The sequence below is a fragment of the Lampris incognitus genome, chromosome 5, assembly GCF_029633865.1.
Source record: "Lampris incognitus isolate fLamInc1 chromosome 5, fLamInc1.hap2, whole genome shotgun sequence".
Classification (NCBI taxonomy): Eukaryota; Metazoa; Chordata; class Actinopteri; order Lampriformes; family Lampridae; genus Lampris; species Lampris incognitus.
Genome location: NC_079215.1, coordinates 51235906 through 51307994, shown reverse-complemented (window position 1 = coordinate 51307994; position 72089 = coordinate 51235906). Strand labels below are relative to the sequence as shown.

General features: G+C 44.2%; 2 protein-coding genes across 2 annotated transcripts in view; one reads left to right on the top strand and one right to left on the bottom strand.

Moving 5' to 3' along the window:
* Positions 1-17780, top strand: part of si:dkey-92j12.5 (multiple PDZ domain protein) — a 51728-nt gene extending 33948 nt beyond the window's left edge. The window contains exons 32-43 of the mRNA XM_056280548.1: positions 1-312; positions 987-1070; positions 1230-1423; positions 2904-3051; positions 3483-3554; positions 3758-3881; positions 4830-4864; positions 5048-5170; positions 5849-5953; positions 6807-6910; positions 16592-16715; positions 17522-17780. The exon at positions 1-312 is cut by the window's left edge and continues 33 nt beyond it. Coding sequence (XP_056136523.1) covers positions 1-312; positions 987-1070; positions 1230-1423; positions 2904-3051; positions 3483-3554; positions 3758-3881; positions 4830-4864; positions 5048-5170; positions 5849-5953; positions 6807-6910; positions 16592-16715; positions 17522-17668 — 1572 coding nt within the window. The 3' untranslated portion in view covers positions 17669-17780. The remainder of the gene's footprint in view (positions 313-986; positions 1071-1229; positions 1424-2903; positions 3052-3482; positions 3555-3757; positions 3882-4829; positions 4865-5047; positions 5171-5848; positions 5954-6806; positions 6911-16591; positions 16716-17521) is intronic.
* Positions 17781-46663: 28883 nt separating this feature from the next.
* tyrp1b (tyrosinase-related protein 1b) lies at positions 46664-57520 on the bottom strand. The gene is made up of 9 exons (XM_056280293.1): positions 57478-57520; positions 56202-56560; positions 55779-55887; positions 54287-54500; positions 52908-53112; positions 47760-47927; positions 47386-47565; positions 46982-47128; positions 46664-46869 (listed from the first exon to the last, which is right to left on the bottom strand). Exons 2-9 carry the CDS (start codon positions 56557-56559, stop codon positions 46664-46666), a joined length of 1587 nt encoding a protein of 528 aa, XP_056136268.1. The 5' UTR covers position 56560; positions 57478-57520.
* Between the last annotated feature and the right edge of the window lie 14569 nt (positions 57521-72089).

Sequence of the window (72089 nt, the reverse complement as noted above, 5' to 3'; positions counted from 1 at the left end):
GTCAGACTCACTGTCGACCACTCCAAGCATCTCTCCTCTTCTTCCTTTCTGCCCCTCCCAAAATCCCCCTCCTATCCCTGCTCTCATGCCTCTTCCTCCTCCCTAACCCTACCTTTCTCCCCCTCCTCCTGTTCGTCTCTCAATATCGCAAGGGCCGCAGCCATCGGGCAGTCCGACTGGCTGTGGTCTGGGTCCGTCACCCCTGACCCACTGAGCTGCCCAATAGTGGCTGGCAGTGAAAGCACCATAGAGATCCTGAAAGGCAATATAGGCCTGGGCCTCAGCATTGTGGGAGGCTGTGATACCCTGCTGGTGAGAGAAGTCAATTAACGAGTATCCTAAGCTATGTATACGGGTTGATAAAATGGGGTCGTCAGATATGGCACACGAATTGAAAATTATGTATTGTTTTGCTTTTTTTTTCTTCTTCTTTTTTTTTTTGACCAAATTCAGTGCAGGGAGAGTGAAATTACAGTTGTGAATTAATAAATTATCCATCCATCCATCCATCCATCCATCCATTATCCAAACCGCTTATCCTGCTCTCAAGGTCGCGGGGATGCTGGAGCCTATCCCAGCAGTCATTGGGCGGCAGGCGGGGAGACACCCTGGACAAGCCATCAGTCCATCACGGGGCCCACACACACACACACACACACACACACACACATTCACACCTAGCGACAGTTTAGTATGGCCGATTCACCTGACCTACATGTCTTTGGACTGTGGGAGGAAACCGGAGCACCCGCAGGAAACCCACCAAAAACCAGCCGCAGATGAATAAATTAGTTAATATAATTAATATTTACAACGTCACCCCCCGCCGTGCCTTATCCTTACCTCTTTTGTATAATTGCCTTAATTTCTAAACTCATGGAGCATTTAAAATGATCAATTATGCATCGCTTTTCTTTCATCTACCAGCTTTTGTCTGGGTATTTATTTATTCATTGTAAAAGTGTGTTCTACATGTGTGCCACTAGGGGGCAGTGATAATCCACGAAGTGAATGATGGAGGAGCAGCACAGAGGGATGGGAGGCTGCAGGCTGGCGACCAGATACTGGAGGTTCAGATAAACACACACACACACATACACTCCACCTTCAAATTTGGCCTCCATGTACACACCATGTACACACCGTGTACACACCGTGTCATGTGCTGCATGTGGATTATGGGATTTCGTCACATGCTGTGCTGTTTTCCTCTTTCTTCCCCCCCCCAGGTGAATGGCATAGACCTCCGGCGGGCTACTCACGAGGAGGCCATTGGGGTGCTGCGTCTAACCACCCAGCGCATACGCTTGTGTGTCTTCAGGCACCAAGAGGTTTACAGGGAGGAGGACCTGTGGGACATCTTTAACCTGGAGCTGAGGCCTCGACCTGGACAAGGGCTGGGTCTGAGCATCGTAGGGAAAAGGTACAGGAAGTCTGACACCCATAGTGACACTGGCAAGCAACAAACGTTAACAAACCGATGGGGCCAACACACATAGGCAGAGAAACTGTGTATAATGACCAGGGCCAGCCCCTCCTTTTGGCAATTTTAGGCGACTGCATAGGGTGGAACAGGTATGCAGATGTGGACAGATGTGATGGTACTTCCTCTGGAGGCTTTGACGCCCTGCCACAGCTCATGTTTTGCCACGACTGCCAGTCTGTATTTTCTACGGTAGTCTGTACTCTGGGCATTTCCAGCAAGGGCTGGATGAGCCAGCATGTGGCGCTAGCCGTGGTGCTGAAAGGCACCAGCTGCTGACTGTTGAATTAGGTGTGCTGACAGGGTTGTTTTTTTTTTTTTTTTTAGCTTACTGGTTGTGTGGCCTGACTGCTCCCTCTTAAGATTGCAGCTCTAAGGCACGTTGAATAACCCCTGATTTCTGAAATATTATATGAGCAGCTTACATTTCCTATACTCTTCCGTTCACTGCGTCTGTACAGGATGTGGCGGTGAGTGGCACTGGCACTAATGATGTTGTTGATAATTATTGTTTAGGGGGAGAGCCGTTTTGGATTTTGCCAAAGGCAGCAAAATCATTAGGGTTTGGTGTGTGTGTGTGTGTGTGTGTGTGTGTGTGTGTGTGTGTGTGTGTGTGTGTGTGTGTGTGTGTGTCTTGATGGAGACTTTCATCCAGAACTTTAGGTGGTTGTTAAATAATGAACAACCTTTATTTCGAGTAAGGAGTAAGGAAGAGCAAGTTAGGATGACCTGACTGTGGCGGATAGAGGGGAAGGGGCTGGGCAGGGGCACTACTCATCACTATCAATAGGAAAATGCTGCACGAGTCCTATAGACATTTCTTTTCCGAAGGGATTAGACACAGGCCAGGTGTAAACGCTGCAAGGAGGGCATGGGACGGAATAATTCCTGAAGTGTTTAAACATAGCTTGATGATGCTTCCTTATACATAGGGCGCCATTATGCATCTGTTAAATGTCACGTGATGTCTTCTAGGGGCGGCACGGTGGCACAGTGGTTAGCGTGGTCGCCTCACAGCAAGAAGGTGCTGGGTTCGAGCCCCTGGGTAGTCCAACCTTGGGGGTCGTCCTGGGTCGTCCTCTGTGTGGAGTTTGCATGTTCTCCCCATGTCTGCAGTGGGTTTCCTCCGGGGGCGCCGGTTTCCCCCCACAGTCCAAAGACATGTAGGTCAGGTGAATCGGCCGTACTAAATTGCCCCTAGGTATGAATGTGTGTGTGTGTGTGTGTGTGTTTCTCGGCCCTGTGTGATGGCCTGGTGGCCAGTCCAGGGTGTCTCCCTGCCTGCCACCCAATGACTGCTGGGATAGGCTCCAGCATCCCCGCGACCCTGAGAGCAGGATAAGCGGATCGGATAATGGATGGATAATGTCTTCTATAACAAACAAGGGGTTTTGACCATCTTTTTTCTTTTTGCTTACAGTAATGACACAGGCATCTTTGTGTCAGATATCATCAGAGGAGGCGTGGCTGATTCAGATGGCACGTTGTTGCTAGGCGACCAGATTCTCTCAATAAATGGAGAGGACGTCCGCGCAGCAATGCAGGAGCATGCAGAGAAGCTGCTACAGGTCTAGCACACGCATGCGCGCGCACACACACACACACACACACACACACACACACACACACACACACACACACACACACACACACATACATACACCTTTGTATATACCTGTGGGGACCCTAGTTGACTACATTCATTCCCTAGCCCCTAACCCTAACCTTAATCTAACCTAATCCTAATTATAATTTCAACCCTGAACCCAAATTCTAACTCTTGTGGTTAAAAACATTAAATTAGTTTTCACATATATAGCACAACAAGAACACACACACACATGCAAATACGCACACATGCAAGAGCACACACACACACACACACACACACACACACACACACACACACACACATACACATATATGACTTTATAAATAATAAATGTCGAGAAAGGAAATTTTTTGATCCTTTTGTGACTTTGTGTCTTTCCCGTCTCAGGGCTGCAGTGGCTCTGTTCATCTGGAGGTGGCTCGCTTCAAAGCCGGATTACAGTACTCACAAGGAAGCCAGGTGAAATAACCTTCACAGAGTTTTATGTCTTTACTGTCATCCTGTCTGACCAACACTAAGCACATAAAGAAATCTGCAACTTTTCAAAGCTCTCAGATGCATGATTTGATTATCCACACATGACTACCAATGACTTTAATGATTCTGTAACCTGTTTCTCTGAAAAATGTCCCTCTCTTAACAATACTACTTTGTGAACCTAGGAGTACTTTAAGTTGTGTTTTATCCAGAGCGAAGACTCCGACTGTTCCACTCCGACCCCGTCCAGTCGATGTGTTACCTCTCTGGGCCACCAGAGGGAGTCAGAGCACAAAGCAGGGAGTGACTGTAAGCAGCACAGTTCAGGCCTGCTAAATTGTGAACAGAGCAATATGAAGGCATATCATCAACATGTAGCGTGACCAGACGTCCGGGGAAATTCAGGACAATCCCGAATTACAAGCAGTTGACCCAAATCCCTAATCCCAAAAATTAGACTGAACCCGAGTTTTGATTAGTTACAGCCAAATAATCTCCTCTGCCAAATATGCCAGTGGCCCTCGAGTCTTCCTATGAGGTAGTCTAAGTGAATTGTGCTGTGTCTTCTTGACTATTACTGCAATTTATACTACAAGTTCCAAGTTTCATTAGACGGAGGCAGACTTCTCAGTGCAGCAGTGGCTGATTTATTTTTACCGGGTGCCCTCTAGCAACTCTTACATGTAATGTGGTATTCTTGACACAGTAAAGAGGCCATAAATCACAATATATGACAAATGGTCGTTGTGTGAACAGCATTGTTATAGCCACAAAGTAACACACGAGCATGCTCTTTCCCCCTTTTTTGCTTTCTAGTGTAGTTGGAGATAGCACTGATTAAAAAAAAATTAGTAAAAATTGATTTTATGTAATGGGTTATGATTTACACAGTTACATAAAACACAGTCATTGTGTTTCTTTTTCCTAATAACAGACAGTCGGCTTCATGTTCATGAACAAACAATACATTTTAGTGACGAGTTTCGACTTTCACGTGTTTTACTGTTAGTTGACGTTGAATGTAATTTACTGGAGGCCACGCCCACCACGGCCAAATGGCCACGCCCACCCCAAACTCCCCCGTCCCGAATTTCACCCGTTCTCATCTGGTCACCCTATCACTACGTCATCTTTCTAGCTAGCTTGTTGTGTGTTTTTAGATGGTAAGGATTTCCTCTGGAAGGTTCATGTGTATACTTTATTCTCCTGGCTGTACAAATAAAACTGACTTGACTCTCCACACCGCAGCGCTTGAAGACTACTGTGACCTCAGAAAAGTAGTAATACAAAAGGTGAGCCGAGACATGTGGTTAGACATCCCATTCAGTGCCTCATGTTGCCTTGGATCCATTCAGTGCACACTTTTGCGTGCCAAAAACCATGCCTTTAAGTTGTGATGTTTTCGGACATGTTTGGGTCATGACTCAACTTTTAGAAAGCAAGGTCCCAATCTTTTTTGTTCTCTATTACACCAGGGTGCATGTGACTCACTGGGGATTAATGTGGCAGGAGGACTGGGCAGTCCCCATGGGAACGTGCCTCTTTTTATTGCTGATGTGGATACTAATGGACTGGCTGCCAAAACATGCCAGCTAAAGGTAAGAAAATTACACACACACACACACACACACATATATATATATATATATATATATATAGCGGCATAGTGGCGCAGTGGTTAGCTTGGTTGCCCCACAGCAGGGTTCGAGCCCCGGGGTAGCCCAACCTTGGTGGGTCATCCCAGGTCGTCCTCTGTGTGGAGTTTGCATGTTCTCCCCGTGTCTGCATGGGTTTCCTCCGGGTGCTCCGGTTTCCTCCCCCAGTCCAAAGACATGTAGGTCAGGTGAATTGGCCATACTAAATTGTCCCCAGGAATGTGTGTGTGTGTGTGTGTGTGTGTGTGTGTGTGTGTGTGTGTGTGTGTGTGTGTGTGTGTGTGTGTGTGTGTGTGTGTGTGTGTGTGTGTGTGTGTGTGTGTGTTGGCCCTGTGATGGTCTGGTGAACTGTTCAGGGTGTCTCCCTGCCTGCCGCCCAATGACTGTTGGAATAGGCTCCAGCATCCCCGTGACCTTGAGAGCAGGATAAGTGGTTAAGATAATGGATGGTGGATGGACATCTATCTATCTATCTATCTATCTATCTATCTATCTATCTATCTATCTATCTATCTATCTATCTATCTATCTATCTATCTATCTATCTATCTATCTATATATATATACGTATATATATATATATATGTGTGTGTGTGTGTGTGTGTGTGTGTGTGGTTTCAGACTGGAGACAGGATCATCAGTATCAACGACATGGCCACTGAGGGTATGACCCATGTCCATGCGATTGCCCTGTTGAAGAACACAGTTGGAACCATCACACTGCAGGTAACTCCAGCGTTGTGAAGGAGACGAAATACTGTCAGAGAGTCAGAGGGACGGCCGGTTTGTGTGCACAACTCTCATGGGTGTTGTCGAGCCCGACACATCCAACACCGAGTGACAATAGACAACCAAACCTGCTCTATTCTTAAGTCGGTTCTCTTGTTTTTTTAAACACTTAACGGTACCATTTATAACCCGAGAAGATAACTGAAACACAGACATCTTTAAAAGGGTAGAGTGGAATTGATGGGAAGTGGTATGCAGCAATTTAAATTTTAAAGAGCAAGTGTGGACCGTGAAAGCCTCGCCCTGACAGGTGATAAATTAGTACATTTTTTTAAACACTATTACATACAGAGAGAATAGGATAGATCTGATTATTAATTACTCTGTAGTGTTTATTAACTATCTATCCAGCCATTATCCAAACCGCTTATCCTGCTTCTCAGGGTCGCGGGGATGCTGGAGCCTATCCCAGCAGTCATTGGGCGGCAGGTGGGGCGACACCCTGGACAGGCCGCCAGGCAACTAATTAGGCTAAATTCAGGAAAAATGCCTAGAGAGAGAGAGAGAGAGAGAGAGAGAGAGAGAGAGAGAAACTGGATACCAATATCACCTGACAAGCTGGTTTTACAAAATGTGCATTATCTGTTTCAACGTTCCCGTGGTACTCTGGTTGTTGCCCCAGTGTAAGGACACAAAAGCTAATTCTATTACAGCGTTGGGTTGTCGGCAGGTAACATCAGAATCAAACTTCTGCTTGGCCACTCAGATTGTGTCATCCTGTGGCCATCCTGTGTTGTTTTAATGAAGTTATACGTGTGTTTCCCCCTGCCACCTCCATATGTTTGTCTAGGTAGCAACAGGTCCTGGGGGATATGACACACAGGATCACCGAGAGGGGCTCGGCCCGTCATCAGGCCCACATGGCAGTTTCCCATCCTTCCACAACAATCTCTGGTAGGAAGCACACAGCGAGCAGACATTTGTGCTTTGTGATATGCATTCGCTCATGGTTTAGGGGTGGGTCCATGTCGGGGCAAGGGCAACGACAAAACCCGGGTTTCCAAAACTTCTGAGGCGTCTCAAGAGTTTTGGTATGAGTACCAAAACTCTTATGAACTTTTATGGCAGGAGCGTGGAGAGTGTGTTGACAGGCTGTATCACAGTGTGGTTTGTCAAGCTGACTGCTCAGGACTGCTGCAAAGGACTGTAAAGACAGCAGCAAAAATCACTGGCGTGGAGGTACCACAACTTCACAATATTTACAGCACTCGCTGCAAAAGCAAAGCCCAAAACATCATTAAGGACACCAGACATCCTGCTCATGTCCTGTTCTCACTCCTTCCATCTAAAAAACAGGAGCGGAGAATCCAATTACACACCACCCGTCTCCGTAATAGTTTCCTTCCATAGGCAATCAGGTTGCTGAACAGCTGACATATGCACCTTACATTGTTGTGTTATCATGTACTTTTCTATATTGTATATATAATTTTTGAATTCATGTGTACATAGCCTATATACGTAGGTTTTTGTTTTTTGCCTTGTGTCCTTTGTGTTAAGGTTTACAAGATGGTTGCGAGACCAGCTATGTTGTATGGTTTGGAGACAGTGGCACTGACAAAAAGACAGGAGGCGGAGCTGGAGGTGGCAGAGTTGAAGATGCTAAGATTTTCACTAGGAGTGACGGAGAAGGACAGGATTAGGAACGATTATATTAGAGGGACCGCTCAAGTTGGACGGTTTGGAGACAAAGCAAGAGAGGCAAGATTGAGATGGCTTGGACATGTGTGGAGGAGAGATGCTGGGTATATTGGGAGAAGGATGCTGAATATGGAGCTGCCAGGGGAGAGGAAAAGAGGGAGGCCAAAGAGGAGGTTGATGGATGTGGTGAGGGAAGACATGCAGGTGGCTGGTGTGACAGAGGAAGATGCAGAGGACAGGAAGAAATGGAAACGGATGATCTGCTGTGGCGACCCCTAACGGGAGCAGCCGAAAGTAGTAGTAGTAGTAGTAGTAGTAGTCCTTTGTGTTAATGCAGAGAGAGCCAGAGCACAAGAGAAAACAAGAATTTTGTTGTATTCCAACACAGATGATAATAAAGTCGAACTTGAACTTGACAATACAGAACTTTGGCAAATGTGATTAGTTCCAGGGGGCACGAGTGAGCCGGTCTTTCCCGTCTTGGGAGAGAGATCCCTCCTGTGTTGTTCTCCCTGAGGTTTCTTCCTATTTTTTCTCCCTGTTAAAGCGGATTTTTTTAGGGAGCTGTTCCTTATCCGATGAGAGGGTCTAAGGACAGGATGTTGTGTTGCTGTTAAGCCCACTGAGGCAAATTTGTAATTTGTGACGTTGGGCTCTACAAATAAAATTGATTTGATTTGATTTGATATGACGTGCTGGGAGATGCTCCTGCCTTACTTTCTCTAAATGATTGTTTAATTGCACACTATTTCCACATTTGATGGGAAATCTGTTTTCTAACACTTGTAAGAATATTTCTGAGCAAGTTTTATCAGTTTTCGTCACGTTGTTGGCAACCAATCATTGTCAATACAAACACAGTGGTGTCTCGAGCAGTAGGCCAAACCCTCCACATCACAGATTTCTACAGACTGCCGTACTCTACCACCCAGCCCACGGCCAGAGTCGAGTATGGACAGCACGGATTTGAAAGCTGACATTCCTCAATGAAAGCGGACATTTCTGTTGTCACCAAGTCAGAACTAAGGAATGCACCTGATTTTGATTTTCTTAAAAGTGAGCTAAAAGAGGTTAAGTCTGAGGTTGTAAACAGCACGATGGCTAATCCCTCTGAAATGGATACTATGAGGATCACTATCGATGACGTGGAAGAAGGCCTGTCAGCATGGTCAGGTGAGGTCAGACTACCGTGGCTGAACTCAAAACTGAGATGGTGAAGTTGAAGAAGTGTGACAACATGGAGGGAAGAACATAGAGAGGCAATATCCCAATCATGGGTATTGCAGAGGAACCCAGTTCAAGCTCTGCTGCGTCAATCGCCAGGCTTTTGAAAGAAGTGTTACTTCTGGAGAAAGACCTTTTGGTCGATCGCTGGCGGGGAGGTCTCGCACAAACTTAATTACTACCAAGACTGCATTGATGTGTTGCACCAAGCCTGAGCTGTAAGGGAGAACCGATAGCTATCTGTCCAGACTAGACTGCGAGTGTTTCTAAGGCCTGTGCTGTGTTCAGTGACATCGAGAATCTTCTCCGAGGCCAGCGTGATGTTTGCTATAGTGTGCTGTTTGCTGCTTGACTCAGCATCTCTTTCAAGGGGGACAACAAGGAATTCCTGGATCCAGAAAGAGCAATGTCCTATGTGAAAAATACTATTACAACAGCTGAGGCTGCATGCTGACTCTTCATAATTTGACTCATTTTATTTTTCTTGCCTCAACTTAATTATTTTCTGCCTCAGGTGGGTAACTATTTGCCAGGTTTGATGACAGGTAGTATAATTTTCTTTATCACTTATGCAGCCCTTATTTGCTCCACTGGCATGACTGAATGTTAAAATGTTTTGCGGCGCTTTTATTTTTCTAATCGAAGGGGGTTTAGCAGGAGCTGGCCCACTGCTCACTAAATTGTACCCCAATACCAACACATTGTGTAGTTTTTTTTCTGCAAAGGGTGTTTCAGTCATCATATTCAGTTAGGTGACAGAGTTTGGGGATTTACCAGACCTGTACATGTACTTGTTTAATTGTCTTCAATTGTATTGTTTTACTTTTATGGGGTATATTTGTAGTATACTATCCATCATTATTCCTAATGGGAGATGCAAATAATTAAAGTTGGAATGTCAAGTCTTTAAATCATCCCGTGAAGTGCAAAAGGGTGCTCACACATCTTAAACATCTCAAAACTGATATTGCCTTCCTCCAAGAGACTCACCTCTGTACAGCTCACCAACCCAGATTGGGGGAGAAGATGGATAGGACAAGCATATCGTTCCAATTTTGCCTCTAAGGCAAAGGAGACAGCTATCCTAATTAGTAAGAATGCACCATTTGTAATGTTAAGCATAGAATCTGACTATGTCAGGGTGTTATGTCATTGTAGTCGGTCAATTGTATGGATTCCTAGTTATCTTAGCCAATATTTATGCTCCAAACTTTGATGACTGTGCATTTTTATTAATATTTTCTCCCGACTGCCAAATGCGGATATGCATCACCTCATTTTAGGTGAGGTCACAAACTGTGGGCTTTCTCCAAATTTAGATTGTAGCTTCTCTATGGCAACAAACACCTCAAAATCGGCACAACCAATCAAACCGTTTAAGACACATGTATCAGATGTATGATGATTCTGTAATCCTACCTCTAGAGGCTACTCCCTATTTTCCCCAGTCCATAAGACATTTTCATGAATAGATTATTTTTATTGACAAAAAGCTTCTTATCATAGCTGATGATGAATATCAATCCATAGTTATTTCAGACAATGGCCCCTTGACAATGAGAATGCGCATTCCAGGTGCAGTGTCCAATCATTGCTCATGGAGACTTAACCCTGTACTTCTCCCCCCCCCCCCCATTTTTTTCTCGCCCATAATCAGACTCCAGGGATGTTGCCCTCCACGGTCTGGGAATCAATGAAAGCATGCTTAAGGGGTCAGATTATTTCATGCTCTGCAATGTGCAAAAAAGAGAACACAAAGTCTCAGGCAGTTGACTGATAATATTTTGAAGTTAGATGAAGTGTATAGGCATTTACCCACTGATAACGTGCTCAAAAAACATTTGACATTAAAATGGAATTCGATCTTCTCTCAAAACACCAGGCGGAGCATCTTATTTTAAATCTAGACACTGCTCCAGTGAGCATGGGGAGAAGACGGGGGAAAATGTAGCACTTCAACTACGCCAGAGGACCGCCAATCACTATATACCTGATATAAGAGATGAACAAGGTTTAAAGCACTCTGATCATTTAAAAAAAATTGTGTTTCATCATTTCTATTCTTCCCTTTACATTTCATAGCCACCAGAGGATGAGTCTGCCTTGGATAATTTTTTTCACAAGCTTGATATCCCCAGAGTATATCCGGAATTAGCCGCGGAGCTGGAGAATGATATTTCTTCTGCAGAGATTTTAGAGTCGATTAGGAGTATGCAAAGTGGCAATTCTCCAGGGCTGGATGGCTATCCATCTGAATTCTATAAAACATTTTCAGAGCAGCTTGCCCCCCTTCTCTGCTCTGTATTTCAGGAATCACATTCCTTGCAGTCCCTCCCCCCAACTATGCGTGAAGAAATCATTTCACTTATTCTAAAGAGGGACAAAAATTCCCTTCAGTGTGATTCATATCATCTGATTTCACTCTGGAACACAGATGCAAAGATTCTTGCAAAACTCTTAACCCTCTGTTTTGAATTGTCCCTTTCCTCAATCATTTCTACAGACCAAACAGGATTCATGTAGAACAGGTACTCATCCTTTTTTTTTTTGGGGGATTTTGTTCCCCCTTTTTTCTTCCCAATAGTATCCGTCCAATTACCCTACGTTTCCTTTTTCTCTGCTCCACCCCCTCTGCCAATCCGGGGACTACCACATGCTTCCTCCGATACATGTGGAGTCGCCAGCCGCGACCTTTCACCTGACAGAGAGGAGCTTGGCAAGGGGACGTAGCACATGGGAGGATCACGCTATTCCCCCTAGTCCCCCCCCCCCGAACAGGTGCCCCAACTGACCAGAGGAGGCACTAGTGCAGTGACCAGGACACACACCCAGATCCAGCTTCCCACCCACAGACATGGCCAATTGTGTCTGTAGGGACACCCAACCAAGCCCAAGGTAACACGGGGATTCGATCTGGCGACCCCCGTGTTGGTAGGCAATGGAATAGACAACTATGCTACCCGGACACCCCTAGGTACTAATTTTTTAATATAGGGTGCCCTCTAAATATTCTTTGCAATCACTCTTCATTCGACACTCCAGAGATTTTACTACCACTTGATACTGAAAAAGATTTCGATCGAGTGGAGTGGGACTACCTCTTCTAAAACCTTGAAAAATTCGGTTTTGGTCTAACATTTATGTTTGTGTTTTTTGTTGTTTTTTTCCCCCTCCCTTTTCCTTCCAAATTGTATCCGGTCAATTACCCCACTACTCAGAGCTGTCCAGGTCGCTACTCTACCCCCTCTGCTGATCCAAGGAGGGCTGCAGACTACCACATATCTCCTCCGATACATCTGGAGTTGCCAGCTGCTTCTTTTCCTCTGACAGTGAGGAGTTTCGCTAGGATGACATAGCGCGTGGGAGAATCACGCTGTTTCTCCCAGTCCCCCCTCCCCCCTGAACAGGCCCCCGACCGACCAGAGAAGGCGCTAGTGCAGTGACCAGGACACATACCCACATCCAGCTTCCCATCCGCAGACACAGCCAATTGTGTCTGTAGGGATGCCCAATCAAGCTGGAAACATTGATTTGATCTAGTGATCCCCATGTTGGTAGGCAATGGAATAGACTGCTACGCTATCCGGACACCCCCCTCAGAATGTATATCTTATATTAAGACTCTACACCGATCATCAAAAATATGAAAACCTCCTGACTAATGTTGTGCATGTCCCCCTCATGCCACCAAAACAGCTCTGAACCGTCAAGGCATGGACTCCATAAGATCTCTGAAGGTGTCCTTTGGTATCTGGCACCAATATGTTAGCAGCAGATCCTTCAAGTCCTGTTTGCAAAGTGGGGCCTCCATGGATCGGACTTGTTTTTCCACCACATGCCACTGATGCTCAATTCGATTGAGATCTGAGTAATTTGGAGGCCAAGGCAACACTTGAACTCTGTCGTATTCCTCAAACTATTCCTGAACAAGTTTTGCAGTGTGACAGGGCACATTATCCCACTGAAAGAGGCCACTGCCATCAGGGAATACTGCTGCCACGAAGGGGTGTACTTGAGCTGCAACAATGTTTAGCTAAGTGGTACATGTCAAGGTAACATCCACATGAAAGCCAGGACCCAAAGTTTCTCAGCAGAACATTGCCCAGACATAGCATCACACCACCTCCACCGGCTCGCCTTCTTCCTATAGTGCATCCTATTGCCATCTCTTCTCCAGATAAATGACACACATGCACCCGGCCATCCACATGATAAAAAAGAAAATGGGATTCAACAGACCAGGCCTCCATCTTCCATTACTCAAGTGCCCATTGTAGGTGCTTTCGGTTGTAGACAGGGGTCATCATGAGCACTCTGACTGGTCTGCCACTATGCAGCCCCATACGCAGCAAGCAGCAACACCTGTCTATAATAGTCAGCATTAACTTTTTCAACAATTTGAGCTACAGTAGCTCTTCTGTGGGACTGGACCAGACAGGCTAGTCTTCACTCCCCATGCACATCAGTAAGCCTTGGGCGCCCATGACCCTGTCTCCAGTTCACTGGTTGTTCTTCCTTGGGCCACTTTTGGAAGGTACTGACCACAGCATACTGGGAACACGCTACAAGACCTGACCCAGTTATCTAGCCATCACAATTTGGCCTCTGTAAAAGTCACTCAGATTCTTACGCTTGCCCATTTTTCCTGCTTTCAACACCAACTTCAAGAACCGACTGTTAACTTGCTGCCTAATATAACCCACTCCTTCACAGAAGGCATTGTAATGAGATAATCAATGTTGTTCAATTACCTGTCAGTGATTTTAATATTTTGGCTGATCAGTCTGTAATCTTGCCAAATGGCTACTGTGCATACGAACAATAACATGTCCGCTTACTTTAAATTGCAATGAGGTATGAGATAGAGATGCCCAATGTCTCCTCTCTTTGTTTGCCTTCACTATTGAAAGACTGGCACTAGCCCTATGACAGGATATACATATCAAAGGAATTGATCATGGAGGCTGGGCGTATAAAGTTTCGCTTTATGCGGACAATTTATTATGGTACATATTGGACCCTTTCTCAAGCCTTCTTAGACTGCTAGATTTATGTAAATTTAGCAAAATATCCGTGTGCAAAACAAACTTCAAAAAGTGAGCTGATGCCAATTAATGCAACTGCCAAGATCACCTCCATTAGTTAAATTCCCTTTAAAATTAGCACAAAGAAGTTCAAGTATCTAGGAATATGGATCACACATAATCATAAAGAGATTTACAAGGCTCTTGATATCTTGTTTGAAACAGGACATTGAACGATGGAGTTTGCTGCCCCTCATTTTGTGTGGAAGGATCAATGCAATTAAGATGAATGTATTACCCTAATTTTTATACCTTTTTCAAAATCTTCCTATTTTTTGTCCAAATTCTTTTAGGTCTGTTGACCAAACTTCATCATCCAAAAAAAACAAAAAACAAAAAAACAAAAATCAAAACACATTTACAGGAATGCATACTGCAGAGGCCTCACCACCAGGGTGGTATCTACTATTGGGCAGCCATAATTAGGGTGTTAATAGTTAATATACTGGGTGAAGGGCAAAGATGATTCTGATGCTCATAAATGGTTAATTTTAGAGAGTTAATCCTGCGGCCCCACCTCCTTACCAGCATTCCTGTGCTCCAAACTCCCATTGGTAAAGCCCATTTCTTATTATACCAACAAGCCCATTGTTCCATTCAGTAAAAATTTGAACCAGTTTAGGCAGTCATTTGCACTTTATAATCTCTCACTAACCATTCCAATAGTTAAAAACAACACATATACCCCCGAAATATTGAATGGAGTGATTAATAAAGCTTAGTAAAGTTAGACTGTCTAGAATTAGACCAGATTTAGATCCTACGTGTGATACATGCAAACACACTCCTGCAAGCTTACTACCTATGTTTTGGACTTGTCCAGGACTACATAATGTCTGGAAATCTATATTTGATATGTTCTCTTAAATTCTAGAGGAGCCAGTAGACCACTCACCTTATATTTTTTCTGAACCTGATGTTGAGCTGTCCGAAAAGTTTCTTGCTCGTTTTGTAAAAAAAGTGGAGAATATCAGGTCCCAAATCCAGTCTGACCCTTGCATTTTTTTTTCCATTCCCCATGTAAATTCTGCCTTTTTACCAAGTGTCAACACATTACAATTTCAGTGTTAGCGAGTACAGTCTGCCATATTAATCCCTCCACCTGTATCTTAGACATCATCCCCACCAAGCTGCTCAAGGATGTATTTTCCACTGTTAGCCCTATTATTTTGCAATTTTTAATAATTCTCTGACCTCTGGTTCTTGTCCAGACAGTTTTAAGCATGCCATTGTTCACTCATGTCTAAAGAAACCTAATTTGGATCCCCTGTTCTTAAGTAACTACATGCTGGCTCTGCATTAACACAAAGGACTACTACTACTGCTACTTTTGGCTGCCCCCGTTAGGGGTTGCCACAACGAATCATCCGTTTCCATTTCTTCCTGTCCTCTGCATCTTTCTCTGTCACACCAGTCACCTGCATGTTCTCTCTCACCACATCCATAAACCTCTTCTTTGGCCTTCCTCTTTTCCTCTTTACTGGCAGCTCCATATTCAGCATCCTTCTCCCAATATACCCAGCATCTCTCCTCCACACATGTCCAAACCATCTCAATCTTGCCTCTCTAGCTTTGTCTCCAAACCATCCAGCCTGAGCTGTCCCTCTAATATACTCATTCCTAATCCTGTTCTTCTTCATCACGCCCAATGAATATCTTAGCATCTTCAACTCTGCCACCTCCATCTCCGCCTCCTATCTTTTCATCAGCACCACTGTCTCCAAACCATATAACATAGCTGATCTGACAACCATCTTGTAAACCTTCCCTTTAACTCTTACTGGTACCCTTCTGTCACAAATCACTCCTGACACTCTTCTCCACCCACTCCCCCCTGCCTGCACTCTCTTCTTCACCTTTTTTCCACACTCCCTGTTACTTTGGACAGTCAACCCCAAGTATTTAAACTCATACACCTTTGTCACCTCTATTCCTTGCATCCTCACCATTCCACTGCCCTCCCTCACATTCACGCATTATGTATTCCATCTTGCACCTACTGACTTTCATTCCTCTTCTCTCCATTGCATACCTCCACCTCTCCAGGCTCTCCTTAACCTGCACCCTACTCTTGCTACAGATCACAATGTCATCCGCAGACATCATAGTCCACAGAGACTCCTGCTTACACTCAATGGATCAAAGACGTTATGCAATATATTTAGCTAGAGAAAATAAAATATTTTCTCCAAGGGTCTGTACTGAAATTCTATACTATTGTGGTTGTTGTCGTCGTCATCGTCGTCTTGTATCTCAATTTTTTCTGTAATGCTGGATATGACTATCTTTTTTTCATTGGTTCAGGTCTGTGGGGTGGGTGGTATGGGTGGGTTCAGTGGATCATTATACGCTGTAATCTATGAAAATCTTTGATAAAAAGATCTTGATTAAAAAAACGTGATTAGTTTTGTCAAGGTCAATCAAACATTTAGAGGAAGTAAGAATAGAAAAAAGACAAAGAAAAAGCTGTAAAACTGTGCTAAATCTTGCCAGCCCAACACTGTGTCCATTATGACTGCCTATCCTTGTCCACTGTAAATTGTCACACAAGGACACTTTACGAGGACACATATAACTGCATGCACACAACAAAATCTCATAGAGTCATTTTTTTCTGTCCCCCCAGTACTCGTATGTATAAGACCATCACTCTGGAGAGAGGCTCCTCTGGCCTGGGCTTTAGTATCGTAGGAGGGTTTGGCAGCCCTCATGGAGACTTACCCATCTACATCAAAACAGTATTCAATAAGGTAAGAGAAAGGTCCAAGCACCAGGAGAAGTTTTAAGATGTATCGTCACAGCACAGCATGTAACACTGTTTAAGCTATAATTTTTGAACGGGTACAATCCGTGGTTTCAGGGGTACATAATATAACAATAAATAAATGAAACGAGTGTATTTGCATAGAAGTGAAGCCATTCTTCCATCTCTCAACGTGTGTCATCATTTTTTATGTTCAAATATATAAGTCCGTATAGGTTTGCCTTTCACAGCCATTGCAAAAAAACGTAAATGTATCAAAAAAGTATTGCAGAAAGGTTGCCTCATCCAAAAAGCCTTATGTGCATCATCTTAGGCTCACCTCTCCCACTTAGAGGGTGGCTGAATGTTAATTGATGAAGTCTGAACCACAGCCTATTAGTAGTATGATTATCTGACGCCTTTTTTTGGAATTCCTTTTTTAATGAACATCTATAAAAAAGATTTTATTTTGCAGAGTTGGAGGGGTACGCAATAACTTGTTGTATGTCTCAGGTGAGACATCACTACACTAAATTCAGAAACTACAGTGTTAAAACATGCTGTCAAATTGTCCATGCACATTCCTGACTACATCTCTGAAATTTGTGAGGCCATCACTGTCAATGTCAGAAAACTCCAGGATGAATTTTTGAAGATTAAAATCAAAGGTCTGTGCATGATGGCCTACTCTTTTGTCTTATCTTGTTTGTGTTCCCATACTGGCCTTAGCAAGTTGTGTTTTCTGATCTGTGTATCATTACGACTGTCTTTCCCCTCTCTCTCTCTCTCTCTCCCTCCCTCTCTCTCTTCCAGGGGGCAGCCATAGAAGATGGCAGACTGAAACGCGGAGATCAGATCATTGCTGTCAATGGCCACTGTTTGGAGGGAGTAACTCATGCTGAGGCCGTGGACATCCTCAAGAGGACCAAGGGAACTGTGGTCCTCACTGTACTCTCCTGAGGACTGGCTCCCTTCCATCCTACTCTTGTAACAACATCAACTTGTTTCACAAAGGCAGAAGTAGGGCCACGAATAGCTTGTAAATGTTGTAGCTTAGCTGTAAATCATCTTGATTGATTGTACACATAAAATTGCATATCTTTGTTTAGGTGATCTACCTCTTTACTTGCAGATATTGGAAAGCATTGGGATACAATTAACACTCAAAGACATGAGTATTTTCTGGCTTTTGATGATAAGATATGGCACACCCATGCACCACTATACACTGATGAGCCATATGACCACCTGCCTAATATGCTGTTGGTCCTCTGTATGCCGCCAAAACAGTGCTGACCCGCCGAGGCATGGACTCTGCAAGACTGCTGAAGGTGTCCTATGGTATCTGACACCAAAACATTAGCAGCAGATCACTCAAGTCCTGTCTGTTGCAAGGTGGAGCCACCGCGGATTGGACCTGTCGGTTCAACACCTCCCACAGATGATCAATTGGATTGAAATCTGGAAAAATGTGTGCAGTGTGACAGGGCACATCAATGGCCGGATCCAGGGTTTCCTAGCAGAACATTCCCCAGAGCATCACATTCCCTCCACCGGCTTGTCCTTTTCCCACAGTGCATCCGGGTCGCATCACTTCCCTCGGTAAAACGGCATACACATACATGGCTGTCCACGTGATCTAAAAGAAAATGGGACTAATTGGACCAGGTGATCTTCCACTGCTCCAAGGTCCAGTTCCGATGCTTGTGTACTGTTGTGGATTTTCCTTATCCTTTTAATGGGCTCTTGCCCCAGCAACCTCTGGGAAGAATAATCATCGGACAAATATTGGAGCAAACAGAGAATCTTTAATGCATCTGTAGATGGAGAGTCATATAGTCACAGAAGTCAGTCTGTGAGGATATGCTCTAACTTGAGCTGGAGGTAGTGGTTTTTTTATAGAGCAGTCCGTCGCGTCATACCCTATGTTTCTTGCATTAACCAAGGTGTTGTCTTACAAAGGAATGCAGGAAAACATCTACGTTAATCATGTCCTGTGTCTGGTGTGTGTCTGTGGGTCCATTACCCTTATCTTTGCTGTCCCAGGCTGGAGAGGCCGTCATGATTTAGTGGCCATGTGTGTCCGCAGTGTGTGGGATTTAGTGGCCCTGTGTGTGTGTCTGCAGTGAGTGAGAAGTTTCATGCACAGAGAAGTGGAAAACTACAGAGTACATACGGAGTGCACACTCAGAGGTAACATAGAAATAATACAAATCAGCACACATTACATGCATATACAGAAATGATAAACAGACATCTGAACAACCGGAATTGAAAGGGTTAACCAGTGTTCGTCATAAAGTATCATGTAGACGGGGGAGTCGCTGTCATCAGAGGAGGTGTAGGAGGATTCAGAACCGAAGTCCTTGCGGGGGGGCGGGGAAGAGGGGAACAGCAGTGGTGGAGAGGAGGGAGACGAAACAAGGTCCCCGTCCTGTTGGGCAAGGAGGTGATAATACACAAGCTGAGTAGCAATGAGGCCGTGTATCACACGCCGAACTATGGGCACGATGCAGCAGGTGAGGAGTAGCAGGACACCCAGGAAAAGTGATGCTGCTATGGCTAGGCGAGTACCCATTATTTGCATCAGCATCTCCGACATGAACTGCATCGGATCTTTACCGGCCACACTGCCTTCAGGAATGTTCAATACATGGAGATTGGCCCTCTGAGATCGGTTCTCGAGGTCGTCGATTCGGTCCCGCAGAGACAGGTTTTGGGTTCGAAGCATTTTGATGGTGGACTCAGTCGCAGTTAAACGTTCAAAGTTGTCACTGGTTACAGACTCCACAGAGGCAAGGCGATTTCGGACTCTCAAAGCCAAACCCAAATCTGTGGTCTCCAGAGCTAGGGAGTTGGTGCTAGTCTCATCAAGACAATCAGAGGGGTCTTCATGTTGGAGGATTGGCTGGGCCAGGAGCAGACCACCCTCACCTCCTCTCTCAACTGGAAGCTGACCGGGACACCATGGAGACCACCCTCACACCGACACAGCTCCTACAGCCGCGCTACGTAGCGGGTTGCTCTTTGTTCTGTCCAGCCGGGAGGTTGTCTTCCCGTGGAGCATACCCCGGGCCCCTGGACCCGGTACCACGGAAGTGGGGGTGTTACCCAGCCCGTCTGGAGGAGGGGGGGGAGCAGGTGGTGACAATATCTGGGGGGAAAAACTTTCCGAGAGAAACTGCACAACACTGAAAACACTGTCATTCTAGGATTCTGAAGATTCGTAGTCAACTTGATTCAGTGTTCTTCAGATACTCCCGCTATGATCTAAGTTCGTATCCGTTTGTTTCTTATGAAGTAAAAAATCAAATAAAACTGTACAGAAGAAGGCTCACAACCATTCTAAATTTCAGTTCCTCATTCCCACTACCCCTCTTTTTACACAAGAACAGAACAGATTGTGTCAACCCATTTAACCATGAAGAAAAAAATGAAATTATGATATGATTAGTTTGTATGTTAGTTGTTAGTAAACCACAAACAATTTCATGCAGTGAAATGAATCTGACTTTCATTTCATCCAAGCTGTCCACAAATGTTCCGAAGTCTGTAATGTTGTACTTATCTGAAATAAATTGTCTTTAAAACTAAAACAGACGAGGGATGATAAAGATAGTTGTCCCAGATCCTGAACGTTCAAACAAACTTAAATTAATAAAACCATCAGGTGTCTTGTAAATCATTGAAACAATGAGCTGTTTGAAGACAAGAAACAAATGCCCCCCACCTTAACCAAGTGAAACAACAAGAAGCCCCTTTTCAAGGCCCCAAAAAGAGGGGCGGTGGGGTTTTAAAGGAAAGAAAGGCTCAATTAACAATACAAAGAAATTGATGTAATCGGTTCAAACCAAATAAATCAAACCAAAAATGAGTCTTATGAGGAGGTTCAAACTCATGGTAAAAAAAAAAAACATAAACATAGCCATAGCATAAACATTTAAAACACGTGACTCAGTAGGTTTCATTCATATTCAAATAAAATGTAATTGTCCTCCACACAAGAAATTGTCAAGAAATTAATACCCTCTTTAAAAAAAAAACATCATAAAATTCATACCTTAGTGTTGAAAAACAAAAACAAGTTCAATTTAACACAGAGGAAAGTCAACATAATAACAAATGAACCAACGGGTGTCTGCTAATGGAAAGAAAAACAACAACAGCTTAAACAACATAACTGTGGTTTACATTGTCCCTGTTACTCTCAAGGCAACCCCCCATTCCCCCAAGGCGTGAAGTGGGTAGGCAGTTGGTTCCCACCAGTTATTCTTAAAAAAAAATCTCGGTAACAGAAAGAAAAACAGAATAGGTAAAATTAAAAATATTGCAACTGTGGCGTTGGACATAACAGAGTTCTGCTTAACTTGAAATAGGGACAGGAAATCCTTCGGCTTTGGGGAATCCTAAAAGAAGTGAGGACAGGATCAATTTAACGTGAAAAATGCACAACAACAACTTTCTCAATGTTCCAAAAAAAACCAAATGGATATATCACATTTTATATGAGGTACCTCAGAAAGAAAAGAAGTAGATTCCTTGAAAGGATTTGAATAATCAGTGCTTCAGGTTGGTGACTTTCTAAAGCCAGTTGTTTGTCAAACAGGAACAAAAGCCGGGTTGGGTCTGATAAGGATGCTAAACGAGGTGGTCTCTGAAGAGGTGGTCTCTGAAAAACCCCTCTCACACCCCAATTGTCAGGAAAAAAAAGGGTTTGGAAAAGCCAAAACAAAACCTCCCCCAGCTTTTATATCCCCATTTAAGCCACTCTCAAGGACTTGCAACTTCTAAACACCACAAAATGGCCAGACGGACAAACACCACGGAACAAATTATGAACACATACACAGACAAGTCATGTCAGTCAGGGTCAGTCAAGGTAACCCCCCCTTTTCCATGGACTGTAGGACTTTCATTAGTTTATTCTTGCTCAAAGTTCCTTCAACAGGAACCTCATGACTCTGTATCCAGTCTAAAACATAGTTTACCGAGTCTTCACCATATTTCCTTATCATTATCTGATAGATCGGACCCTCCATATCTATCGGGGGCAGTTTACCGCCCTTGTTACCCATTCTTATTTATTTGTTTGTTTGTTTGTTTGTTTGTTTATTTATTTTTCCTCACTTAAACCTGCCAGGTGACCACTTTTATTAGTGCGTGACCGAGGGTAAACAGCCGCTTATATGTCAGTGCACGACCTCATACGCGTTTTTAAATGATCATTTTATCCTTTAAAGAATTCTGCTTACCCATGCGATGAATCTCCCAGGGTTTTTCTGAGGAATCTCGGCGACACAAACCTTCTCAAACCTGGTGAGGTTATTGGGAGATCGGTGACTATGTCCTCGTCCCGAGATGATCAGTCAGCCGGTTGTCCGTTTGGCGGGCGACGTGAGATCCCACTTCTGACACCAAATTGTTGTGGATTTTCCTTATCCTTTTAATGGGCTCCTGCCCCAGCAACCTCTGGGAAGAATAATCATCGGACAAATATTGGAGCAAACAGAGAATCTTTAATGCATCTGTAGATGGAGAGTCATATAGTCACAGAAGTCAGTCTGTGAGGATATGCTCTAACTTGAGCTGGAGGTAGTGGTTTTTTTATAGAGCAGTCCGTCGCGTCATACCCTATGTTTCTTGCATTAACCAAGGTGTTGTCTTACAAAGGAATGCAGGAAAACATCTACGTTAATCATGTCCTGTGTCTGGTGTGTGTCTGTGGGTCCATTACCCTTATCTTTGCTGTCCCAGGCCGGAGAGGCCCTCATGATTTAGTGGCCATGTGTGTCCGCAGTGTGTGGGATTTAGTGGCCCTGTGTGTGTGTCTGCAGTGAGTGAGAAGTTTCATGCACAGAGAAGTGGAAAACTACAGAGTACATAAGGAGTGCATATGGAGTACAATTTGCACTCCACAGTACCCATTGTAGGTGCTTTTGATGGTGGACAGGGATCATCATGGGCCCGTTGACTGGTCTGCAGCTTTGCAGCCCCATACGCAGCAGGGGGCATTACACCTTGTGTTGTGACACATTCCTCTCGTAACCATCATTAAAAATTTCTGTGACTTGTGCCACAGTTGACCTTCTGTCAGCTCAGTCCTGACAGGATAGCCTTCATTGCCCTCGTGCATCAATGAGCTTTGGGCGCCCAACACTCTGTCACCAGTTTGTGGTTTGTCCCTCCTCAGACCACTGTCAGTAGGTACTCACCACTGCTGACCGGGAGTGTCCCACAAGCCTTGCCGTTTCAGATTCTCTGACCCAGTCGTCTACCATAACAAGTTGGCCTTTGTCAAAGTCGCTCAGGTCCTTACTCCTACTCATTTCTCCTGCGTCCAACGCATTGACTATGAGAACTGATTGTTCGCTTACCATCTAATCTACCCAGACGTTGACATGTGCCCTTGTTCTGAGATGATCGGGGATACTCGGTTCAGCTGTGAGTGGTCATGTTTTGGCTCATCAGTGTATATGTAAACACACTCATTAATAATGGCTTGACATTCATAAACTTCTACATCTATGACCAAAGGAATGGAAAAAGTCTGTCAAAGTGTTTTGATTTTGTTTTTTTGTTTTGTTTGTTGTCTGTTGAATTTCGTCCGTTCAGTTATCCGAGACAGACGCAAAAGTTAGTGAGGCTAATACATGCCAAGTGATTTTCTGCCAATCTTTTATATGGCGTTGAGATTTTAGGAAACGTACGTGTAATAATAAATGTTTTATTTCCCTTCTTCATAACTTTTTAAGTATACTTTTTTCATGGATTATTTCATAATTAATTATTTGCTGAAATGTGAATGGTAAAAGTATATTTTGATACTATAAATCTGGAAACCAATTCCTTTTTTACCTGTCAAATGTGGCTGCTAATACCAGTTAATTTAAAATTTGGTTTTACTTTATGTATGGAGGGAAACTGTGGGATTAAAATGACATTTAGACTTTTTCACTTTTTCATTATTTATTCTCATGTCCAATTTCTCTTACGTTTTTTTAAATTTGTTACAGTAGTAGTATGTGCAATTTTGACAAAAAATTTAGACACCTCCTAATACCTGTCAGTTCACTTAGCTCATTTTGTTTTGTTTTTTTTTCACAACTGAACAAAAAAAGTTATTTTGTTATAAGCTGTGTTTCTTCACTGTAGCAAATTTTATTTCACTAATTTCATTAATCCTTAGATCTGTAACGCATACCGACCTTATGTGTGCACATTGTATAACATTGTGCAACTGTAATGAATGTGACGTTATTAAATTTACATTTATCGGAAATGCCTCACCTCATTCAGAAGCTTAACATTGAATTGTCTGTGCCGGTGAAGCTTTGTAGCTATCTAAACCTTGCGGATGATATAATTCATCGGTTACTTTAATCAAGTAAACAAAAGGAACTACGGTGTTTTGTTTTATTTCATATCTTTTGTTTTGTTTTCTGAAATGCGTCGATGTGCATTGCCAACTTTGGACTTGACGTTACACGAGTCAAGCCATAGAACTTGAATTAGAGCAGAACGAACTTTCCCATTCAATTCAACATAGAGGCCAATATAGCGGGCTGACTTACGCATGCCACCGGGTGGTCACTATTAACATTTAATAAATACTTATAGCAAACATATTGTAGCGAATTCGGGGGGGCAACGCAACCACAGGAACTGCCGCGGCCGGGAAGCGAACCCGTGTCGCCCGCACCGCAGGAGACATCGCTAACCGCTCTACTCAAGTGTCAGACTCGCCAGCCAGCGGCCACCGTGTCTAGTTATCCATGCACGTTACAATATACAGCACAACGTCTTCTCGGGCTCAAGAAAGTGGGACACACTTTACTACCCTGTATGTGCACCGTCAATAGCAACTAACCACAAACGCCATTTTGTTTTGAACTAGCCAAATGACCACAGCAAACAGTTCCATGGCCGTTCAACAACTCCATTCAGTTTCTGAGTCACTTCTTTTTTTTGTCACTTCTTGCAGTCGATGTGACATAGACCTCTGCGTAGAGAAGCGGCGTTGGGTTCTCCATAGCAACGGCCGTTGAGGCTCATGGGTATTGTAGTTTTTGACACGCCAAACGGACTAGGAAAAATGTGATTGCTCAGAAACAAAAACATTGAAGCCTTTATCACCGATAGCCATGAACATCGGCGTCGCCGGGTCATTTTGCCGGGGCTTAAGCCCCAAAGGTTTTGAGTGTAGCCCCGAATATAATTTTAAATTTAAGCCTATGCGAAGCCCGACAAAAAAAAACAAAAAAACGTAACGTGTGTGAATGATCGATAGTCTTCGTAAAATAACAGTGTAACCGATTATTTTCTTGCCCGGTGCGGGATTCGATACGGATGTACTGCACCACAAGACGGGTCAGACCCGTTAGCTAGGGCTAACGTGTCTTATTAGTAGTTTACACGGGTAAGTTGAGCTTTGTGTTTTATTCTATGTAAACGCAATTAGCTTGCATTGGTGTTTATAAAGCATCCTTAGAAAACGAGCTTACTTCTTTGATATAAGTTAGCCTAATTAATAGCGTTGAATCTCTTGCACTTCAGCCACTCCACAAACGTTGGAGCTCACAGTCTGATAAAGACAATTAACTACGATCAACTTAATGAAACTGAAGTGTTGAAAATGGTTGAAGTGAATTGTATGCTTCAGTTCAGTCATTGAGAAGTGGCCCATTGAACTTTTCCAAGTTAACGCGTTGGTCAACTCAGAAGCAGATAGCTTAGCTAAGCTAGGATAACATAGCTAACGTTAGCTAACACGGGAGACCTGCTAAAACGAAGGACCTAGTCAGTGAATTGCCATTTAACTGTTAACAAAGCGTTAGCCTGTAATTCTTGACGTTTGGGCGTTTGGATAAGATATTTTGAAACCCCCCCCCCCCAAAAAAAACTAGGCATGTTTTGGAATACCCTTATACCTGGTCTGTTTATCGATTGCTTACAAGTTATCTAGTTTTGTTTGCTCGATAGCAATAACTTAGCCAGCTGTCATAGCGATAGCTAAATTAGCGATATATATTGTGTTTTAGCGGTAATTGGCTAACATTTTACATGTGATGGTTTTAATTTTTAGAGGACCATTTAAAGGCAAGACGGGTTTATTAATAAACTTTTCTGCTGTTTGCTAAGTTCGATGTGTATTTGCTCAACTGTTGAGGTTGTTTCAACGCTAGCTATTAGCTGCTAAACTACAGGCAACTGGAAGTAGCTGGTGGTAGACAGCTAACGTTAGCTAAACTGGGTGTGTGTTACAGGCAACAATTAGAGAAATATAGCGCTATCTAGTGTACAGTCACAGACCGTTGCGTATAGCAAGGCTAGATGATTTTCATATTGGAACATAGGGATAGGAAAAATAACACTAGTAATTTTGGTATCCCGAACCTTAAATTACTCGGTCCTTTGCTTGCATTCGCCTCTGGGAAAGGGACTGTAATTGCACTTGGCTATTAGTGTCTAACGTCATCGTGTTTGGGGGCTGGCGGTGGATGAGCGCTACCAGTGGCAACGTTGTTCATGTTGGCACTGATGTCAACATTGCTTGTTTTTAATGTGCTGCAATTATGGCTTGGGATAGCGATGCCCAATAGGTCTAAGGTGCCAGTATGTGGGAAACATGCTGGTGTGCTTGACAGACTTAAACATGTCGGTTATGTGGATTTCATAAACTTTTTGTTGTTTTACATGACAGTGACTTGCAAAACACTAGAATGAATGACGCACCATTATGTAGGCTATGTCATCCATTTAGGCTAAGCAGGTTGACGTGACAGCATCGTAACACATAAAAGGTGTGGCTTTTAAAGGCCGTGTACATCCCTCGATCGACATTATGTGGCCGGCCCACTGAAAAAAGGTGTGAACATGTCGAACCCGTCATAGTCCCCAGCACTTTTCAAAACTCACTGGTGCTCATGGTAAATGTCTCCAGCACTTTTCAAAACAAGCTTACGCCCCTGTGTACATTGGAATGAATTTTGTCAATTGCAAACAGCGGCGTCGTAGTGGGGGGTGGGGGGTAAGGACCTACCTGGGCCCAGAAAGGGGGGGGGGCTCGGGAAGCCTGGAATTAAAAGTTTGTTTTGGTTTGCCAAATTTTATTTCTAACTAATTAGTGTCATAACTTCATTTAAAATTGGGAGGCTCTCTGAGGCGCCTCTCACCCCTATCTGAGGCCTGTCTCCCCCCTTACAAAAGGTGCAAAATTGTTTAGTCTGCCCCTAACGGGCATTTCTCAATGCAGCTCATCTAGTCCTGTCACGAGTGAGTGCTGATACGAGCACAGTCGTGTCTTTCCCAAAGAAAGCAAAATCTGGGTTCCAGAAAAGAAAGGAAAGGGAGAGAAGGCAAAATGAGGGAAAACAACTATTGAGTAATTTCTTCCCAAAGAAAGGTGAGCTATGAGCTATTAAAAGATAGGTGGTTAGCTAACTCGTACTACCTGAACACAGTAGGAGAGTTAGCTAGCTACCTAGTACTGTAACACATGCAGTATCATACATTTATCAGCATCATAGCTACAATGCCATTTGAAATTATAACTATGAACATTACCTAGCTTAACATGAAACACATGGCCCTCAGTTTCAGAAACAGCCGCAGGGAGTGGAGCAGCAGCAGGTCCCTCATCTCCTGATGATCATGTTACTAAGGATGTGAGACAAGGTGAGCTCATATAGTGGCATAGACAACTAAAAGTCATTCCAAGCAATTATTTGTTAAAAAGATTAATGTACTGTGATTGTAAATAATATACAGTATGCTAGAACTCAAAAAAGTGATGCGTGAGAGACAAAAGAGGAAAGGGGCCACAGAGACTGCTTATCTTTAGGGCCCAGAATTTTGAGCTATTTATACGCCTGATTGCAAATGTCAGTATAGACAGGTCAATGTCATGATGTACCTTTTAAAAAGTTAAACTGAAATAACAAAGGTTTTCATTTTAGCTTATTTTATCATGTCATACACCATTTTGACAATTTATGTCAAAAAAAGTTTAAAAAAACATTGAAATCGTACTAGTTTGACTTCCTGAAAAATATATAAAAATATAACTCTTTTATGGTGACTTCATTGTGTATCACAAGGTACATGAAAATTCCTACCAGAGTAGGAGTAAACAAAAGTTTTTGAGGTACACATTTCAATTGTTGACTGCACAATTTGGAGTTAGAAGTTGGCTGCCAGTGGTCCCTTCTGATTGAAGCCAGCCATTTATTCAACTGATCTAGCTCCTTTGGGATTGAATAAAATTGTAGTCCGGGGTTTCTCTGACGACTGTTATTACAGCCAACAGCACAACATATTCCGGGCTTATTATGTGAACTTTTTTTGAGTCTAGAGACTCTAGAATCACAACTAGTCTACTCTGGCAGTAGTGGTTGTGCAGCTGTGACCCGGACACAAAAATGGCGGCGTTAAAACACAATGATGTCATAGGGTATCTGTGAATAACTGTTGACAGAATTCAAGCAAATGTAAACAGTGTCAGATTGTCATATGGGATGAATTGAGTAACAGGCCAGAGCCGAGGCAGTGTGTGGGTAGTGTTGAGATAAACTAGATGAGCCCCGATACAGAACTGACGCTGCACTGGCTAAACCTCGAAACAGGTAGGCCTAATATTTCTCAAGTGTCCCTGATATTATTGCTCATTATCATTCACTAGTAACCTACTGAAAGTTTCAAAATATGTAATACTGGTACTGATCACCAATTTATCCGCCACACCAGAAGTGTAATGGATAAAAACTAAAGTCTCTGGATTAAATTCTTTGGGTTGAAATCTACATGTATGCAACAGAGGCCCCTGTTCAGTGCCTGCGACTGTGTTATGACTGCTGGTGGGTTTCTTCCTGATCTCATCACCTAGTGAGGCTATGGACTGAAAAAGTGAAACACGTTATTACCATAGCCTCTGCTCCTCATCTCCAGGCAGCAAAAGAAGTTTGACCTACTTGCTGCAAGCCAGGGACATCGACAGGCAACAGATGGTGCCTTCAACGGCAGACAGGTGGATGCCAGACACATGCCGATGATGTGGACAAGCAGGTGAAGAATTTGTCCGACAGACAACTCACCCAGACGGAGAAAGGTATCCTTGCTAAGGAGCTGAATTTTCCTGTCTTGCCAAGGCAAATCCTGCTAGTGGAACTGAGCACAGCCACTGAATCAGCAACCCGTAACAACAACATCACAGACCCGGAAATACGCAACTGCAGATAAAAGTTTCAGCCTGCCTCAGCAATGTGAAGTCGCCTCCGTCCAACATCAACAGAGACAAGAAGAATGCACTCACAACTCTCAGTAAGGACAATAACATCATCATCCTTCTGGTGGACAAAGGCAGATGCACGATTTTATTAAGTCAGACAGATGGTCATGAGAAAGATATGATGTTACTTAGCGACAAACACTTATGAGCCCCAGAGATGAGATTCAGGCAGTGGTTACAAGACAAAAGTGTTAGTCTGAAGCTGTTAGAACAGGACAACGCTGTTGACAGAATTCTGTACCATAGATTATACCCAGGGGAAGCTACACCTAGTTTGTATGGTTTACCTAAGATACATAAACCGGATGTGCCATTACAGCCTATTGTTAGTATGATTAACTCGGTGACCTATAACATCTCTGTTTCTGGCATCTATTCTTAAGCCTTTGGTAGGCGGTAATGAACATCACATTCAGAACACTGTGGATTTTGTGGCTAAGGTGAGCGACATAATTATGGAGGGGGATGAAACAATGGTCTATTATGATGTTAAGTCTCACTTCACGTGCATTCCTGTTGATGAAGCAGTGGAGGTAGTCCGTATGAAATTACAGGACAACCCCACGGTTAGCAATAGGACCACCCATAACACTGACCAAGTATGTCTGCTCCTGAAGCTGTGTCTTCAGTCTACATACGTCACATACAGGGTGCAGTACTATAGGCAGACACATGGGTATGCTATGGGACCCCCAGTCTCACCTATAGTGGCCAACCTGTATATGGCAGAAGTGGAAAAGAGAGCTCTGATGTCATATCCAGGGCCACTTAGCCATTGGTTCAGATTTTTGGATGACACCTGGGTTAAAATTAAATCTCAGAATGTACCACATTTCACCGACCACATTAACTCGTTGGACAGCCAAATTAAGTTCAACAGGGAGGATGTGAAAAATTACAGGTCAGCCTTCTTAGACTGTGAAATTGAAATTGGTTATGGGGGACATTTGATTGTTGATGTTTACTGTAAACCAACACATACTTTAAGTTTGACTCCCATCATCTACTGGAGCACAAACTAGGAGTCATCAGGATGCTGTACCACTGAGATAACAACATCATCACTGACACAGCAGCCAGGGAAGAGCAGAAATCCCACATTAAACAGGCCCTGGTCATGTGTGGTTATCCTAACTGGGCGTTTGTCAAAGCCAGGTATACGCCCAAACAGTGCATCAGCCAATTGAAGAGAGAAGGGACAACAGCTGTCTAAGCGTAAACCAGTGGTGACTCCATTTGGCAGGAGTTTTGAAGAAGCTGAGACGCGTTCTAAACAATTCAATTCAATTCAATTCAATTTATTGTCATTAAAAACAATGTGCAGGCACATGTTAAAAATGAAATGAGGGCTGTGGCTTCACCAAACAGTGCAAGACAGACACAGACAAACACAGTATAAGATATACACACATGAAGACCAAAAGCTAAAAATAAGTTAAAAAAGAGTAAGAGTACAAAATATTTAAAAATATCTACAGACATTCAGTGGGTGGCCAGGTTCAGGTGGGCAACAGCTTGTGGAAAGAAGCTGTTTTTGAGCCTGGTAGTGCGGGCTCTGAGGCCCCTGTAGCGCCTCCCAGAGCGCAGGGGGGAGAACAGTCCATGGTTGCGGTGGGTGGGATCTCTGCTGATGCTCAGACCCCTTCAAAGGCAGCGTTTGTGATAAATGTCTTTTATGGCTGGGGGGTGGTTATCGGTGATATGTTGAGCTGCCTTGACGACCCACTGAGGGGCTTTCTGTTCTAGTGAGGTGCAGTTGCCGCACCACACTGATATGCAGCTGGTCAGGATGCTCTCTATGGTGCAGTGGTAGAAGTTGGTGAGAATTTTGGGGGATAGACGGGCGCTCCTCAGCCTCCTCAGGAAATGCAGGCGTTGTTGGGCCTTTTTCACAAGGGCCTGGGTGTTTAATGTCCAGGAAAGTTCCTCGGTGATGTGGACTCCAAGGAATTTAAAGCTGGAAACACGCTCCACTTCCACCCCATTGATGTGTATGGGGGAGTGGCTGCAGCTTCTAGAGCTCCTGAAGTCCACAATCAGCTCCTTCGTCTTCCGCACATTGATGACAAGATTGTTGGTAGTACACCATGATGTGAGGTGTTGAATCTCGTCCCTGTAGGCCGTCTCGTCATTGTTCGTGATACGGCCAATGACTGTGGTGTCATCTGCAAACTTAACTATAACATTTGAAGGGTGAGTTGGCAGGCAGTCGTGGGTAAAGAGGGAGAAAAGGAGGGGGCTCAGAACACAGCCTTGAGGGGCACCTGTGCTGAGGGTCAAGGTGGAGGAGGTGTGGTCACCTAACCTAACAGACTGAGGTCTGTTGGTCAGGAAGTTCAGGGTCCAGTTACAGAGGGAGGGGTTGAGGCCAAGGGAGAGGAGTTTGGTGGTTAGTTTGGCAGGGGTGATAGTGTTGAAAGCAGAGCTATCATCTATAAATAGCATCTGGTTGTATGTGTTGTTAAGTTCAAAGTGGGTCAGAGCAAAGTGCAGGGTAGTGGCAATGGCATCCTCAGTAGATCTTTTGGGACGGTAGGCGAACTGATGTTGGTCGAATGTGGGGGGGATAATGTTTTTGATGTTAGCCAGAACCAGTCTCTCGAAGCACTTCATGGCAATAGGGGTGAGTGCTATGGGTCGGTAGTCATTCAGACATGTGGATGTTGGTTTCTTGGGGACAGGAATGATAGAGGTGGTCTTAAAGCATGCCGGGACTATGGATTGGGACAGTGAGAGGTTAAATATAGTTTTGAAGACCTCAGCCAGCTGGTCGGCGCATTCCCGGAGGACCCGACCCGGTGTGCCATCCGGTCCGGCAGCCTTCCGTGTGTTCACTCTGCGCAGTGATTCTCTGACCTCTGCGATCGATAGAGTGAGCACCTGGTTTTCTGGGTGGCTGGGGATTTTTGTGGCCGGGTCAGTATTGTCCTTGTCGAAGCAGGCATAGAAATGATTTCGCTTGTCTGGCAGGGAGGCATCATGGACAGTGGGACCGCTATTGGAGCTTATGTAGTCTGTGATAGACTGAATGCCTTGCAACATTTGCCGGGGATCGGAGTTATTGTGAAAGTGGTCCTCTATTCATAGGGAATATTTATATTTGGCTGTTCTGATGCCCTTTTTGAGGTTGGATCTGGCTGCGCTGTAGGCCTCACAGTTACCTGACTTGAACGCTGCATCTGGGACTTTCAGCAGCTGCCAGACCTCACTGGTCATCCAGGGTTTCTGGTTTGGAAAGGCACAGATTGATTTTTTTGTTGTGACACTCTCAGTGCAAAAGTTAATGTAGGCTAGTATGGCAGATGTCTGTTCATTAATGTCTATATGGGAACCATAGGTAGCTGAATGTGCGAAAATACTCCAGTCTGTGCACAAACACCGTGTCTCGGTTGCTTTCCACCCCAAAACACGCTGCACCAGAAATTAGTCCACCCCAAAGATCGGGTCCCCGGCACAAACAAAACAATATAATGTATACCGTTAAGTACCGGGAGGATTGCCATGACTTGTACATCGGGAAACGCAAACAGGCGCTGGTGAAGAGGATGGCACAACACAGAAGAGTTACCTTGTTAGGCCAGGACTCCCCAGTCTACACCCATCTACATTTTTTTCAAGGATTATGATGTGCGGATCCTTGATAGGGAGGAACAAGGGTTTGAACAGCAACAAAGAGGCCATCTATGTGGAGAGGGAAAGACCATCCCTGAACTGGAGGGGGGGGGTGTGCTAAGAGTACATATGTCGCCATCTTACAATGCTGTGATTGCAACAATTCCCCAATCCAATGCATTTACCATGTGATTAGTACACATGGTCAGTGCAACTCTAGTTAATGGTCACGGTAATTTGCATATGAATCGGATTGGTGGTTTTGGTCGTTATGCAGCTGTGCTGTTTTTAAGGTTGGGGGATACCTGCAGTCAGTTGAGACTGACGAAGTCACTTAGATGAGTGATGAAACATTTCTCCTAATAAACGTTGTTTCAACGTAGAGGGATCTCCCTCTCGTTCTCTCTCTCTCTCTCTGTGCTTTTCGCTGGTCTTTTCAACTTATAGCCATGTTGGTGGAAGCTGCATCCTTGTCACATGACTGTCAATTTTCTGTCCGCAGAAAGAAAAAAAAAAGGCTGACATTCCTTTTCTTCTCAGTGGAAAAATGCAATATTTTAATATAGTTTCGGCAATGAAATGCATTTCAATAAAATTCTAGCAAGAATTTATTATTCTTTTTATTTTTATAATCTTAATTTGGTGAATGTATATGATCTTTACCCTGTTACTTATTACAGAGACTCTTTCAGGTCTCACCAAAAAATTGTCTTTACACCTACAAGATGAAAGTCCCAAACCTTAAGAAAAGACCTTGGTGCCTTTGTTAACATTGTGACAATGAACTCTCTCATATGCAGTATTATGAGCATAAAAACATTATTTCAGAAATGAATTTGAGAAGGAAAATCCAAACGCGCTAGATCAGATACTGTACAGGACCTGCTGTCATCTAGCTAAGATGGGGACTGTTCCAATGGCCCATTATTCCGAAACCCCAATAGTCTGAAAAATGTCCCATTAGACCAAAAACCCATTTGTCCAACTGCCCTTTATACTGAAAACAAAATCCCACTACTCCAAAGGCCCATTCCGAAAATGCACACCCCTGCAGTTTTATTGTCCTTAATATCTTAGTGTGGTTTGACATGCAAATGCGAAGATACCGTTTAGTACTAATTTGCAATAAGAGGTGTAACATTAAAAGCACTTGTGAGAATGTCATCTCTACTTCACCAGAAATATCCACTTTTTTTGTAATTATCTCTGGCCAGTTAAGATCAATGATTCGCAACGAGACTGGATACATCTTGCAACTTGCCGGTGTTGTATCAAACTCTGTTTCCCCATTAAGATCTGTTTCCCCCTATAGAAGAAGGTTAGCTATCGGTAGACTGGGTGACTCAATAAGAACAGTTGCACTGTTATCTTGGTCTAACCAAGTTTCAGTTAAAAACATAAAATTGAGACTGTGCTTGATGCTTTAATCATTGATTAAAACTTTTTTTTCCTGCCAGAGAACTGATGTTTAGTAATGCTAAGTTTAGTGTGTTAAGAATATTATTTGCCCAATTTTTTTGTAACCGGCTGTGGCTGCTGGCAGACAACTATAGTCAGATTAGATTAAGTAGCTCTGCGCTTTGAGTACACTTTGTTCTTCCTGAAGCTGGTCAAAAGAGGAAATGCAGACCTTGGAGCTGGTCCTCACTGTCTGGGGTGAGCTGTATCAGCAGCAGTGGGTTCATACCCAGTAAGCAAAGGGAGACATGAGCTGAAAGGAGGGGTGGGGTAGGGACCCAGTTGGTCCTAGTAGTCAGCATGCCCTGTAATGCTGACTGCAGGGAGATTGCCCTGGGTTTGTTTGGATAAGAGGGAACTTTTGGTGCCGCATAGTAACATCTCACCAATCCTTTTTACAATGTTATAATTTAATTTAGCAGACGCTTTTATCCAAAGCAACGTACATCTGAAAGTTAATACAGCACAAGTAAGGATCTAGTGAGGAGGCGACAACGCAATTAAGTGCCAAAAAATTAGTTCAAGTCCAATAGAACATAGGTGTCAACAGGCAGTGCACAAAGGCAATGCATAGGATGCATCGAAACGATTTTTTTATATTAATACCATCAGGTGTGGAGGTGTTCGAGAAAGAGCTGGGCCTTTAGCCTCTTCTTAAAGATGGAGAGGGACTCAGCAGATCAAAAGGAGTTTGGTAACTTGTTCCACCACTGGGGAAGTACAGAAGAGAAGAGTCTGGCTAGTGACTTAAGGCCCCGTTGTGGCGGAAGTGCCACACGCCTTTCATTGGCAGAGCATAGTGAGTGGGACTGAGTGTAGACCTGAATGAGGGAGTTCAGGTAGGCGGGAGGCTTTTTAGTTGCTGTTTTGTAAGCGAGCATTCAAGTTTTGAATTTGATGTGGGCAGCAACTGGGAGCTAGTGGAGGGATTTGAACAGCGGAGTGACATGTGCTGTTTTGGGTTCGTTGAAGACCAGACGCGCTGCTGTGTTCTGGATCATTTGCAGAGGTTTGAAAGTGCATGCAGAGAGACCTGCCAGTAAGGAGTTGAAGTAGTCAATGCATGATATTATAAGACCCTGTACCAGGAGTTGTGCTGCATGCTCAGACAGGTAGGGTCTAATTTTCCCGATGTTGTACAGTGCAAATCGGCGCGACCGAGCAATCGGTGCCACGTGAACCTTAAAGGTACTTGGTCATAAATTATGACACCCAGGTTTCGGGCAGTCTTTGTGGGCATGGGTTGGGTTGATCCGAGCTGGATATTGATCTGTTGTTGTAAGGATGGACTGGCTGGGATGACAAGGAACTCAGTCTTAGATAGGTTAAGCTGAAGGTGGCATTCTTTCATCTATGCAGAGCTATCAGCAAGGCATGATGATATCTGTGCCAAGTCTATGAGGTCATCTGGTGAGAATGATAGGAAGAGCTGGGTATCGTCAGCATAGCAATGGTATGAGAAACCATGGGAGCGGATCATTGCACCAAGTGAGGTGGTGTATATTGAGAAGAGAAGGGAAGAGAGTACTGACCCTTGAGGTAACCCTGCGGATAATACTTTTGTCCGCATCCTTAGCTTGTGTGAGATAGCTCTGAAAGGCGGGGGGGGGGGGCTTGGGGCTCGGAATGATCCATGGTGTTGTTCTTATTGTCCTGGGGAGAAAATATTTCTCTACTTTCCCAGATTTTCCTGACCCTTTCCAAATACCAACAGTGGGGTGCTGGAGGCCATAGATTAAGTTGGCATGTCACCCCCATCCTCAAAAAACCTGGCTCAGCCCTAATGAGCAACTTCCAGCCCATCTCCAGTCTCCCCTTTCTGTCAAAAATACTGAAACGTGTTGTCGCCTCCCAACTCAGAGCTCACCTCATCTCCAACGACCTATTCAAACCGTTTCAATCTGGTGTCTGCTCACAGCACAGCACAGCACAGAAACAGCCCTTGTTTAAGTCACTAACAACCTCCTCCTCTCGTCAGACTCTGGCCACCTCAGCATTCTCATCCTCCTTGACCTCACTGCAGATTTCGACACCATCAACCATCTTCTCTCCCGCCTTGAATCCTCCCTCAACATCATTAGAGCTGTCCCTCTCCTGGCTAAAGTCATACCTCACAAACAGACAACAGTTCATCAGCGTCAACAACTGCACATCCTTCACCAAGCATCTGTCCCAAGATGTCCCCAGTGTTTGGTTCTTGGTCCTCTCCAGTTTATCCTTTACATGCTCCCCCTTGGTAACATCATACGTCATTATGGTCTCCACTTCCACTGCTACACCGATGACATCCAGCTCTACATCTCCACTAAATCCATCACCACTGTAAACTACTCCAGTTTGACCAACTCCCTTACTAAAATTAAATCATGGATGCAAGCCAGCTTCCTCAAACTAAATTCTGATAAATCTAATTGATCATCATTGGTTTCAAATCTCTTACCAAAACCACTCACAACTGCTGCCTCACCATCAATAACGCCACTCTGTCTCCCTCCCCACACATCTGCAGCCTTGGAATCCTTTTCAACAGCAACCTCTCCTTGTAATACCACGTCAATCAAATCACTAGAACTGCCCTTTTCCACCTAAAAAAAAACATGGCTCATCTCTGCCCGTCACTCTCCTTCTCTGCTCCTGAAACTTTGATCCATGTCTTCATCACACCCAGAATTGACTACTGCAACAGCATTCTCTATGGCTCATCATCCAAAGTCCTAAACAAACTCCAGTACATCAGCCCCTTCCTACCTCACTGACCTGCTCCACTACCATACTCCCTCCGGCAGCCTCCGCTCCTCCAATGCCAACCTCCTGTCTCCACCACACATGATCAAGCACCAGACCTGTGGTGACCGAGCCTTCTCCATAGCTGCCCTGTCCATCTGGAACTCCTTCCCTAAATACATCAGAGACTGCACCGATCTGTCCACGTTCAAAACATTAATTAATCAAAACTCACCTTTTCAGAATTGCTTTTAATGTATGATTAATGTGGGTTACATGTTTTTGGTGTATTGCTTTTATCTTTTTTATCGTATGTAAAGTGTTTTTGTGTACCTGAATGAATATATATATATATATATATATATATATATATATATATATCTCAACACAGATGCAGGGAAAAAAGTTTTAATACATTGCAGTACAGGCCTGTTTTGTGCGACGTACACTCATCAGCTGCTAATCACAGCTTGCTGTGTATGGGGCTGTGAACCATATTAGCAGCTAAGTGCGTGTTGCATGAAACAGGCCTGTACTGCAATGTAATAAAACTTTTTTTTTCCTGTATCTGTGTTGATATTCCGCTCCTCATTAGTTGAGCACTTATAACACCATTGATGGTTTCGGAAAAAAATGCTATATATATATATATACATATAAAATAGTAGCTGAACTTATTCAAATCAAATGCTTATCATAAAGGCCTACTGTAAGTATTATAATACAACTGTCAAAACATTTCATAGAAATACTTTTTTTTTTGTCAACACAAAGAAGTGTCAGTAAGCACCGTGTTGAACATGCAGTTGGCATAGAAAATTTTGATTGCCTTTTCCTACACATGGAAAAGAAAGAGAGAAATGTCCACTGCCCGGGCTGAACTTAACCTTAACCTACCTCCTCACCACCTCATCACTGAAACACCAGCCAAATGGGGGTCTCAATAGGAAATAATCCAGAAGGTTATTGAACAGGACAAAGTCATATCTCAGGTCGTTAAAGCTGATAAGAAAATGTGACACCTGGTACCAACATGGCAAAAGATGGATGTTTTGGAATCAGTGAGCAAGACCCTCAGCCCCCTGATTGAGTCCACAGATGCACTGTCTGGGGAAGAAAACATTAGTGTGTCATACCTCAAACCTGTGCTCCATTTTTTTTTCAGCTCAAGATGACAGAACTGACAAAGGACATGAAAAAGGTCTACAGTATTTAAATGAGAAATGCTCTGGTACTGCAAGAGATGACCTGCTAGACATTGCCTCACTCCTAAATCCACATTTTAAAGCAATGTACATAGCAGATGACAGGAAAGAATACATCAAAACCAAAGGTGCAGCAGAGAGTCAGTCACTGCTAGAAAGGCAGGCAACATAGAAGAGTCTCCGCAACAGACAAGAGAAGCTGCAGAAGGATGAGCAGCAGATGAAGCTCCAGAGATGGTGGCACCAAAGAAAACAAAGCGAAGTATGGGTAGCTTTTTCAAAAAGACAAATGTTGAACAACCTGGCTCAGTTGCCCTCTCCGATAGAGATGCAATTGAAAGTGAGCTCAAGAGCTACCTGCAGGCACCGGAGGTTGATGGTGAGACAACCCACTGGAGATGTGGCGGCTGCACCAAGCAAATTTTCCAAGAGTGGCAGGCTTGGCCAGGAAGTATATTCCTGCCACTATTGCCCCTTCAGAGAGGGCATTCAGCACTGGTGAGAACATTGTGACCTGCCACAGATCTGCTGTGAAGCCAGAGACAGTTGATAGACTGGTTTTCCTGGCTAATAACCTGTAGTAGCTGCTATAATCAATGAGGCTGGCTAAGTAATGCAGCACAAACAGGAATGCTGATAGCATTTGCTTTTGCACTGAGAGAGTTATACTTGCACTGTTGTACTTTGAGTAAGCAATAGGGAGAAGTAAAGAGGTACACTGGGATGCTGCAAGGATACTCTTTTTTTGCGCTATGCAGGCCTATTTCTTCAATACTGTAACTGAAAAGCAGCTATTTTGTAATTTTGTATTATGAGTGCTGCATCATGTATGTTGGTTGGGAACAAGGTTCCTGTCCTGCTGTACTTGAATTTACTTTTCAGTTTGATTATATGCTGCTAGATTTTATTGTATTTAGGGTTACAAGCAATGAGGCCAAGTAAACATGCACACTGAGATGCTGCAAAGAGAAGTTACTTTCGACTATACAGAAGCAATCATGCGAATTCCTGCTATACTATAACTGAAGAACAGTTATTTCCTTTGAACTAATTTTGCATTTTGAGCGTTTCATTGTTTGTGAGTTGGTTGGGGGAAAGAAACCTCCTGTCCTGCTGTACTTGAAGTCAGTTTTTATTTTCACTTTGTGCAGCTTGATGTTATTGTATTTCATGAAAAAAGTGTTTTTCAGAGATGGAAGTTACATGATAAATGGTTTTGTATTTTCTTCTATCATTGCAGTTTTGTACAATAAATGTTAAAATGCCTCTGTCAATCTGAAATATGTCCTAGTAATACAGTTACGAGTACAGTAATAGCTGCCATGCAGTTGCCATACCAGTGCTTTACCCCTTTAGAAGTAATTATATTGAAACTCTAAGAAAAACAGATATGCCATGACATAAACCATTGCCGTCCATGCTTCAAATTATACCGTGATTTAAGTTTTAGGCTGTACTGCCAAGCCCCACATGTGGACATCAGTTTGACACATGCCACCTGCCTAAACATCATTGCAAACCAGGTACACCCCTTCATGGTAATGGTATTCCCTGATGGCAGTGGCCTCTTCCGGCAGGATAATGTGCCCTGCCACACTGCACACATTGTTCAGGAATGGTTTGAGGAACATGATGAAGTGTTCAAGGTGTTTCCCTGACCTCCAAATTCTCCAGATCGCAATCCATTTGAGCATTTATGGGACATGCTGTACTGACAAGTCCAATCCATGGTGGTTCCACATTGCAACTTAAAGGACTTGAAGGGGCTGCTGCTAATAATTTTGGTGCCAGATACCACAGGACACCTTCAGGGGTCTTGTAGAAACCATGCCTTGGCGGGTCAGTGCTGTTTTGGCAGCACACGGAGGACAAACAGCATATTAGGCAGGTGGTCATAATGTTTTGGCTCATCAGTTTATAGTACACCAATCAGCTAAAACATTAAAACGACTGACAGGTGAAGTGAATAACATTGATTATCTTGTTATATTGGCATCTTTCAAGGGTTGGGATGTATTAGGCAGCAAGTGAACAGTCAGTTCTTGAAGTTGATGTGTTGGAAGAAGGAAAAATGGGCAAGCATAAGAATCTAAGCAGCTTTGACAAAGGCCAAATTGTGATGGCTAGACAACTGGGTCAGAACATCTCTAAAACGACAGGTCTTGTGGGGTGTTCCCAGTATGCAGTGGTCAGTACCTACCAAAATGGTCCAAGGAAGGAAAACCGGTGAACGGGCAATAGGGTCATGGGTGTCCAAGGCTCATTGATGCACATGGGGAGCGAAGGCTAGCCTGTCTGGTCTGATCCTACAGAAGAGCTACTGTAGCTCAAACTGCTGAAAGAGTTAATGCTAGCTATGATAGACAGGTGTCAGAACACACAGTGCATCACAGCTTGCTGTGTATGGGGTTGCATAGCTGCAGACTGGTCAGAGTGCCCATGATGACCCCTTTCCACTGCCAAATGCACTTACAGTGGGCACGTGATTATCAGAACTGGACCATGGAGCAATGAAAGAAGGTGGCCTGGTCTGAAGAATCACATTTTCTTTTACGTCATGTGGATGGCCGGGTGTGTGTCATTTACCTGGGGAAGAGATGGCACTAGGATGCACTACGGGAAGAAAGCAATTTGGCAGAGGCAGTGTGATGCTCTGGGCAATGCTCTGCTGGGAAACCTTAGGTCCTGGCATTCATGTGGATGTTACTCTGACACGTACCACCTGCCTAAACATTGTTGCAGACCAGGTACACCCCCTTCAAGGCAACGGTATTCCCTGATGGCCGTGGCTTCAGGTAGTTTTAATGTTTTGTCCGATCGGTATATAATGATATTGGATGATATACCCTAATCAAAGGAATTTAGTATTTTTTATGTTTTGTATTAAGCAGGTAAGCAAGCGCGCAAAGTGAAAGTTATCATTTATAAAAATTTGTTTTTGTGATTGTAGATTCATGGGTAAAGTGGGACAATAAGCTGGTGCGCTCACCTGCTCCTTGCAGAGGAGGTTGAATCAGCTAACAGGATGGTTTGCCGCTGTCTTTTCGTTTTACCTAAACACTGCTGTGTTACAGTGTGTAGACCATAAATAGCAGATAATGAAAAGTTTTATTCGTACTGTTTGTTTTGTTTAAGTAAAGAGAGTACTTTCAGTGTTGATATTAAAGGTACCTATCTTTGTGTAAACAACGATTTTCTCACTGTTGACTGTAAAACAACATGAACTTCAAGTGCTTTATAATTTCTTAACTGCTCTAAAGAGTAAGAACTCAGGTCACATACAATATATGAGAAGATATTAGAAGAGATTGGGGAAGATAAGAGATGGCAGCACGTCTGGGTCACTAATTTGTATTCGTCTTTTTGATTTTCTAATTTTTCTTCTATTTTTTCCATGAAACCTTGCTTTGCCTCTTCTGTTAGCTTGTCTTGGAAGAGAGCCTGATCTTTTGCTCTTACTCTGCCTTTCTTGTTTGTTGTGTGGTTATTGTTGTTCATCTGCTCGCTGTTCACTGTGAAGTATGGATGTAAACAGACAACCATGGTCAACAGTGTGGCGGAAATACCCAGTATGCAATGTGGTCACTACATTCACCATCCTCCATTTTGTTTGAGTGTCTGAATTCAAAATGTATTCATTACATTAGCCTCAATTATTATTAATATTATTATCATATTATATTATAATATTGTTATTACTTTATTATATGATTATAATATTGTTAGCCTCAATGAGCCTAATGAATTATTTAAGTTTTAACGGTTGTATCAACTGGCAGCACGGTGGCGCAGTGGTTAGCGCAATCATCTCACAGCAAGAAGGTCCTGGGTTCGGACCTTGGGGGTTGTCCCGAGTCATCCTCTGTGTGGAGTTTGCATGTTCTCTGCGGTGGGTTTCCTCCAGGTGCTCCGGTTTCCTCCCACAGTCCAAAGACATGTAGGTCAGGGGAATCGGTCGTACTAAATTGTCCCTAGGTGTGAATGTGTGTGTGTGGGCCCTGTGATAGACTGGCGGCCTATCCAGGGTGTCTCCCCGCCTGCCACTCAGTGACTACTGGGATAGGCTCCAGCATCCCCGCGACCCTATTAGCATAAGCGGCTTGGATAATGATGGATAATGCCCTCGATTCCCAAAATGTAACTGAAAATGTAGTGTCCAACGAATGTACACTACTTTATACTAAAGTTACCTCAGTGCAGTGCTTCACCTCTTGTCCGCTCTGCCTGTGTATGCTTTTCAGTCAAATACCATGTGATGGGATGAGAAGAAACCACAAAATGACGATTCTGTCATGTCCGGAATCTCCATTCATTACTTCCGATAGAAGACCATATTATTGATTGTTTTATATGGAGAGAATAGTGAATGTGGGAATGATACAGCTCATTGTATAACAAGGAACGATTGTAGTTGAGTCCAGATTTTTTTAATTCTCTCTTACCTCAAACCATTTGTTTCTGTTATATGTAAATAGTCATTCATATTGATCTACCAAATGATGCATCCTCATCCTTTTAAAGGCATAATTATATGAGCTGCAACTGAATTGTAAAGAATATTCTCCATTTTCATTTCGTTCCATTTCTTAAGTGCAGCTACATGAAAAAACAATGAGTCATGCTGATTAATTCGCGATGTTTTCTCAACAATTTAGATTTTATTAATGGCCCCATAAGGACATAAAGGTGTACAGTTGTATTTTAGGGTAGACTCAATTTTTTTATTCCCGTAAATGTATTTATTACCAGATTTGTGCACTGTGCCTTGCCACTGGGGAAGTGTGTTTCATGTGTAGCGCTATGCAGCTTATACAATTATTAGTAGTCTTGGGTGAAGCGGTACAGCGGTGTAAAATAATGCTGCCTTGCCGTTATCCTCACTTGAACCAAGAATTCTCTCTCTCTCTCTCTCTCTCTCTCTCTCTCTCTCTCTCTCTCTCTCTCTCTCTCTCTCTCTGTCTCTGTCTTTCTGTCGATCGCCCTCTTTCTGTGGACTGTGCCACATAGTGGAACAGCAGCACTGCCACAGAGAAAGGATTATGGTGAGAGCTGGAGACAAGTGAATTTAGGTAGAAGAGAGATGTCAAACAATATAAAGGATGCTGAATAGAGAAGATGACTTTCCAGGTGGGGCTGAGACTTTGTTTTCAACCTCCGCAGTTTTTTTTCTTCTTCAGTCTCTTAACATTTCCGCTTGCCTCCACTTTAATTACCTCAGTTAATAGCAGGGACAACCCAACGAGCCACACATTTGCCCACAAATGTCTCATTTAGAGAGAAAGCGACACAGAAGGAAATTCTGTCTGGTGTCTTCTTGTTAATCTGAACCATCTGCTCATGTTGCAAGCTTCATTGAAAGGCAGCCATCACAGTCTGGTTCATTTTTCTCCAGATGAACAAGTGCCCTGCTTGCTGGCATGAAGGCCTTGTTCTCAGAATTGAAGGGCTAGCCAAGTTTGTCTATTCTTATACTATTTCTTCTTTTAAAAAAAATTTTTTTACCTGTTCTCTTTGTCAAACTCCTGGATATTTCATAAAATATTGCAACTCCCCGTTTATAAAAAGAAAACATGCGTGGTGTTTGCTTGGCCTGTAAAAAAATGGAACAAAAATGACAAGAACCTTGGCTTTCTCAAGATCGTCGTTTGCCAGTGTTTACTTTTACTATTTTAACGATCTGCCCTTTTTAGCCTTCATGGAAGTAGCTGAGGTGGCAGAGTGTTAACATCTATCTTCCTTCTCATTAAACGTGAAACCTCATATGCTGACATTCACAACCTGGCTGAAATTCCCTTTCCTTCAAACATTTATGAGGGCTAGGTGTGCAGGTCACAGCTAAGGTGACCTTTTCTATCCATCGGCTCCCCTAGTTGTCCACTCTGTAATGTACGTTAATCATCCATTGTTGCTGCAAAAATGTTATTCATTCATTTTGCAAATTAAACAAAGCAAGATGACTTTTAACATGAGGACACTTGAGGAGAACGGATCTAAATCCTCTCTTTAGGGGGACAGTGGCTCATGTCATGATCCGGCTGATTGCTATGAGGAAGCAAACTGATACAGCTTTATGGCCTTTGTAAAATAAACGTATGATGGCGCTATTTGTTAAGCGGTAAAGCTGCATACCAGCTGGCCTTCCCTGCAGGGGGAGGCTGCTGGCTGCAGTGGTTCCCCTGATAGGCTATCTATGCTGATTTAACTATTTAACTGGCATCACCTGCTTTAATGTCAATACCCCACAGCTAAACCTGTTTTCAAATGGAAAAAAATAGAGTGTGGCTAAAGTTAAATGGTTTGAAAGTGAAAATTATGTGGTGTGAGGTATGTATGCATGTATGTAGCTTTAAAATGAGCAGTATGGAGTCTGACTAACTCAAAGTCAATGGTACATCACTGAAAAATACACATTCACAAGCATCTACTAAAGCATGCATGCATGCACAGCAGCCAAATTGGACTACATTTATTTTTCTTAATATTATTGTAGCCCAATGTCTTTCATTTAAGTTTTATGTTATCTATATGTTTTAGTTTATCCCCCCCCAATTATACTTGAACAATTACCCCACTTTTCCGAGCCATCCCAGTCGCTGCTCCACCCCCTCTGTCGATCCAGGGAGGACTGCAGACTACCACATGCCTCCTCCGATACATGTGGAGTCGCCAGCCGCTTCTTTTCACCTGACAGTGAAGAGTTTCACCGGGGGGACGTAGCACATGGGAGGATCACGCTATTCCCCCCAGTTCCCCCCCTCCCCCGAACAGACGCCCCGACCGACCAGAGGAGGTGGTAGTGCAGCAACCAGGACATATACCCACATCCAGCTTTCCACCCGCAGACACGGCCAATTGTGTCTGTAGGGACGCCTGACCAAGCCGGAGGTAACAGGGATTCGAACTGGCGATCCCTGTGTTGGTTGGCAACGGAATAGACTGCTACGCCACCCGGGCGCCCTGTTTTAGACTCTCCATCTGTGACAGAACTAAACAACCTCTCGGCACATCTTCCAATCTGTATTCTTCTCATTGTCCATGAATTTAAATTTTGATATTGACAACCATTAAATCCAAACAGGGACACTGAATCATTATTAATCATCATTAATTTAGCTTATGTCCAACTTTTCTTTTCTTTCCTTATTTTTCAGTAATTTTGCTTCAACAGTTTGGCACAAGCCTCGGTATTCAAAGCAGGTGTAAAACTTTAGTTGCTACCAGAAACCATGAAAATTTAAACTGGGTTATAAATAAAGTCTGCAGCAATGCTACGCACCTGTCATATTGGTTTTTACAGACCTGCCATTTTCCCTACACTAACTAATTTTGGCTCCTCCTGAGGCTGAAGATGGAGGACCCGAGAGAACAAAATCTCAAGTGAACTAATCTTGAACTTGAGCCCTGATGGGAGAATGAAAGTCTTCCACTCATACAGTCTAATGCTCCTTTTCCAGTACATGGTACCGGCTCAACTCGACTCGACTTTTTCATTTTCCATTACCGGAAAGTACCGGGATTTTGGTAACGGTTACCACTTTTCTGGTACCACCTTTGTTGAGGTTCCAAAAAAACTGGAGCGGGTACCAAAATCAATGCAGACCAGCTACACTGAGGGGGTCCCTTTACGGTAATGGAAAACGACACTCTGCGAGTCGAGTTGAGCCGGTACCGTGTAGTGGAAAAGGGGCATAATTTGCCTGCAAATGGGTCATGGTGTGACTTGTACTGGCTGCAAAAAAGCATCCTCACTATTTTGTAATAGGCTTCTGTGTTATTCGGATAGGAACGGCATACTGCTAATAGATTACATTTATTTTGTCGACATTTAGAAAACCTCTATCCTGTGACAGTACTGTATTGGTGAATCGGTTACCAGCCATTGGTCTTTACTACGAAACAATAAATAATTACACCTGCATGAGGGAGCACTATAACTAGTTGTTACTATAGACATCTACAAGAATTCCATGATCTTGACTCATACATTTACCACAAAAAAGATTAATAAAAGGTTGTTTGGTTTGCTAAGTGAACTTAACATTTCAGGAAAGCAATTTTTATGCAAGTGGCAACAAGCTACAAGCTTATGGTATTCTTTGCTCAGTAAAAACCCTGCTTGAGGTTGTTATGCAACGAGATTGGAGAGTCATTGAAACCCAACAAAACAGAAAAAGTAAGGACTCCCCCACCCACCCCCCAACCCTCAAAGGAAAAAATAAATGACTGTGTGATATCACCATGACCTTCATCTTAGATTTTGGAAAAATTTCCGAGTGTCTATATTTGGAAAGACATTCACATCCTTATCTACAGTCCCAGTTAAGAGCTGATATGGTGACAGTAGGAGGGATTTGGTGTACTTAGAGAGTGCATATTTGACTTCTTACATTCTGAGGTGTAGAACCCGCACAGCGAGCAAATATACCCTCGCTGTGTCCACAAAGAGCAAGTCTCCAATTTATTCTCAGTAGAGCCGCTTCAACCAGTCTGACCTCGTTGCCGCACCTCTTACATCTCAACGTCTGCTCTTGTACTCTTTACTATCTAAAATGAACACAATGACACAAGGGTCATTAACCAGTAAAGTTTTATTAGAAGAATGAGTGGCATAAAAAAAAAGAACTTCAAAATGCATTCAAAGGTTAAGGCCCTTTGGGGAGAGTGTCTAGGTTTCTAGACAACGGACTGTGATTTGTCAAACCTCCGGTCATCCTCCGAGTAGCGTCGGAAGGTCTCTCCCAGCAGAGGCTCCAGGGCCTCAGCCGAACGATAGGAGCGGGCACGAACGGCACAGGCGATGACCCCGCACATCACTGCCCCTACCAGCACCGCTGCAACAATGGCTATGGTGATTATCTCCGACACTGTGTAGGCTCGGGCTGCGGAGAAGGAGGGCAAGGCAAACAAAACAGAGGTCACAGGTGTTTCTGTGTGCTTGTGAGCAAGTTTTTTTTGTGCATGCATGTTATTGCATTTGTGTATGCCACTCACTGGGCCACTGGACTTCATAGGAGTAGCCCAGGTTTTCTGGGGCGGAGACAAACATCTCAGCGTTGGTGACAGGGGGCCAGAAAGGAACCATGTTGAACCTGCTGTTGTGACCGATAGGAGCGTTCTCCTCGGGGTACACTGCCTCACCTGGTGGTAGAGACACGAGGAAAACAAGTTTTTTTGTATTGTCCCAGTGTGTGATTCAGTGTGTTTTTGTGTGTATGTATTTGTTGCTCCATCTCTTAGTATGGATTTCTGTCTTCCTGTCTGTGTATACGTTTCTGAATATAAATCACTCTGTTCAGGTACATATATTTCTGTATCTGCATGTGTTCCTGAGTGTGTTTGTGTGTGTTTGTCTTTCTGTGTTTGTACCTCTGAGTGTATATGTGTGTGTTGTCTACCTGGGCTGTGCCTACGGACCCACTCATCGAAGACTGCATCAGTGAAAGTGTGCAGCAGTACAAAGATGGGGTCATTGGGGGAAAGATGGGTCTGTCCACCGGTCCCGTTCAGGAATAGGTGGGCCAAGTTGTGGAGGCTGCGGACTGCTGGATCATATAGCCCCTGGGGGGCGCTGTAGCCTGGCAAAATAATCAGATAAAGCCAATAACGTGTATGAAATAATATGAATAGGAATAACACATGCTCTGCTTTAACTAGCTGCCTTTGCTTTTGTAAGAACTGATCCTTTCCAGCCGTCTGACTGGAAGATGGCCCCTTGTGCCAGTTTAAATATGTCTTTGACCTATCTACGTAGCACCAAGACACCACCCACCTTCGATGGTGTTCCTGAAGCTCTCGGAGGAGGTGGAGTAATAGGGAGGTGTGTCGAAGGTGTTGAGCTCCAGGCACTGCACCACGTCTTGAGGCTCGGGCAGCCTCTGCACCATGGGCCGCGCCACGTTACCTGCTGGGTTCCTCCTGATAGGACTAGTCTCTGTGCCTGGGTAGGAGAAACACAAGCCATGGTTGGATCCAACAGTTTATACTGCAAAACAAGGATAGCGTCAAGTTGTGTGAATCGCAACTGTTGTGTCAGATAGTTGTGAACAGAACAATAAGGGATCATTGACTTAAAGGTCCACGCAACCCTAAAACAACTTATGTTCACTAAATACTGATCTACGTCCCTGATTTGGATGTACAGACATTAACCCCATCAGCTAAGTGCTGCTTCTGTGGTTATAACCGTCTTATTACAACATTGGGTTGTCATAGGCTTGGCTATGTGATGTGATACAAGTCACAACCACCTGGCTACACCCTTCCACCTTCTACTATAAATAAAAATAATTGAAATTCTTCCATTGAGGAGAGTATTTGAGCAAGAGACGTATCAAAAGAGAGAGAGACAGACAGAGAGAGAGAGAGAATGTGGATACAGTCATCGAGAAAGACCAAAGTTACGTATTTTGTATTTTTGCATTGTTGCTGGAATTAGCGTGCTTTTTTCCCTCCATGGTACCTGTTGACTCGAGCATTGTCCAGAGTAGACAGCTATTCAAAAGTTTAAAAAAAATTTTTTTAAATTGCAGGGCGTGGTTTGATACCTGTAGCCCATCCTAACATTTTCCCCAGATACTGGCATTTTTTAAATCAAAGATGGGGCCGCGGTCTATCTAAACCGGGGTGTTTTGTTGATCTTTAAGTCTGTCCTCAGAAGTAGGCCTAGTATTGACTGCACATTTTTGGTTGAGTAGCTGTGCCCTGCACATCATGTCTTGACTGGACGTTTAACACTGACATTGGGTTCTGTTGCCTACCACTTGATCAGGCGTCCCTACAGACACAAGTGGCCGTGTCTGCAGGTGGGAAGCCGGATGTGGGTATGTGTCCTGGTCGCTGCACTAGCACTTCCTCTGGTCAGTCGGGGCGCCTGTTCTGGGGGGAATAGCGTGATCCTCCCATGCGTTACGTCCCCCTGGAGAAACTCCTCACTGTCAGGTGAAAAGAAGCGGCTGGCGACTCCACATGTATCGTAGGAGGCATGTGGTAGTCTGCAGCCCTTTCCAGATCAGCAGAGGGGGTGGAATGGTAACTGGGATGGCTCGGAAGAGTGGGGTAATTGGCCAGATACAATTGGGAAGAAAGAAAAAAAAAATGTGGACATTGTAAAATAGATGGCGTTTGCCCCGGTTAAACGGAGCTAAAGCTAAAGCTTATGTTTTCAGCGAACCAACAGCCCAGAAAAGTGAGCCGACACATCAGAAACACATCAAAACTTCTATCAGACAATTGATTTGTCTGAGCAGGTTAAAGGTGACAGAGCACGTCTCATCTCTGTCCACGGCAGCTCTGTGAAATGAGACCGCATCGGCAATACCAAGCGATAGAGTGTGAGAATTAGACTAAGGAAGAACAGTGGCGGGGGTGCATCCTTTCCAGTTATGATGATTATAATCTAAATTGAGGGCGGCGCGGTGGTTAGCGCGGTTGCCTCACAGCAAGAAGGTCCTGGGTCCAAGCCCCGGGGTAGTCCAACCTTGGGGGTCATCCCGGGTTGTCCTCTGTGTGGAGTTTGTATGCTCTCCCCGTGTCTGTGTGGGTTTCCTCCAGGGGCTCCGGTTTCCTCCCAAGGTCAAAAGACATGTAGGTCAGGTGAACCGGCCGTACTAAATTGCCCCTAGGTATGAATGGGTGTGTGTGTGTCGGCCCTGTGATGGCCTGGTGGTCTGTCCAGGGCGTCTCCCCGCCTGCCGCCCAGTGACTGCTGGGATAGGCCCCAGCATCCTGCACCCCTGAGAGCAGGATAAGTGGTTCGGTTAATGGATGGATGGATGATCTTAATTGAAAAAAACAAAACAAAAACAAAATCTTTGATGTCTTACATCAGCATCTTTAAATGCATTCACAAGATTTGGGGTCCAAGATCTAGGCCTGCTGTTTGTTACAACAACAAGACAAAAAGAGGACAAAATATTTAAATTGCACATTACAAAAAAAAAATGTTACAAAGAAATTCAAATGATACTAGATGTATAACTTCAAACACATTTCATTTCATTTAGTCTATGGCCTTACAACTGAAGATACACTTGTTTATTTGGTAGGGGGAAAAGGGCTTTTCTTGCTTTTCCTAATTAATCAAATTAATCCACACTAACCATGTGTTTCTGGAAATCGCTTACAACAGTGAAAAGGTATTTTATGTACTCATGAGATGAGGAAAAGGGCCTTTTGATTTTTTGAAATGCTACCTTATTATGTTCATAATTAAGTTTTCGGTGTCTCCCCGCCTGCCGCCCAGTTGACTGCTGGGATAGGCTCCAGCATCCCTGCGACCCTGAGGGTAGGGTAAGCGGTTTGGATAATGGGTTTGGATAATGGATGGATGGGTATTATTTTATAGTGTGCTTTTTTTTATTCTCTTTTACTTTTTCACATTTGTATGTCCCACTAGGATATGAACGCTTGAGATGGGTTTTGGTCGTGGGTCATCTAGCTGTGTGTTTGGTTTACACAGCGGGTGGGGCAGATTTCCCCCGTGAAGTGGCAGCTTGTTGTCAAAACCTGACGCGGAGCAGATGGAGTATGCAGACACGTCTCTCCATGTGTACCAACCTGAAATGACCAAACTTCAATTTCGTCACAATGATTCGGTGACAAAACGATCTTCTCTGGGAAAGTGATGTTTTAGTGGAGGTCAGAAATGTATCATCTCTATGATTAATATTGATTTATGTTGGCGTTCGTATAATGGATAGGCCTAAACAAGCCAGTAACCACACCAAGATAGACTGGTAGATGGTGCAGTATGAATCCTGGGCCCGTATGCTGCTAAGATGTGATGCTTTTATTTTGATAAAGTGCATTCCCCCTATTGTGTTTTTGTGAAAGCCATGCACAGTGAAAATAGACTAGACACCAAAACTATGCTTTAATCCCGTCTGGTTTAATTCCTGGGTTGGGAACCGAATGGGAACAGAATACGTCCAGTGGTCGTTCGGTGGGGGGGGGGGCACTTGGGGCTCACTTGGGGCCTCGCGCAATTATGTGGTTGTGTTATGGTAAAGCACACATCTGGATGCATCTAAACTCACATAAAGTATCTCTACCCTTGTTGAAAAGAGGAGTGACGGAGTACCTGAAGGCTGTTGCCATGGCTCTAGCCTGTTAACACGGTACAGGGTTGTAAGAGCGTCTCTGTGAGAGTTTAAATCAAAAAGGTTTTTTTTTGTCAGCGGGGCTCTCGGGTTCAGAGCTCAGACTCACAGCATGGTCCAGCAAAGAAACGAGCATGTCACAAGTTTCATGGTTTCATGGTTGCCCTGTGTTGTAGCGCCTTGGGAGGCCAAAGTACCTGGCAGGTTCACTTTTTAAATAATTCACCATAAGATGTGTTGTGCAAGGACATAACGTAAGACACGCGCAGCGCTCTTGGTATTTTGCATGTGCGGTCTTCATAATATGTCCTTTTTTTCACCTCGCTCCCTCCGTCTCGTATGCTTTATGGACACATAAAGGCTTCATAACTGAGTTGTCTGTCTGTTTGAAGGCTATTCCCTCGGATCAAAGGAAGCAGTGAGGCGTTACATTTTTCTTCGACGGGCCTATGCACAAGTGTAGACAATCCCCGTAACCTTTTAAGGAGACATTGCTCCGAGTCACAGGAAACAACAAGCCGGTCGTGACCCTTTAAGAACATCAGTAACGTCAGTCGCTAACACTTTGGCCTCTCACATGACCTGACCACCACCAGCCCGGCATTTACGCTTTACTTCCTGTATACCCGTACTTCAGATTTTCAATAAGAAGTCGATTTAGTGAATTAATAGGGAAAACATCATGTTTTTTCATCACTGGCATTCTTTGTTATTCTCGGATACCTGATGAAATGGAAGTCATTGAATAAATCAGGCCTATTAAGCAAACTGAAACAATAGCAGTTGATAGCACAAGATAAAAATCTGCTATTACCAATGTGGAATAAAACCTAATCCTTCTCAGTTTCATCACCTGCAGGGTAAGATGGTCCACTTTCACACATACATACATACATACATACATACATACATACATACATACATACATACATACACACACACACACACACACATGCATATATATATACATACATACATGCATGCATACACACATGCATGCACACATTCATACATGCACACATACATACACACATGCACGCATGCATACACACATGCATACATACATAAATACTTACATACACGCATACATAATACATACATACATACATACATACATACATACATGAATATACACATGCATACATACATGCATACATATACACACACACACACACACACATACATACATACATACATACATACATACATACATACATACATACATACATACATACATACATACATGAGCGCACACTGGGAAACATACAAACGCTCATATTCCAGTATGCCCTCAGCAATTTAGACTTGTTTTGACCTAGCTAACTTACAAATAAGCTTGGTGAATCATGTGGCTGCCCCTATTACTGCAGGTTTAGGCTTGCTTTATCACACGTTTTGAAATCCGTTGTTTCAAGAAACAGTATTCTTTAATAGAGTAGTTAAGATGCCCACAGCACCTCAGAGGATACCATTGAGGGGGTAGCCTAGTTTCTTTGACATCGTAATAACAAGCAATATCGAATGGACCTTAACAGCTGGGAGGCATCAATTAGAGTACCTTATGTTCCTCTGACTCCCCGTATGAGCTGTTTGTCCTTTTATCTGACGCAGTTCAGACTGAACTATCAATCAACACCATTCTCTGCTGCAGAGTGAGTTAGTTACTGTCATACTTTGATGTGTGTGTGTGTGTGTGTGTGTGTGTGTGTGTGTGTGTGTGTGTGTGTGTGTGTGTGTATCTAAGTGTATCTAAGCGGGTGCCTGTATGCATGTATGTGTGTGCATACGGAGGTGTGCATATAGCAATTGATGATACCTACTGTTGCAGATGGTGCCCAGAGTGTCATAGTCACCCACGCTCTCACAGATGACCCTCCACTGGGAGAAGATAGAGTTGGGGCTAATGGAGCTCATATCAAAGCTGCTCCTGGCTCCCATCAGGTCGTCGGTACATATGTCACACTCATTGCCCCCGATGGCAAAGTTCCAGTAGGGCAAGGCAAAGGTTGGATCCCTCAGCATGTCCTGGGATGAGATCGGGCAGGAGGGAGAAACGGTTAACATCTACCCCTTAAAGGTGTTGGCAGGTAGATGAAATGACATGAACGAAAGACAAAAACTAAGCTGTCGCAGGAAAACTGCTGTGTGTAACCAGGGAAAGAAAAACGTTGCATTGCAGGAAAACCAAAAACTCTACAGCAGCCTGCGGCCCACTCAGAAATCAAGAGAAAACGTCTGTGGCCCACCAGCCTCTTTTATCACTGCTAAGTTATCATCACACGAGAGCGATTTGGCCTGCTTCACAGTAGCATCTTTATTTTATTAACAGAGGCGACTATATTCAGCTGAAAATCACATTTAGTCTTGCGAGCTGAACTGAAGGCAGAGCAATTGACAGTTCAGATCTGTGTAATCCAGAAACCAACAATTGACCAGGCAACAGCTTTCAAAGTAAGTGCAAGTACACTGCCACGTCCATAGCCAATTTCACACTGGTTATAAGAGCTAACAAACCCAGTTCCAGTACGTTAACACTACTCTGAGAAATGAAGCGTTTTACAGTGGCAGAAACATTTACCATTTATCATGTTATATACATTTGTAATATTTATTTCTATTATTTTAAAAGTAATTTGGATTGGATTCAAATGTTTTAAGTGTATTTGCAACGTCTCTGAACCGTTTGGCAGCCCTCATGCAGTACCTCCGCAAACCGCTAGTAGGCCACAGTCAGTTTGGGATTTTTTTTTTCTTTATCTACTTTTCTTAATCCCCGTGAGGAAATACTTGCTCTGCATTTAACCCATCCTAGCTGTGTAGCTAGGAGCAGTGGGCAGCTGCCGTGCAGAGCCCGGGGACCAACTACAGTTCATCTTGCCATGCCTCGGTCAGGGGCACAGACAGGAGTATTAACCCTAACATACATGTCTTTTAGATGTTGGGGGAAACCAGAGTACCCGGCGAAAACCCACCACAGACACGGGGAGAACATGCAAACGCCACACAGAGGACGACCTGGGATGAGCCCCAAGGTTGGACAACCCCGGGGTTCGAACCCAGGATCTTCTTGCTGTGAGGTGACAGCGCTAACCACTGGGCCACCGTGGCCCCCAGGATGTGCTGATCTATATACATCCAGTGGAAACTCTACACAACAAAAAAGTTAAGGTAATAACACAGTGTGCTTCCCCCTACTGACCTGCATGTCTCTCTCGAGCTGCAGCAGGTGGTAGCGGTGCCAGGTCACGAAGCCCGGCCCCTCGTGGGAGAAATCCACCCCTCCGAAACTGGCCTGGCCCGGTCCCAGATAGGTCTTACTGACTGAGTAGTAGTGAGTCCAAACGAAGTAGTTGTAAACTGTGATGTTTTCGAACTGTGGGGTGTTACCATCAGGCCCATACATCTCTTGGTGCCTGGGGACGAGAGGAGAGGTAAACATCTCTATGCGTCTGTTAATGGCTCCATACATTGGCTTCTCCTGCCCTTGTTCTTCTCTCACTTACCCTTTTACCTCACCGACCATATCCCCTCGTTGTCCCTGACTACCCCCTCCCAGCCCCTATTCTGTGTTTACAAGTAAATGTTCCAATCCAATTTCCAACTGCATCTTAATGGATTTGAAGAAACTGGTTAAGGTTGATTCAAGTTTATGTGAACAAGTTTATTTGAAGTTAACCTCTGTTGTTGCTTTTGTGTTGTCTTTGAATAAGTGAGGTGATAAAAGGTGTTATCCCATATTTAGTCCCTCTGCTTGATGCTATGGGGAATGGGTATACTCTTAGATTGGTATGATCCTACATGTGTCTGTGTTACATGGCGTTTGTCCATAGCGCTACATAAAGCTTGGCAGTTTATCGATATACTGATATGGTGATATGAGACTAACTGGGATATTTGTTATCATAGTATCATGATATATACATATATATATTGTGATTTGTGACAGAAGGGTACCAGCAAGAGTTAAAGGGAAGGTTTACAAGATGGTTGTGAGACAAGCTATGTTATATGGTTTGGAGACAGTGGCAGAGTTGAAGATACTAAGATTTTCAATGGGAGTGACAAAGAAGGACAAGATTAGGAACAAGTATATTAGAGGGACAGCTCAGGTTGGACGGTTTGGAGACAAAGCAAGAGAGGCAAGATTGAGATGGCTTGGACATGTGTGGAGGAGAGATGCTGGGTATATTGGGAGAAGGATGCTGAATATGGAGGAAAAGAGAAAGGCCAAAGAGGAGGTTTATGGATGTGGTGAGGGAGGACATGTAGGCAGCTGGTGTGACAGAGGAAGATGCAGAGGACAGGAAGAAACTGAAATGGATAGTCTGCTGTGGCAACCCCTAACGGGAGCAGCCGAAAGTAGTAGTAGTAGTAGTAGTAGTAGTAGTAGTAGTAGCAGTATCATGATATAACGATATATATGATATCATTCCCTGATCTTAAAGGCTGTATTACAGTGTAGCGATACAGTTGTTTGTACTTATTGGACTGTTTTAGCTGAGCAAAATGAACAATGAGTGTGTCTACCTGGTACCCACATTACTATCAGAACTTTCTTGTGTGTAAATATCTTAAGCACCAATAGTCATTTCCAAAATATCGGCACATTATTGATATCAAATTGATATTCGATCAAAAATATTGCAGTATTTGATTTTGTCGGTGTCACCCAGCGCTAGCTCTACGTGTACCGTCTGGTGCAGACAACCAACTCGGGGTGAACGGTCCTCTTAGCCTGGTCCAAGGCGTTCACAAACGCCTGCTTCTCAGCTGGGCTCAGCTGCATCACGTTCCTCCTCACTAAGGAGAGAGGGAGGAGGGCGGGCGGAGGGTGCGGTGAAAGGAAAGGAAAGGAGGACGGGGGAAAGGGCAGGAGGGGAGAGGAACGCGGGTTGGCGGGGACGTGAGAGCAATAAAGGGATTAGGGAGAAAAGAAGATGTCTTGAAAAATTCACAAGGACATTTCATTTTGCTAACAATCAGTTGTACTTCAGCCCCTCGGCGGAGGCGTTCCTCTTTGGGCCGGTTCCACAGAAACATAAAAATGTACTGTACAGAAAAGGTGCCGACGGTTGACTCCCACACTCCCGTTAAAACGGCGACCGTCCTCTTACCCACAGATATTCTCTGGTCGCAGTTGGGCCCGGTCAGCCCGTGTCGACAGCGCCCACAGTTGTACCCGGTGAAATTGCCATTACACCGGCACGTGCGGTTGAAGAAACGCAGCGGCCACCTCTCCCTGTCGTCGCGCCCGTCGTGGGGGTACTGGGGTCCGTGACGCCGGCTGTCGGCCGCGATGCTCACGCACTGGCCCCGTCCGGTACTGGAGCCACACTCGTCCCCCGCCAGCCCCGTGGGAGACGGGCAGCACTGCCCGCTCTGCAGCCCCACGGGGGTGACACACTCCCGGGGAAACTGGGCCATTGTTAGGGTGGCGCACAAGCTCAACCCCAGGAGACCCGCTCGCCACATGCTGCCAAAAACCCAAACGAGAGAGGGAGAAAAGGGGGGAGAGTGGAGTGTGTGGTGAAGTAAAAGAAACGAGGAAAACAGAGAGCGGGTTTGGGACGGGTGAGGAAAAGGCAGAAAGAGGCCGGGATAGTGTTGTGGTCTTACACATAGAGTAAATGTACTGTATTAGAACCGGAATGACGAAAACCACTCCGAGAACACCAGGGGCGTACACTTTAAATCCGGGGCAAAAAAACAACTTACTTTCTTATTGTTCTCTTGTTAGAGCCCGTTGTATTAACATTTTTCTCGAGCCCCGGCTCTCAAAGCTCCCTGATGGCAACACTAGTCGCTATTCATAATTCACAAAGCCATTAGCTTTCAACTTTTACATGTTCCAAAAAAAAAAAAACGCTTTCAACAAAAGACAACAGGGAAGAATTTCCTTCATCCTATTGTGTAGTTAGATTTGCTTCTTCCTTTTTGAAGCCCGCTGATGAGGAATGGATGATGGAGTTTCTAATAATATTGCGAGAGCAATTATTTCACGACATAACGGGGATGACGACAAGCAAAGCAAAGTTGCAGACGGACTCTCTCTTTAGCTGGTTCGGGGAGTAAATGCTCTTGTACATTGCACTGGTGCAGAAGCACTGTACGTTATAAATGTTGCATGAGAAGACAGCCTTCAATACAGCATTCTGACACGGGAAATGACTCATGGCAAAGTTAGGTCCCCCTCTTGTACCGCATCTCGACGTCCCTTTTTTTAGCTATTGCGTCATTCTGAACTTTAGGATCGTACACTACTGCTCCGTGTAAACGGGGCTGACGCCATATCCTCCGTCCCTGATATTAATCGCATATGTCACAGATAAATGCAAAAATTAGAAGTAGAAAATTCGTTCTGTGAATTTGTTGTAAATAATATTCCCCTACCTCTCTGACTGTGTGTGTCTTTCCTCTCTGTCTGCAGAACTTCGGCCCCCTTGGGGGCAGCCCATTGCACTCTCCTGTCTTAAATAGCTCCCTACCACATGATCGAGCCTTTCTTCCCTTAGCCTGACGCACACACACACACACACACACATACACACACACATACACACACACACACACACCACAACGTTTTTCTTCATGCTTGTGGAGACCCCTCATTGACTACATTCGTTCCTTAACCTTAACCATCATACCTACATGCCTACCCCTAACCCTTAACCTAACTTTACCCTAATCCTAATTCTAACCTTAACCCTAAACCCAAGTCTTAACCCTAAAATAGACCCTTTTCCTCATGGGGACCCTAAAAATGTCCCCACAAGATAGGTGGTTTCAGGTTTTTCTATCCTAATGGAGACATTTGGTCCCCATTGGGAAAACACACACACACACACACACACACACACACACACACACACACACACACACACACACACACACTAAAAGGTTCGAAAACATTTTCTCACAAGCGTTTATACACATTCCTCATGATCATAAGCCGGGGGAGGCCTCCTGCGGGGGTTTACTCATGCACATAAAAGGACCGCTAAGGTGGAATGGCACACATGCCCAAGTACCGTGCGCGCTCCTGTAAAACCATGTCTCCATTTTTCCTCATTTAAGTAGCTGAAGAGTCGCTCGGTAGCAGAGACCTGCAAACTAAAATCACGAGACACACTCCTTGGGATGGAAAAAACCCCAAAAAACAACACAACAAACGGGGAGTTCCGAGATATTTAACATTATCGCTTTATTCTGTACAGCTCAAATCACAAACGTCGATAGAAAGGCCAAGAGTTATGCAGAATCGAAATCACAAATCAAACTTTAAATTTCGCATTAACATTGAAAAAAAAAAACCCATCTAAATGTTTACGTTTCTATTAAATGCAGTTATTCATGAATCCGTGTAGATATCTCACTGCAGAGGAGTTGTGTTTTTCAATGCACTTTGTGGATAAACCGTACCACAATTCTGATTTTTTTTTAAAAAAACCACAGACATCCGCTGCACAATAAAGCCCGGCCTCAAACAGGCCATTCATTGTGCAGTGTGACCTTTGTGGTCAGCATTAACATGCAAACCATTCCTAAACTGTTTATTTCTAGTGTAAAGACTTTACAGGTATTAACCAAGTTCACAACGTTTTATCCATTTACACACACACACACACACACATGCACACAACTCGTTTTTCCCCAAATATTCTCTCTCTCTTTCTTCACTCATAAGTTATCAAATTTACTGTACTAACACCCATGCTTATTAAAAGGCACTGACATACACCAGACCTGCACACTCTGCTCTGTTTCTCTCACACTGCGCACGCACACACACACACATACACACACACACACACATACACACACACACACACACACACACATACACACACATGCGCCTATACAGTAAATACACCCAGTACAAAAGGGGTACGCTTACAGTGGATAATAAAAGCAAAACAAAACAAAAAAATAACAATATAAAGGTTTTGATGGTCAGAGTTGCTTTGGGATAAAGTTTGGAGCTAGGAAGACCTTCGGGCGAGGCTTGGAGTTTGAATTTAATTTAGACAGGAACAGGCTGAGCCGCTGGCAGATAAACTGACTGGTAGACAGATGGACCGCCTAGAGAATGGAAGTCCTGAGATCTTGTGAGGAGTCTGGTCCTGGGCCAGGGTTGGCTGACTCCTCTGGGGAGGCGAGGGAGAGCTGTAACATGGCTGTTCCCTGCTCCTCTTGCTGCTTCTCTTTGCACTGGGCCAGGGCTGAAGCCACGTCAGATGGCTCAAGCGCTGCTATCCTAGTAGTGGGGACAAGTGGACAGTTAGACCATATTAGTGTTACAACAAAACCAGGAAGGCAAGGGGAAAAAAGTTATTGAAATTAACCAGTCATGTTTAAACAAAATTAGGGAAATACGAAAGAAGTAATAAACAAATGCTGTTTTTTTTGGGGGGGGTTGCCCTGTGATGGCCTGGCGGCCTGTCCAGGGTGTCTCCCCGCCTGCCACCCAATGACTGCTGGGATTGGCGCTCCAGCATCCCGCGACCCCGATCGGGATAAGTGGCTTGGATAATGGATGGAATAATGGATGGATTTTAGCCCCTTTTTTTCTCCCCAATTGTACTTTGCTAGTTACCCCACTCTTCTGAGCCGTCCCGGTCACTGCTCCACCCCCTCTGCTGATCCGGGGAAGGCTGCAGACTACCACATGCCTCCTCCGATGCATATGGAGTCGCCAGCCGCTTTTCACCTGACAGTGAGAAGTTTCACCAGGGGGAAATAGCGTGTGGGAGGATGACGCTACCCCCCCCCCCCAGTTCCCCCTCCTACCCGAATAGGTGCCCCGACCGACCAGAGGAAGCACTAGTGCAGCGATCAGGACACATACCCACATCCGACTTCCCACCTGCAGACACGGCCAATTGTGTCTGTAGGGACACAAATGCCTTTGATACCGTGGATCACGATATTCTGATACAGCGACTTGTTAATACTGGCTTCTCCCTACAGGCTGTAGGTTGGTTTATCAATTACCTTACAGATAGGACCCAGGCTACCCAGTTTGAGGGGCTTACTTCTGAAGTCCAAACAGTCTGTAAAGAGGTCCCTCAGGGTTCTGTCCTGGGTCCACTTTTATTTACTGTGTACATAAACTGCTTGGGAGAAAATGTTCAAAACTCATCTTTCCATTTTTATGCAGATGATACAGTTATTTATTCTTATGCGGCTACTCTCAGCAAAGCTTTTGAGTATCTGCAAAATGCTTTTAACAGAGTGCAAGCTCAGCTTTATCAACTGAAGCTTGTCTTGAATGCTGAAAAAAACAAACTTATGGTGTTTTCAAACACTAGGAAGTTAAAGTTAAATCAGAGCATTGTTACTACTCAAGGTAAACAAACTTATGGTGTTTTCAAACACTAGGAAGTTAAAGTTAAATCAGAGCATTGTTACTACTCAAGGTAAACAAATTTGGGCAGTCTCCACCTACAAATACTTGGGATTTTTAATTGATGACCACCTCTCTTTTAAGCCCCATATACAGAGTCTGGTGAAAAAGTTGAAATTGAAGTTAGATGTCTGTGAATGTTCTCATTCATCCAGGTCATGGTTATCCAAAGGAGTTGAATCAAGTGCAACTGGATTTGGTATATATCCGTGAAGACGTTTCGCCTCTCATCCAAGAGGCTTCCTCAGTCCGTGCCTTTCTGACTAGACCAAGCTAGTCAAACGTCTTCACGGATATATACCAAGTCCAGTTGCACTTGATTCAACTCCTTTGGATAAATTGAAGTTAGGTTTTTATTTTAGGAACAAGTCTTGTTTTTCTGTCAATGTCAGGCGAAGACTAGTTAAGAAACATTCTTGCCTGTTCTTGACTATGGTGACTTACTGTACATGAACGCATCAGCCCATTCTCTCCATATGTTAGACATTGTGTATCATGGAGCATTACGGTTTGTTACAAACTGCAGAGCTCTCACTCATCACTGTGTCCTTCACTTTTTCCAAAGGCCTGCTCTATCAACACGGCGACTTAGTCACTGGTATGTTTTTATTAATAAGGCCATTCTGGGTACCCTCCCCTGTTATTTATCTATCTTTCTGTCCATAAAACATGGCGCTTATGGGTTACAGACTCAGGACACCTTGCAAATGACTGTTCCTAAAGTTCAGACTGAGCTGGGCAAGAAGGTCTTTATGTTTTCTGCACCATCTGCCTGGAATAGCCTGCAGAATAGACTTAAACTCCACGACTTGGTCACTCTATCTGAATTTAAAGGTATGGTTAAGTCTATGGAAACTGAGTCTATTGGAACTTGTAAATGTTTCAATTGGTAACAGGTTTGTATCTTTTCCCTTCATTTTTATTCGATTTTGCACTTTGAGCTATTCTGTTGTCTTCATGTGAGTGTGTGCTGAAAGTGGTGTACTGCTGCCATTCTTGGCCAGGTCTCTCTTGTAAAAGAGATTTTAATCTCAATGGGACTATGGTTAAGTGAAGGGACGCCCGACCAAGCCAGAGGTAACACGGGGATTCGAACTGGTGATCCCCATGATGGTAGGCAACGGAATAGACCGCTACGTTGTTTTATTTGACATCCACGACAAGCCTTTTTGATTAGATTATCATTGCGTATATGGCGCATAAGGTGTTTAAAGACGTAGAAGGTGTTTGGTACTGTGGCTTTAGCATCGCCGTGACACTATACTTGCTGATTCAGGATCACAGTCAGCTTGATTCACCAAGTATGTTACATGTACAGACTGGTGTGTTGTAAGACATCAAGCCGCCTGCTGATGCAGACTGCACGGCTTTCAAGATTTGTATTGTCGATGCTCGCAGCTTGCTTACATAGATTTCGCACATATCGCTTCCTTTCATGTACAAGGAACAGCTCACGGCGCCTTTGGTGTCGGGGAGACGCTGCTGCTAGAGATGTGACTTTTAGATGGCGTTGTGAAAGTGACTTTTGTTGTCTTTTGGCGATGTTTTCCATAATTCACTTGCACTGATGACAACTGTAATGTCATCGCTACTGTGGAGTCTTGTAGCAAGGACGCATTCCAAGCAGACTTTGTATGCTGTTTAATAATTCAGTAGCTGCCCCCCCCCCCCATTATTCTTCTGTGCTTGGCACACAGCAGATTTCTCTTTGAAAAGGAAAACAAAGAGAAACTTTCAGTTGAAATGGTGACAGGCATGCCGGCATACACACAAGTGTATGTGCACACAGTGTTGCGTGTTTGTATACACAGACTCTCTCATTCCCTTTACTCTCAGCCTGTCCGGAATACATCGGCGATCTCTCTTGCTCGCTCGCTCTCTCTCTCTCTCTCTCTCACACACACACACACACACACACACACAAATACATATACACACAAGCCTCCCTTGTCTTATCGGTGAGCCAGGCTAGTCTGATTAGGAAAGCAGCGGCATTATCAACTAATGCTCCGGGTTCACGAGACCCACATTCTCATGTGACCCACTGAGCAGCCTCCTGAGCTAATAGCAGCTTACACAACAGCCCGCGGGGATTCAGCTAAGAGGCACACAACTGATGGTTTCTCCCCCAAGCCCGTAGTTAAAAGAGAGCATTGACTGTTTTCAGGTCAGCGCAGCACACTTGGTCCGCTGATATTGGGCAGCTCTGACGTCCTGCTGAGTTTAGTGGGAAGTCGACTGCCAGCAGCCAGGTCGGTGGTAGCAGTGCAACGGTCTCCCGGAGGGGAGCCAAGAGAGAAGGAGAAAGACTAGCAAAGAGGTACTTTATCTTTTTCCGGCTCAGTGAGCCTCCTCCACCGATACATGCAGAATGTGTTAAAGCTGCATTGGAAATAAAGCTTCCGTTTCCAAATGTCGATAATTCAAACTCAGCCGCCCAAAATCGATTTATTTAATATTTGAGAAGCGGACGCTTCCCCCCCCCCCTGGTTTTAAAGAAGGCGTCGTAAGGAATGCACGATTGTGTGTTTGCATACATTACAGATGCTGTAGTTTACAATGGCGAACATACTGCTGACTGTCCCCGTTGTCTTCTGGTAGAGTTTCATCACTGCAGTCAGCTCCTGTAGCTGCGTCTGGTTCGACAAACCCTTCTTCACATGCACGCTGTGGGGCTGTGGCACTACACACACACACACACACACACACACACAGACACACACAGACACACACGACCATTATCAAAATCAATGATATACTTTTTTTTCTGCATTAAGAATAAAACTAGGCTGCAGTGTGTGATGTTCTTTGGATGGCAGGAAAATGAATAGGGTGACCTTCTTTGGCGACGCGTCTTTGGACTGGATATGTTTGCCCGCGGTTGTATCAGGCTAAAAAAAAACTGTTGTTGGCTTAAAATTTAACAATACAAATCAAATCACAATTTGCTGAACTAGTTTGCAAACTGCAGTATCTTCCTGCAGAAGCACTTTGGTGGACAACAGAGATTATTTCTCATAGGCGTGTGAAGGACGGAAACCACCGCATCTTCCCTGCCAGCATCTCCTACATTATTTCCAGTATCTTTTCACACACACTCAAACACACAAACACGAGCCTTCCACTGTGTCTTATCCTAGATCTGAGGCTGCAGTACCTGCTGGTTCTGTTATGACATTTGAGAATATATACGATGATAACAGTGGTCTCCATAACCAGGAACACTGCAGCAGAGATGGCGCCAATCTTCCATGCCTCCAAACTCGGCTCGCTCGCCTCTGCATAGATGGGAGCAGGGATAGAAAGGCAACGAGAGAGGATGAGGGAAAGCATACGTATGCAGTATCATGCACTCCCATTTTAAAACACACAATCTGTTGATACCCTAGGCAAACCCGTTTTTGTTTTTGTTTTTCCCCTTTTTCTCCCCAATTGCATCTGGCCAATTACCTCACTCTTCCGAGCCATCCCGGTCACTGCTCCACCCCCTCTGCCGATCCGGGCAAGGCCGCAGACTACCACATGGCCTCCTCCGATACATGTGGAGTTGCCAGCCGCTTCTTTTCACCTGACAGTGAGGAGTTTAGCCCGGGGGACATAGCGCATGGGAGGATCACACTACCCCCCCCCCCCCAGTTCCTCCTCTCCCCCGAACAGGCGCCCCGACTGACCAGAAGAGGCGCTAGTGTAGCGACCAGAATGCATATCCACATCCGGCTTCCCACCCGCAGACACGGCCAATTGTGTCTGCAGGGATGCCTAACCAAACCAGAGGTAATATGAGGATTCGACCCGGCGATCCCTGTGTTGGTAGGCAATGGAATAGACCACCAGGCAACCCGGACGCCCAGTGCCAAACCTGGTTTCTTTAGTTTCTCTCCCTCTCATCAGTCTACATGATCTATCATTAGACATTTCAAGTGTCTGCACCTGCTGAGACACTGTGTTATGCATAGGGGACACTGTTTTGACTGTGTTTATTTATTTTTCAAGTTCTACCCTTCATTGATTGTGTGTTGTAAGAGAGCGGCACTACAAAGTAAATGAGGTTTGTCTGGCAGTGAGGTAGTGTTTCCTACTTTGGTCTCCGATGGCCTGTCCTATTTCTATCAGTGATGCCGCAGGTTTGCCTCTGGTAACTTTAGTAGTGAATATTTGGCTTATATCACCTTCAATAGCTTCTACTTTTGTGTAAAATTCTAATACGCTGCGGCAACAATCTAATAGTGATCGTTCAGGTTTCCTTTGATCTGATCTGATCTGATCTGATCTGATCTGATCTGAGTGCCGGCAAGCAAGCGCTGCTGATCTACAACTAACTGCATATTTGCTTTGATATCATGATACTATATATATGTAATGCTTTCTCCACCACTACTTTCTCTATTGGTTTTCGGTGGCAAGCACCACCACACCAGTCATCCGTTTTCACAGCTAAAATTCAGTTGCTATAACTCCACATTTTTTCAAGTTATTTTCAAGTTTCACTATAATGTGTCCTCTGCTGTTCCCAGTTTACCCGTGGACTCAGCATTTTCCTCCACCAGCTCATTTGCTTCCCCAGGCTCTGCCCCTAGTGGCTGCAGGGGTGTGGCTGGCACCTCCTCCACCAAATTATCCAGCGTAGGTTTGTCCACAACGGGGTCAGAAGGCAAAAGGTCATCGGTGGAGGTGATCTCCTTGCCGCGGTTGGATTCATCCTCCGCCTTCTCCTCGCCGTCCACGACGGTGTTGCTCCCAATTTCTCCCCCACTTACGAAAGGGCTGAGAGGGGTGGCCTGGTCATTCGGGCCCTGTTCAGCGGAGGTTGGATCATCCCCGCCGGCACCACCTCTGGGATCTGGGGCAGGGATCAACAGCACTTCTAGAGAAAGGGTTTGGTATGTGACACACACTTGAAAATGAAGCCTTGAGGCCAAGGTTTAGGTCTTGTTGAGGGGACCCATGGAATGTTGGGTAATGCATTGAGGTGTGGGAGTCAGGATGGTAGGGTGGGTCTAAGCAAGTGTGTGCGTGTGTGTGCATGTGCGCAGACACATGTCTAGATCAGAGTATCGCAGTGTCTTTGCTGCCTAGAATGTGTGTACAACTTATCTCCACTTGTGTGTGTTGCTGCATGGAGTCCTAAGAGATCTCAAGTTTAGAGGGAACTGACTACAAGCGAGTGTTCATTTCAAAGCTATTGTGAGTAACATTTTATCAAATGTTCTTTACCCAAACAGTGCTCTTGACACTGAAAAGCTTTCAAAACCCAGATGTCTGTTTCAGCTCAACTTCAACATAGAGCCCATAGGAAAGTTACTGGGGCAGAAAAGGTGTCATCGTTTTTGTTTGGAATAACTTGGATTTTCAAAACCTGGGCTGTTGACCAAGAAGCTACTGATGTGAACAGTGACGAGGTCATATGAGTTTCTTAAGAGCTTCTGTGTTTTAAAGTAGGGTGAGATGCAAACAGTCCAAGCTCAAGAAAAACTAGAAAGGCCAGAGTTGCTAAAACTGAATGCTCCATTCAGAACAATACAAATTCCACTCGATTTAGAGCTCGCGTGACCTTCATTATGAGCTAATATAGGCAAATTCTCTCCAGATACTTATCGGTCGGCTGTTGTTTAAGAGTTAAATCAGTCGGTTCAGGGAGTATTAGATTACCTCACCAACAGATTGGGGCAAAGGCCGATTAGGTGATAGTCTGGGTGTTTAGTAGGGTTTTCTTATCAGACTGTTGGCTTAAGGGGCCGTGGTGCTTGTTTTGTAATTTCAGTGACATAGCAATTTACGTGAGCTTAATTTCTTTGTGCTATGTTTTGAGCCAGTATAGGCCACAGTTTCCCTTTCCCTCACCTTTGTCTTCCACCTGACTGGCTTGTGAAGTTTCCAAAGCCGTCTGCTCCTCTCCTCTTGCTGCCATCTCCTGTCGGTCTGGCTCCTCCTCATCTGACTCCTCCTGTAACACGTTTTCCCCACCGCCATCACTTTCTGCCCACTCCTCAGCTCCTCCACCCCCTAGTTCCACCTCCTCTAAAGCTACCTCCTCCACCACTAATGCAGTCTGTTCCCCCTCCCTGTCTGCTTCCTCCGCCTGCTTCACCACCACTTCCTCCTCCTCCTCTTCCACTTCTGTGGCTTGCCTCACAACAGATTGTATGGTCTCTATCTCCTCACGATCATCCGGAGGCATTTCAGACGCCACACCTCCCACCTCGCTCTTTGCAGTTTCTACCTCTTTAGTTTCTCCACCTCCCTCCATGAAGCCTGTCTGCTCCACACTGCCCCCCATCCCAAGGCTGGGGCCAGACTCTGCCACAGTCTCCTGATCTGGCTCCCCCCCAATCACAACCTCCTCAACACCAGGCGTCTCCTCCGCCTCCCGCATCTTCGCTCCTAACTCCTCAGATGGCACCTCTTGCTCCACCTCTCCCTTGTCCCCTGTCTCCTCCAATGCCGCCTCTCCTCCGATGGTATCTAATGCAGCTACAGCTTCCTCTTCCACCTCTTGAGTGAATCCAAGTTCCTCAGGGGGTACATTGATGACATTCTCTCCGTCTACCACTGCATTGGTCTCCTCTGCAGGTTCAGATGCAGTGTCTGCCTCGCCTTTCTCAGCCTCCATCCCCTCTGCAGCTGTCTCCACCTCCTCGCCTGCGTCCACCAGGGCCGCGGCAATTGTGTCCTGCCCATTGTTTCCCCCGACATCGTCGAATTCATTTTCTGTTTCATTAAGTGAAACCTCCTCCTCTGCTGCTTGCTCCATAGCTTTAACCTCAGGTTTGGTTTCAGCTTCAGCCTCGGCTTTCTTCTCGGCCCCGGCTTCAGGTATGGCGCTCCTCTGTTCGTCAGCCTCATTCACCTTCTCTTCCGCCTCTCTTGCAACTTCCCCAAGGGCAGCCCCCACTACCCTTTCCAGCAACTCCTTTAGCACCTCCTCTGCTCCTCCACCCTCCACCTGCTCGGAGGCCACCTGCACAGCCTGCTCCACCTCCTCCAGGCTAGGAGGGGACAGCACCGGAACAATCTCCTCAGCAGGTAACTCTGGTCCCAGGGCAAAGGCCTCGCCGTCTTGGGGCATACCTGCATTGGATGGTAGGCTGGAAATGAACTGATCTAAGGAGATTATGGAGTTGGATGGACACAGGACACAGACATTGATTCTGCAAATGATTTGTGATGACAAATTGTTTGACAATGACTTGACCGGCTGTTAACGGCTGTTTTTGTTTATGATGATGGTGGAGGAATGTGAAAGAAAGAGGGATTAGTGGGATCAGCTGCTCTCTTCAGTATTGTTATGAAGATATATGCCTGATGTCTAAAATATGGTTATAATGTAAACTTTTATACTATGACATGAGAAAAAGGTCACACAAAATATCTTTCTGATTTGCTCAAAATGTCACAGTACTCGAAACAACATGCCATGAGAATAAACACAATGACACAATTCCCTAAGGTGCCAACCTACCATCTGAATCGCAGCGCTGTATCAACAAAACCACAGTCAGTGCTTTCAGGAAGTCCATTTTGTCAGAAAGTAAAACTTTGCTCCAAAACACTTCCACTCACTCCCCTGAAAAGCGCTCTGTACTTCCTGCGATCCTGCTGAAGTGTCAAGTGTGTGTCCACCACCACAAGAAAGACACTGAGTGTGCAAACTTCTGGACGGCTGAATAGGAATTTTGGCCTGGGCAGGGAGGGTGATATTAGCAAATGACGTTGAAATGACGGAAAGAAAAAAAAAAGGATGGCACCATGTTAAATATTACCAAGCCAAGGTGTCCTACACCACCAGGTGTCCGCAGAAGAGGGAGTTAAGTAGCACCCCACTGTTAAATGCTTGTCAGATTCTTACCAGGTCTCTGGTGAAGCTTTGGCGGCATATCACACACACACAGTGAACTCTGGAGGTGCAATTATAAGTGAGCTGTGAGTTTGGGGCGTGAAGGATGTTGCTCTTAGTGCTATACATAGAGCAAGAGAAACTAGATTTGGGCATAGAGTAATGTCAGAGACATGGGATAAAAGTTTGACACCCTTGATTTAGTGTGCCAGAATGGATTCAAAATGGCCTCCTCTGTGTTGGTTACGTAATTTTATTATTTTGAATACCCATTCTATGCCTGTCGTCTCTATGTGATCAGCCTTCTGTGCGTGGCCAGAGGGAATGATGCCTTATCATTAGGATCAGTGACATTATACCTCTCTTATTATGTTATGTAATACTAAGAATGTGCATGTTGCGCATGTTCTAGCGTACCTCTTTTGGTCTCATGATCAGATTACTAATTTAGGAATACATAGAAATTAAATTGTACATAGATGTTAAATCGAGTGTTTCTGTAAATACACTGTGCATTGGTGGAGTCATAAAAAAAGACCACACCAAAATAGTGTTTATTTTCCTTCAGATATCCTGTTTTCTTATTCATGTTAGCATCATTGAAAGCTCTTTTGTGTGCACAAAAAGTGCTTGGTCTCAAAATCTTAAATTTCCATTAGATCTAGCAGTTATTGATTTTAGTACATTTGCGCCTTTGTTTTCAGGTAATGAAATAGTTACACTAAAACCGTCATGCATAAAATGGATAGTGTGCTGAAAACTGTATGAGAGTGTGCCAACATTTACATAAGATTGCACAAGAGGTGGAGTGGAGTGAAGAATTGTCTGCTGTTGTCAAACAAATTTAGCCCTGTAACCTACTTACAGAAGAGGGGGAAGTTACTGAGAGAAAGAACGAGAGAGACAGACAGACAGACAGACAGACAGACAGACAGACAGACAGAGAAACAGACAGACAGACAGACAGACAGACAGACAGACAGACAGACAGACAGACAGACAGACAGACAGAGAGAGAGGGAGTTGTGTTTCAGGATCATCTGATACCTGCTTTTTCTTCAATGCATTTGACAGAAAAGCCGCAGCACATATAAAAAAACCCAAAAAAAACTGTGGATTTTGTTTCCAGACATAGTGCTTATAGTAGCACTCAACACTTGTTTAAGTCGAGAATGTAACTTTGAAATTACACCTAGTCTGACGTCATTGTGGATGCTTCAGTAAAGCCAAATTCTCAGCCATGAATTGCCCTATATTCACCACTTCTTACATAATGTTAAGAACTTCACCATCAAAATCGAATCAGCATCCATCTTGAAATGTTTACTCAAGATGACTGATAGGACACTGGTACTTTTTGTTATGGTGAGTAGGCTGTCGCTCTAGAAGAAGAATCATGAAAAGTGGCTTCTGCTATAAAAGTAAAAACTCAATCGTATGCTCTATATGCTAATTTGTGGAGTATTGGGAGATAAAAATTAAAGTTTGGCTTCAGTTGAAAATAAATGGGTATTGGGTCTAACAGAATTAGAGCTATTTGCTCTAGGACCCTTGCTAATTTGAGGATTTAAAAATCCGATTATGATATTCAACCGATATCCTTTTTACTTTTTTTCCCCCTATTTTTCAGAAAAACATAACATGAACTTCTTATCTTACAGTAACTTAAAATCTTAAATTATGGAGAAAACTGATAGAGTGACCTAGAGTAAACACTGCTGGTGAATGCATCTAATACTACATGACTGTGCAACGAGGACTTGCGACTTTGAGATTTCACACTACAAGTTTGAAAGAGAAGCTAGATAACTTTGTTTGGCTACCAAGCCATGTTAGATACTTGTTCAGCTCACGTTTATTTATGTGTCCCCTCTGGTTCAATCATTTCCAATGCGACTACCTACAGACATGCACAGATATATTTACCATTGCTTCATTTAGGCAGAATACGTTAAACACTATAGTTAAACTGCTCATTAGCGTTAGCGTTCTTGCACTGATAAACATGGCATTAGCTAGCTTTGTGGCTAACCTAATTTAGCAATACACAGTATTATAAGCTGCTGTAAGCGATGTTGCCAGATCATTTCTAGAAGTGACGAGGGAGAAATGATAGGACCGTTGTTTATTTACTCGCAAGAACTGCCACACTGTTTCATAAATAAACCTAGAATCAAGTTTGTCAACAGCTTAGCCTCCACCACTCAACCATCGTAATGTTAAACTCAGTTTTGATGTTTGACTGACGATACTGGCTCTCATGTTACTGCAGCAAAACCAGGCATGGCTGACATGAATATTGTCAGGCTTATTTAGGCGAAGAGGAGAAGTGATGGGAGATTATTATTATCTTAAGGTAGAATGACTAGGATTTTCTTAAAAATCAATGTATAGACTCATGTAAAAATAATCCCTCTCAATCATCACTTGTGACCCACTAGGCATGTGTGGTGGTGTCTGTATCTGCAGAGACCCTGTCCTCTGCCTGTATTTTCTTATTTTGCTGTGTACGGGACGTTTCTGGGGCAGCATGGTGGCGCAGTGGTTAGCGCAGTTGCCTCACAGCAAGAAGGTCCTGGGTTCGAGCCCCGGGTAGTCCAACCTTGATGGGTCATCCTGGGTCGTCCTCTGTGCGAAGTTTGCATGTTCTCCCCGTGTCTGTGTGGGTTTCCTCCGGCCGGGGGCTCCGGTTTCCTCCCACAGTCCAAAGACATGTAAGTCAGGTGAATTGGCCATACTAAATTGTCCCTAGGTATGAATGTTTGTGTGTGTGTATGTCAGCCCTGTGATGGCCTGGCGGCCTGTCCAGGGTGTCTCCCCGCCTGCTGCCCATGACTGCTGGAATAGGCTCCAGCATCTGGATGGATGGATGGATGGGACATTTCTGGGCATTAACCTTTGGGCAGAGGGACTCTATAAAAATGTAGCGACCAGGTGCCAGATTGAGATTGTAAACAGGCATCCAAGTGGAAGCTACGGAAATGGCAGACAGCGAAAAGACGCAAATATAGCAAGGTGAAACGCCAAGCGGACAAAGCTCATTCCAAAACGAGAGTGAATCTGGGGTTGGCTTTCACCTGAGAGGATGGGGATGAAGAGCAACGTAGAGCTGGCCCGTACACTGGGGATGTATTCTGGCAACTGCGGTCAGGGGGTGTGTCCTTCTGGTGATGTTGAGCTGGGGGAGGGGCCAAATTTGAATGTTGCTTAAATGGCTACCGACAAATCCTGCTCGTTCTACCTTTAAATAATGCATTATCAACTCACCATGAACACAGATGGTCTCTGTCGTGGGCTACGCTGCTGGACTCTGCTTGAATCAACTGATAGTTGTGTGTTGTGGCGTTCCAAACACATGTGTTGCCAACAGTGGAGTTGCAATTTACGCAAAGAAAACACTCATATAACATGGTTGAACGATCCATCTACCGTCTCTCCGTTTCTTTTTTAATTGTCATTTATCAGCCGTTATAAACGCCGATACCGATTTATCTGCAATAGTTCAAATCAGCCAATAATGTCAGCACGCCGATTTATCGGCTGAGCTCTAAACAGAATGGTAGAAAAATACAGGAAACATAATATTAGACTAGGGATGACAGAGGAAGATACAGAGGACAGGAAGAGATGGAAACAGATGATACGCTGTGGCAACCCCTAACGGCAGCAGCCGAAAGAAGAAGAAGAAGATAAGAGACTAGGTAGATATTCAAACATAATAATTGGTAGAAACACCAACAAATACAAAAATATACAGAAAAAGAG

Coding starts and splice junctions, on each gene's coding strand:
- tyrp1b (XM_056280293.1), bottom strand. CDS start 56,559: ATGTGGCGAGCGGGTCTCCTGGGGTTGAGCTTGTGCGCCACCCTAACA. Junction 47,928..52,907: donor TCTGGGCACCATCTGCAACA/GTAGGTATCATC, acceptor TCTCCTACCCAG/GCACAGAGACTAGTCCTATC. Junction 47,129..47,385: donor GGTCCGTAGGCACAGCCCAG/GTAGACAACACA, acceptor CTCTACCACCAG/GTGAGGCAGTGTACCCCGAG.